This window comes from Chiloscyllium plagiosum, unplaced genomic scaffold (genome assembly GCF_037043375.1).
Source record: "Chiloscyllium plagiosum isolate Xiang-an unplaced genomic scaffold, Cpla_swu_hap1 HiC_scaffold_29, whole genome shotgun sequence".
NCBI classification, from domain to species: Eukaryota; Metazoa; Chordata; class Chondrichthyes; order Orectolobiformes; family Hemiscylliidae; genus Chiloscyllium; species Chiloscyllium plagiosum.
In genome coordinates, this window is record NW_028270167.1 from 76,278,424 (window position 1) to 76,350,512 (window position 72,089).

General features: G+C 48.7%; 2 long non-coding RNA genes across 2 annotated transcripts; one reads left to right on the plus strand and one right to left on the minus strand.

Moving 5' to 3' along the window:
• Positions 1-5,229: 5,229 nt before the first annotated feature.
• On the minus strand, positions 5,230-49,076 carry LOC148142395 (uncharacterized). Its single transcript, XR_015752080.1, has 3 exons — positions 48,961-49,076; positions 10,596-10,723; positions 5,230-5,440 (listed from the first exon to the last, which is right to left on the minus strand). It is a non-coding gene; the product is annotated as an uncharacterized LOC148142395 (long non-coding RNA).
• A 14,397-nt stretch (positions 49,077-63,473) lies between these two features.
• On the plus strand, positions 63,474-68,692 carry LOC122546205 (uncharacterized). The gene is made up of 3 exons (XR_015752081.1): positions 63,474-63,576; positions 66,417-66,500; positions 68,590-68,692. It is a non-coding gene; the product is annotated as an uncharacterized LOC122546205 (long non-coding RNA).
• Positions 68,693-72,089: the final 3,397 nt, after the last annotated feature.

Below are 72,089 nucleotides of genomic sequence, written 5' to 3' on the forward strand. Positions count from 1 at the left end.
CATGCCAGCCTCACCATGCCATCTCAGCACATCTCCGACCCACTGACATTACACGTGTACTTCAATGCTGCAGCTCACGGTGCACTGACAACTCTCATTGCAATGCTGCTGCAAAGACACTGTGCTCAGTGACACACACCCAGCTCATGGGCTGTACCTCTGGGCGGCTCACTCCGTGTTTGTACACACTCAATACTGCTGCAAGGTCACTGTGCTCAGGGACAGACACCCAGCTCATGGGCTGTCCCTCTGGGCTGCTCACTCAGTGTTTGTACACACTCAATGATGCTGCAAGGACACTGTGCTCAGGGACACACGCCCAGCTCATGGGCTGCTCAGTTCTTATTCGTACATATTCACTTTGAGCTGACTTGAATACTCACGGAATTATTGCCTTGCCTTATGCTGCCCTCAGCAGTGTTTCCCCTCAGCCAGAGCTACCAGGCTCAGACGCCTGCTGTATTGTCTTGGTGTTTAGCACAGACACAAACCAGGAAGCTTGATATCAATGTCCACAGTCAGTCACGGTGCCCAGCACAGTGAGTCAGGGGAGATCTCAGATCCCAGTCCGGGAGCTTGGACACGGTCAGTCAGCCTGTCGTGGTTGTTAGGGTCAGGATACATCCCCTGTGAGGGGGTGAGGAGCTGAATGTTGGAGAGACCCTTAATCCTCTTGGCTCTTTCTCTCCTATTGTGGGAAGGTTCCATCGGGAATGTGAAAATTAGCAAGAGGTATTAAGGGAGATGGAAAAGTTTGGTACAGATGTTAGTGCTGGGACAGCTGAGGGAAAGGTGGGGAGGTGTCCTGAGTGAGTGGGTGGGCAGCACAGACACCAGGCAGAGTTGGGCAGAGGGACAGAGAAGAGGTTAGAGAGAGAGCGAGAGAAGGTGCTGCATTTAGGGAGAGTGGGAGAACATGCACCTTGGTGGGAGGTGGGTGCAGTAACAGAGAGAGAGTGGGGGAGAGGGCACGAAGTGCAGATGGTTGCACTTACCCTGATGGAGGGGAGAAGGTCACTGACCTCCTTCCTACACTGCTGGGCATTCACCCACAAGGCTGGCACCTCACTGACCCAGGGGTCAGCTTCGGACGAAGCAGGCAGGGTCTGGTGTTGTGGCCTCCCCTGCCAGTCCTGGAGGAAGATAATGTCCCTCTTCTGCACCATGCAATCCACCAGAACCTCAGGGGCTTGGCCACAAAGTGGGGCCCCAGGTTTACCATGTCTGCCATGTCCAGGCCAGTTTTGGCTTGCCAATCTAAGATTGCACTGTCATTTTAATAATGGCACCTAGGACAGGGAGGCTGGTGCATTCTGGGATATCCAGGCAGTGGGCAGTTGTTATGACGAAGGGGAAAATCATCGTGTTAGTGTCAGTTGAGAAGATAACCACGCGGGTAGTTACTGAGGCAGATTGCGGATTGTATCATGAGAAAATGCACTTCACCTTATGGAGAGAAACTCTCTATGAACCTGGACTAAAATGAGACTCGACCAAATCATAAGATGGTTTAGGCCTCTGTCTGTCTGAATCAAAATAGGGGTGCAGTGTGAAACATTGGGAGCGACAAACTTGGAGCGGAGAATTATACAGGACATTCAAATCCTTAAAATGGGGTAACACAATGTTCCAGACTGTTAAAAGAAGCCAGGGAAAATTTGCTTCCTTATAGTTACCCACATTATCCTTTCCTCACTGGATACAGGGATGGTGCCGGAGGACTGGAGAATGGCTAACACCGCAGCTTTGTTTAAAGTGGAGCAAGGGACTGACTGAAAATATCGAGGCTGGAATTCTGAGACAGTGGATAAACGGTCACTGAGGAAGTCCCAGGGATTCCAGGACAGTCAGTCTGGATTTATTCAAGGAAGATCGTGTGATTAATCTGACTGTGTCGGTTTGAGGCACTAACCTGTAACTGCATGTGACTTACGTGAATTTAACGAGAGAGCCCATGGCAGACTGTTTAAAAACAGAAAGTATGGGGTGCAGGTGAATGGAGCAAACAACCCAGAGAAGTGCAAGGCAAGGCATTTGGGGACATCGGCAATAGAGAGGAATGTACAACAAAATGAGAAGATGGTCAGTGTGGGCAGATAAACGAAGGTAGCTGAAGCATCAATAATCTCGTTAATGTAGCAAATGGCATTATTTCCTCTATCAGACAAAATAATGTACTTCAGAGCAGGAAGCTTATGTAGGAATTGTATAAGTAATGAGTTCAGTCACAGTTTGGGGACTGTGTACAGTTCTGGTCACTCCATCACATGGAAGGATGGAATTGGACTGGAGAGGGTACAGAGGAGATTCTTCACCCTGTGACAGTGGAAGTTCAGTTATGAGGAAAGTTTGGAACAGAATATGCTGAGAGGAGATTTGATTGGAGTGCACATATTGTCAGGGACATGGGTAGAAAGGGAGACAACATCTTGTTGCTGTTAGAGAGCTCAATTACCAGCGGTGAATCTTTAATGTAATTGGATGAAATATTAGAGAAGTGGTGAGGAAAGTTGTTATTTCACCCAGAGTATGGTAGGGGCCTGGGAGTCACACATGAAAGCGGGGTAGATGCAGAAATCCTCAAACCATTTTAAAAAGGTGCCGTCATCTGCACCTGAAGTCCTACACTGTCCGGGGAGACAGAACTAGGGCTTTAACAAACGTTACATCTTGTCCAATGCAGACAGTGGACAGAGTAATCTCCTCTATACTGTGCTATTTTCTGAAGTTTTCAAAGGTGACCAATATCTGATAGGATCAATACGCATTGATGAGGGATGAGGACAGGGAGGAGCAGTGTGTGAATTGATTAGCCTCACAATAATACTGATCCCATCCTTTATACACAGTACTACTTCACTGTGTTGGCCTATTTATCCTTCCTGTACAAATGGGGAAAACCTTTGATTATCCAGTTCCCAGTCGTGGTCACACTGCAGCCACATCTCCACAATCCCAGCTCCATCTGACCTAGCTATTTGCAGCTACAATTTCACTGGCCTTGTTGACAAGTTCCCAGCTTCATTCTTGCCTTATTGAAGGCTGCTCTCAGTCAACTGATGTTTCTCACTCTCAATTATTGCATATCATTCTCTACCATCATTCTGAACTTTACAAAAAAAATGATCGCTGCACCCCCAAAACGTTCCCCTACTGACACTGGATCCACTTGCCCCATCTCTTTCACAAGGACCAGGTCCAACAGTACGTGCTCTCTTGGGCTGGACACATACACCTGAAGTGTGCTCTCCTCCATATAATCCAGGGATACTGGCCCCTCATGACCCTGCACCACCAGTAACCCAGTCAATATTTGGATAAATTAAGTTTCTCAGTATAACTAATCTGTAGTATTGTCATCGCTCTCAAATGCACCTGAATATTTATTCTATCCATCCTTTCCTATGGTTGCTGGCTGACAGACTGTACCTCACAGTTTAATTGTACACCTTTTGTTCTGTAGCTCCAGCCAAATTCATTCTGTCTTTGGACGGATCCTCTGTCTCTTGGACTCCTTAACTAACGCTAATCTCAACCAGTACTTCTACCTTCACCCTTTCTCTTCCCTTCTATCATTTTGGAATCCTTTATCCCCAGCAATATTTAACACCCAGTCCTGCTATTCCTTGAGCCAGCTCTCGGTGATCAGTACATCAGATTTCCACACAGCAATCTGCATCTGGAACTCCCCACACTCCGAGTATTCATGTCCATGCAGAATACCTCTAATTAAGGCTTTCTTTCTCACTCCATCTTCCACTGATAAACTTGTTGTTGTAAATTAGTGCCAACTATATCTCCCATTATTTTGAGAATCCTGGTAGTCTCCTCCACTATTCCTTTTTGGATCCCATACACACGCCAAGTTATTTTCAATTCCACCCACACACCCCAGAAGGAATTAGTCCCAGCTCTGTCACGTTAGCCCATCCAGTTTGTAGAGTTGCTGCCTTCCCCAGAATCAGTCCCAATGACCCAGGAATCTGAAGCCCTTCCTGCTACACCATCGTTCCAGTCACACACTCATCTATCTAAAACTCAGAGTCCTGTTCTCACTTGTACACGGCCCTGCGAGTATTCCAGGGATTGATAAATTTGAGTTCCCATTTGCTAACCATCCACCTAGCTCCCTACATTCTGATTCCCAGACCACTTCACTCTTCCTACCCATGCCATCCCTACCAACGTGGACATGACCTTTGACTGCTCACTGGCCACCAGAGGATTGTCGTGCAGACACAGTAACGTTCTTAACCCCACTATCCTGGAATTACAGACACGCTGACACCTTATTCACTTTCCTGACTTCTCTGTGACTATTGCTCCTCCTTCCTTCTCCCTCCCCTCCTGTACAGTCAGGCTGCTTGTGGGGCCACAGACATGGGTCTGACTGCACCTTCATCAGCTTCCGAAATGGGAAACTGAATTGGGAGGGAGACATCAGGCTATACATGGATTCCCTGGCTGTTTCTCTTCGATTGCCTAGACCCCATCCCTTACTTATTCCAGGCTGTCATGTCTGCAGGGTGGTCTGTTCTGTGTGTGTGCTATCCCCATAACTCTCAGCATGGCAGAGTCTCTAGTCACTTTCTGAGCTCCACGACCCAGTGTTCATCGAGGACACGAGCAGGCGCTCTGACTTCCCAATGTAACAGAACACATTTTCCATTTGACAAACATGCCTTGCCATGTCTTAAAATGCAACATGTCTAGAGTAACTTACTTAATTACTTAGAATTAAGTTAACATCAGGGACATCATAATATGGTTAAGTCCCTTATTCCACTGTGGCTTACTGAGCGTAATTTATTATACTGGCTCAGAATTTCACATCCCCCTCATATTTCTGAGATCAATCTTTACTTCAGAAGTTAAAAAATAAATTTGCTGACTTACAGCAATTAACTGACAGTCACTAATAACGGTGTATTTATCAGCCAATGAACATACAACCTTTTCTGTGATGGCTCTTGCACTTCATTCAAACTCGGTGCAGGCAGGTCCCAGTAGCAGAAGGTTTTCTCCGTGACTCCAAAGATACGTGCAAACCTCCAGCTCCCACTCCAATCTGCTCACTCTCAGCGTCATCGTCTCTGTGAATCCCAGGCATGACTAGGTCTCGATCCTCAGTGCTGATTTATATCGTCCCATGTTGGTGCATTCACCTCCTAGATGTGAGTGAGCCTCAAGATCTGGTTCCATGTTGCTCCCTCACACGGTCACTCCCTCTGTGACTCGCCGTTGATTTCGAGCCTCCTGCTCTGCTGTTTCTCCAACTCCAAGTCCCAGTTGGCCTCGATCCTCGATGCTGATTAATATTCTACTGCTCTCTCTCAGGGTCTCTCCCCTTGTGACTCCCAGGTAATGGTAGGCCTCAAGCCTCAGCTGAGATTTATAACAGTCCGTCCCGCACTGCACTCTTACAGGATCGCTGTTGTGCCTGAAAGACAGTGGGAAAGAGGAGGATTAGACAGAGCAGAGGGTGTTACAGTGATTGAGGGAGCTGTATGGGATGGAACAGGTTATGTGGGGAGCTAGGGAGACCTGCAGCAACTAAAGAGGTTTACTGGAAGATAGAGTGAGAGTTGAAGACACAGAAGAAGGCAAAGAAAATAGAAAGATTGTGGCTTGTTCATGATGGAGCTTTGTAGAGTCGAAAGGGCTTTTTCTGAGCTGCTTACCGAGATGTGCAGACTTCAACAAATGCAATTTGAGAGCCAGCAAGTGTTGTATGATACTGGAAACTGTTGGATGTTACAGAGTTAGAAGACTCGCAGTAACTGGGCGGAATATAAACTTTCAAGCACTGGTGGTGTTCAAGGGCCCTCAGGACATGAAGAGGTGCAGAGAATGGAAGCATTCCAAATAGTGGGATGGTAGGGGCTGGAAGTCATGAAATGGATAAAGAGGACGAAAAGTGCCAATTCAGCACACGCTACCATTGTAATTATAGAGATTTAGGAAGGGAATCTGTGCTGTCATTGATTACAGTTATATGGAGAGTTACAGAAGCTGAAGGGGTGACAAATTTAAAAAGGGAGAAATTTTAGGTGATCAGAATTTACAACGGCTGATGCAGTGGCTCAGGAAGGCAGCTCACCACCTTCTCAGGAACAACACAAAGTCAACAAGAACTGCTGACTCATCCATCAAAGTTCATGTCTGTGAATGAATGAAGGAATAAAAGATCTACAAGTAGCACTGAGGTCACTCAGGCAGGCTCTTTCAACAGTACTGCCCAAACCCGGAACCACTATACCCTGGAAGGACAGGAGATCCAGCTGCACGGGAACACCAGCATTTCCAAGGTGCCCTTCAAGCCACGCTCCATCCTCCCAGCACTGTGTCTGTCCCTACACCTAAAGGACTGCAATGGGTCAGGAAGGCAGCTCACCACCACCTTCTCCAGGGAATTACAGATGGGAATGTAATGGTGAAACTCTGCCGTTTACAGCCAGACAGAAAAATAAATCCTGCAGTGGGTGTGAAATGAAATTTCCGTTTCAGAACAACATGTTTAGCATGGATAGAGGATTTGTCCCATTGGCACAAGACAGAGAGTGTGAAGAAAGGGGTCTTTTTCACAATGGTAACTGGTGATGAGGGGAGCTCCGCAGGGTTCAGTGTTGGGACTACACTCTACACGTTATTCATTCAGAGTCTGGACAAAGGATGTGAAGGGGTACGAGAAATGGGTTTCCAAGAAAGATCCCAGTGACTAAATGCTTGTCTAAAGAGGAGCAGGTGAAGTCTCTGGGTCTGCACTTGATGAAGTTTCAGAGGCGGCGGCAGAATCTCATTCAAACTTACAGAATACTGAGGGGCCTGGATGGTGTGAACGTGGGCAAGATGTTTCCATGAGCAGGAGAGACTAGAGGCCAAGGGCACAGCTTCAGAGTGAAGGGACGACCCTTTCGAATACAGATGTGGAGGAATTTATTCAGCCAGAGGGTGATGGATCTGTTGAACTCACTACCTCATGGGGCTGTGGGTGCTAAGTGATTCAGAGATAGCTAGGTTCTGGATGAGTAAGGAGATCAAGGGTGACAGGGAGTAAGTGAGAGAACGAGGTTGAGAAACAATTCAACCATAATCGAATAGTGGAATAGACCCGATGGACCGAAAAGCCTAATTCTACTCCTATAAATGATGGTCGTATGGACTGCACTTTTTCCATAGGTTTCTAACTGTGCAGTTATCATTTCTGGCATATTGTTTACCATACATTCCAGCACCTTCCTGATTATTGATGTCACTTCTTGGTTTCAGATAAACTGCAGAGAGCTACACCACAGAGTAACTTGGAAATCCTTGTGCATAAATCTCAGAAAGGTAGCATACAGGGCAAACAGGACATAGAGAAGGCAAATGGAATGCTGGCATTGATTCCAAAGGGAATGGAGAATAAAAATAGGGAAGGCTTATCACAACAATAAAGGATTCCTGTCAGCTCGCACTGAGAATACTGTGAGCAGGTTTGGTCCCCTATTTGGAGGGAAAATGTCCTTGCATTGGAGGCAGCCCAGAGAAGGTTCATCAGGCTGGTCTTCAAAATGGAGGGATATTGATGAGAAGAGGTGGAGAAGGTTGAACTTGCAGTCGTTAAAATTTAGGAAATGAGGCAAATTTATTGATACACCAAAGATTCTTGTGTTCTTACAGATTCGGTACTGAGACATTTTCTCCTGAGCAAGGATCTGTAACTGAAGATAAAGGGGAATACAGACACCAGCGAAGCTAACAGAGAAAAGCTGGGTTGTAGAGACTGGAGAATGTTACAGAGTTTGGGTGGTTTGAGATCACTGTTGGTGGTTAGAGATCAGATGGTTGTCGGGCTGAAAGATGTCAAGGAAAGTTACAGGGTTATCAGTCCTGAAGGAGTTACAGAGATCAGGAGGAATACAGGGACTAGAGATTACTCAGATAGGGGTGGTCACTGGATATTCAGGAGATACAGAGACTGGGAGGGTTGTGGGGACTGAAGATTACACAGATATTGGTGGTAGTTTGAGCTAAAGAAGCTTTTAAAGAAAGGGAAGGTTGTAGGCACTGGAGATTAGACAGATTGGGTGGTATTTGGAGCTACAGGAATTTATAGAGAAATGGATGATTATTGGTGTTGGGGATTACACTGACATGGACAACAGTTGGAGCTGCAAGAGTGAGTGAGATAGGGAGGGTTGAAGGGGCTGGATCAGTTCATACAGCCAGGGAGAAGTGTAGGGATTGGAGGGACCAGAGATACTGAGGGTTGTAGGGCTGCAGGAGTTCACAGAGTTAGTGAGGACTGTGAAGGCAGGTTGGCAGCATTCCCATCAGTTACACAGTGATGTGGAGTGCTGTTCTGGAAGAGGTTACAGAAATCGACAGGGTTGCAGATACTGGAAGATATTACAAAGACAGTGAGCTGTAGTATTTGAGGAGGTTACAGCGACAGGATGCATTGAGGAGTTGGAGGCTGCTATAGGTATTAAACATGCTGCAAGGGATCAATAACCTTACATCGATCAGGAGGATTGGAAGATCTGGAGATAAAGAAAGAGAATTGCAGCAACTGAAGAATATCACAGAGATGGGGAGTAACATATGAGTTAGAGGGGTTATAACATAAGATGAGCTGTATTCAATGGAGTCAGGAAAGATACAGGGCGATCTGAAGGGACTACAGATGATCAAAAGGACAGTGAGGCTTCTCAGTGTAGGATTGGGGCAGTTTACGCAGACAGGGAGAATTTTATGGAATGTTGCTAATTTATGAGATTATGAACTTGTATAGAATTGAGGAATGAACATAGATAAGGAAGGCTGTAGTTAATGAAGACATTTGTTGATGTCGGATGTTGAGGTTCTGGAAATTATATGGACCGGAAAGCTGGACAATCTGTCAGAACTGACAGACACAGGAACAGCAATAGAGCCTGGAGACACAAACACAGATAGGAAGCATTGCACTCACTCGATGAGGTTTCTGCTTTAGTGATGGTTGTAGGGGAGTGTAACGTTTACACAGATAGGGGTGTAAGAGCTGGAGAAGGTTAGATTGGTGGGGAGACTGGAGGAGCTTACATTGACAGGGTGGGTGATAGCGACAGGAGGATGTTACATAGATAGCCAATCTTGTAGAAACTGAGTGGGAGAGTCACAGGCATTGGAGCTGGTTCCACAGATCGATGGTGTTGCAGGGACCTGAGAGGATTACGCAGATCGGGAGGATTGTAGGATGTCCACATTTTTAGAGTGTTTCAGGACTGGAAGAGGTTACACAGTTAAGGAGGGATGTTGAAGCAGTGGGAGTTCACAGGGACTTGGAGGTTTGAAGGGTTTGGGGCTGTTTATGGATAGAGGGATATATTTAGGGACAGTAATATGGAATGCAGAGGGAGAGTTTAGATTAGATTCCCTAGAGCATGGGAACAGGTACTTCGGCCCAACAAGCCCACACCATCTCTCCAAAGAGTAATCCACCCAGACCCACTTCTCTCTGACAATGCATGTAACACTATGGACAATTTAGCACGGCCAATTCACCTGACCTGCACATCTTTGGACTGTCGGAGGAAACCGAAGAACCCGGAGGAAACCCACGCAGAAACAGGGACAAAGTGCAAACTCCACACAGACAATCACCTAACGCTGGAATCGTACCTGGGTCCCTGGCGGGGTGCGGCACCTTTGTTCACCACTGAGCCACCGTGCTGCCCCAAATTGAAGAATTACGCAGAGAGAGAATATTCGAGGTGCTGGGAGGACTGTAGGGAGTGGAGGAGCAAATAGAGATGTGGAGTGCTGTTGTGGTTTGAAAAGGGTCTGGAGGTGTTCATACAGATAAGAAGGTCGGTAGGGATGGGAGAAGGTTTTTGAGGTCGTGTGGTTCTATCAGCCAGGAGGCAGGTGTGTTATAGGGCCTGCAGAAGGTTACAATGATAGCATGTTCTCCTGGTGCTTGAGGAAGGTACACAGGTGGGTATTTTGCTCCAGGGTGGATGATTTTACAGAGATGGGGGCACCGTAAGTATTGTGGAAGACTACAGAAATATGAATTATTGTACTGAGTGCAGGATGAGATTATTGAGATTGGGCATGTTATCGACATTGGAGCAATTTACACACAGGGAGAGTCGTCAGCATTGGAGTAGGTTTCAAATATACAGCGGGAATATGGGGTGGGGGGGTGGAGGTTACAGAAATATAAACTTTTCTGGGAATTACAAGCATTCACTGGCACAAATGAGTTGGACCAAAAGGCATGTTTCCTTGCTGTATGACTGTATCACACAACAGACAGCGTGAGGGGTGAATATAGAACAGAAAGATCCCAGGTTTCAATGCAATCTCCTTGAGGGAGACCTGCTTTCCCCTCTGTTGTACTGATCCTCACTAAGACAGCACAGGCCTGGATTGATAACTGTCAACTTCCTATACTGACAGTGGAAGGCTCAGAACAGCAGAGATGAAAGTAAATAAGACGGTGGGGTTTCAGCCTGGGACCATCATGCTCTGTGTTCGTACTTCAACACTGTATCTATGTCATATCTTCCGGACCAAAGTTCGATCCCTTAAATACACTCTGCTCTGTTCACTGTGAGTGATGTTACCTCACTGCAGGATTTACTGAAGGCTCCAGATCTCACTCTCCATCTCTCTGGCTGACCAACTCTCTTCAATGTGGTGATGAATGAAACAGGAACTGGGAATTCTGCAGAGTTTGGAGCATCCTGAGTACCTACAGGAGACAGAGAAACAGGCAGAATGGGAAACTAGACTGATGCATCAAGTGTTAAACATGGAGACTGGCACTGAGTCCCATAGAGATCTGGAAAATCCCAGTCTCCATCCCTGGTCTGTGCTGCTGCATCTCCCTGGAGTGGAGAATTCTGTTGGCTCAGGATCTGGAGTAGCGGCAAAAGTTGCAGTCACTGGCCGCAATTAAACCCTCACAGTGACACATAACACATGGAGAGAGACTGTGTGATATCACCAGAGTGCAGGAAGGCATCACGATCAAACCACGGTCAGGAAGAAGGTGCACTGGGATCAGTACTCAGGGGTGAGGGGGCTATCAGTGGGCCAGGCAATGGCCTCGTGTTACTCTCACTAGACTGTTCATCCAGAATTTAATGCCGGTGTCAGGGATACCCATCTAACTGCTTAATACCCTCTCAGTCAGGAAATCTGTTATAGGCTGCCGGTCTGGCCGACATATGAATCCAGACCCAGAGCAATGGGATTGACTCTCAAATACCGTCTGTAATGGTATGTCAAGCCACTCAGCTCTAAGGCTAGTCAGGGTGGGCATGCGATGCTGGCCAGCCAGAGACAGCAATATCTCACGAGTGATTTAAAATCAACACTGTTGGGAGCAGTGTCCTGGCCAGTCATGTCGGTAGGTTTATGGACAGGGCTTTAAGCTGACATGGAGGATGCAGGGACAGGGTTCAGGTGAAAGGAGCTTTCCAAATCCAAAGAGAAAACGTGAAGCCTCGGAACAGCATGGGAATGTGGCTGAGACAAGCAGAAAAGAACAGGATGGGATAAAGTTTAACTAAAACTGTACATCAATGAATCGGTTTGTGACAGGACATTGTGGGGAAGAGGAAATTATAATGTTGCTTTTTTTCGGAATGGACAAAGTATCTACAATAAGGTAATAGACTTGTGACACAGAGATAAATGAGACTTAGTCACCAGACAGACGCGATTACAAGTTGAACAAAAGGTGGAACATAAATATTCAACAGTAAACAACCTTACAGGATCTCAGGGAGAATGGGAAAGCAAGATGGGAACCCTGACACTAATGGATAAAAAAGGCATTACAGAGAAAACATTTGGTCTCGGATTATGCAGCTGAATCAGCCTGAATGTAAATTCTGGGTGCTATGTGTCAAAAACACAAGCAGGACAATAGTTTTTTATGCTGCCTTGCAGTATTTCATTGCTCATCTCGGCATTAAACAGGAATTAATGAGAAATTGTAGCAAAGGTGGTGTGATAATTTTTGGAGACTTAAATCTTTGTATAATTTGGGACAGACACATTGGCAAGAGTGATATTATCCAAGATCCTCCTTGAATGTTTTAGTCAGTGTTTCTTTGAATGACACATTGTGCAAATGGCTACGGATGTAACTACCTCAGATCGACTGTTGGGTGATGAAGCTGAGTGAATGAGTAACATCACATCGAGATCCTTCAAGAAATTATACCGGAATTCAAAATGATTATGACATTGTAAAGTGACCAGAATGCACCCGAGCATCAGTAACAAAGCCCATTATATGATTTTGAGAGAGAACTGACCAAGATAAACAGGGGAAACAGACTGAAATATCAGTCTGTAAATGAACAGTGAAAAGCATTTAGAGCCAGAGAGTGCTGGAGACATACAACACATAAACGGACCCTTCGGTCCAACTCGTCCACGCCGTCCAGATATCCTTTCCTAATCTCGTTCCATCTGCCAGCACTTGGCCCATATCCCACTAAACCTTTTTTATTCATATACCAATCCAGATGCCTTTGAATTCTTCAATTGTACCAGCCTCCAACACTTCCTCTGGCAGTACATTCCATACATAACCTCACTCTGCGTGAAAATGTAGCCCCTTAGGGCCCTTTTAAATCTTTCATCTCTCTCCCTAAACCTGTGCCCTCCAGCTCTGGTCTCCAACATCCCAGGGAAAAGACCTTGTCTGTTTATCCTATCCATGCCCCTCATGATTTTATAAACCTCACGAATGTCACTCCTTAGCCTCTGACGCTCCAAGGAAAACAGTTCCCATCGTTTCAGCCTCTCCCGATAGCTCAAATCTTCCAACCCGGGCAACATCCTTGTAAAACTTTTCTAAACACTTTCCAACTTCACAACGTCCTTCCAATAGGAAAAAGACCAGAACTGCATGGAATATTCCAAAAGTGGCCTAACCAGTGTGCTGTCCAGCTGCAACATGACCTCCAAACTCCTATAATCAATGCTCTGACCAATAAAGGAAAGAACACCAAACACCTTCTTCACTATCCGCTTAAATGTGTAACACTTACGGGGGCATGGGCGTGGACATGGATTAGACGGTGGGTGTGGTGGGGGCGGTATTGGAGGGGTTTGGGGACGGGGTGAGGGTGATGTCGGACGTGTTTGGGAGGTGGGGGCGGGCGGCGGGTGGAAGGTTGCATCGGACGGTTTTGGGGGTCGCTGTTGGGTGAGTTTGCGGCAGATGGGGGGGCAACGTTGAGGGTCGGGTGGGGGCAGAATTGGATGGGTTTGGAGTCGAGCGGGGTGTGTTTTGGGGGGCTGTCAGGGTGTGGGGGCTTGCTCATAGCTTGCTGCTGTCTAATCACCTGAACAGGGAGCAGACTGGACTGAAAACTCCGAGCCCCAGAGCAAAGGCATTGAATCGATTAACCGAATAATCAATTATCCGAACGAAATAGTGCCCGCCCATCTCGTTCAGATAATCGAGGTTCCTCTGTAAACCATTAGGACTATAGCCTGGTGTTGTGTGATTTTTACCTTCGCTGAATGGCCCCAATTCTGGCCCAGTTCCAGTTTAAGACCTCAATCTGTCAACCCGTCAGATCTTTTTCCATAACTATGTTAAAACAAAGACAGTTGTGGTCACTGGACGCAATGTGCTCTCCGACTGATACTTCAGTCAGTTGCCTGACCTCGGTTTCTGAGGAGAGGTTTCGTGTTGCATCCGCCTGAGTAGCATAGAGCCCTCTACGTCTTAATTTAGAAAAACTTTCTGGAACACATTTGACAAATTCCACTCAGTACGGGCCTTTTACACTCTGTGTGGCCCAGGCAATACAGGGGAAGTTAAAATCTCCAACCAATCCTAATCCATGATTTTTATAGGTACCTGCAAACTCACTACACATTTTCTCTTCTCATATCCGCTGGCTAGTTGAGGGTCTAGAACATGATCCCAGCAGACTGACCATCCCCTTTTTGTTTCTAACTTTTATATATATGGCCTCATTTGACGACTGCTTAACAGTATTGACTGGAAGCACTGTTGTTATGTCCTTCCTAATCAAAAGGACAACTCCCCCTCGTCACTTACTTGTCCTTCTGTCACGCCTGTACTTTCTGTAGCCTGGAACACTGATCTGCCAGTCCTGCCCTTCTCTCGGACATGTTTCTGTTATGGTTATAATATCCCAGTCCCCAGAGCTAATCCATGCTCTGAGCTCGTCTGCCTTACCAGTCAGGGCTCGTGTGTTGAAATAAATGCCCTTTAAACCAGATATCTTTCCCTCCCTTGACTGTGCCCCTGGATATCCTGAATAGATAACTTGCTCTTGATGGATGATGTATTTCCCCTGACTTTTCGATGGTCCCTCTCTTACTCAGAGTCACAACTCCCTGCCAAACTAGTTTAAATCCTCCTGGGTAACGCTAGGAAATCTCCTCCGTGGGATACTGGTGCCCCTCTGCTTCAAGTGCAAACCATCCCCTTTGTACAGGTCACCTCTACCCCAGAAGAGATCCCAATGACCCAAGAACTCAAAACCCTGCCCCCTATACCAGCTCCTCAGCCACACATCCATCCAGCCTATTTTTCTATTTCTATCCTCACTGGCACTTGGCACTGGGAGTAATCTAGAGATCATTAATGTCAATATCCTGCTTTGTTAACTTCTCACCTGACTCCCTGTACTCATTTCACAGGACCCCATCCCTTTGTCTACCTCTGACATATGGACCGATGTACACAATGACCTCTGGCTGTTCACCCTCCCCTTCAGAATATTCAGTAACCGCTCAGAGACACCCTTCACCTTGGTACCTGGGAGGCAGAACATCATCCTGGAGTCTTTTCTGCAGCCACACAGTCTCCTGTCTGTCCCTCTCACAACTGAGTCTCCTATCTGTATCACGATCATTACAGAGGATCTGGTAAACATAGACTGGGAGGAACTCCCTGCAATTGGGTGCATATTACAAAAGTGGAGTATTTTAAAGTGATGCAGTGAGAACGCAGGGCCGGTGTGCTCCTTGAAGAGTGAATAGTAAAAGCAGCAAGTCCAGGGAATACTGATCAAGTGATATCGTGAGTTTGATAAATAAAATACAGTGCAATAAAATCAGGTGACACCCTTCACAAGGATAGAGAGTGCAAGGGGATTGTGGAAAATGAGGGACAAACAATGGTCATGAAATATATTTGGCAGATACGATTGTGGAAAAGCCACAGGTATTTTATCAGCATCGTGAGAGTAAGAGGATTCCCAGCGAAAGAGTGGGGCCTGTGAGAAACCAAAGGGACAATCGGTACATGGAGCCAGAGAAAGCAGGTGAGGTCTTCAATGAATACTTCCCATCTGTATTCACACAGGAGAAAGGCATTGTAGCCGGGGATTTCAGTTGGGATGCTGAGGTTCCAGAACATGTTCAGATCCATAAAGAGGAGGTATTAAATGTTTTCACAGGCATAAATGTGGAGAAATCTCCAGTACTCAATGAAATGTATAGAACATAGATCGAACATAGATCAATACAGCACATAACAGGCCCTTCGGCCCACGATGTTGTGCCGTACATTTGTCCTAGCTTAAGCACCCATCCATGTACCTATCCAATTGCCACTTAAAGGTCACCAATGATTCTGACTCTGCCACTCCCACAGGCAGCACATTCCATGTCCCCACCACTCTCTGGGTAAAGATCTAACGCCTGACATGCCCCCTATACCTTCCACCCTTCACCTTAAATTTATATCCCCTTGTAAAACTCGGTATCAGCCGGGGAAAAAGTTTCTGACTGTCTAGTCTATCTATTCCTCTGATCATCTTATAAACCTTTATCAAGTCACCCCTCATCCTTCGCCGTTCCAATGAGAAAAGGCCTAGCACTCTCAACCTATCCGCATACGACCTATTCTCCATTCCAGGCAACATCCTGGTAAATCTTCTCTGCACCCTCTCCAATGCTTCCACAACTTTCCGAAAGTGAGGCGACCAGAACTGCACAAAATACTCCAAATGTGGCCTAACCAAGGTCCTGTACAGCTGCAACATCACTTCACGACTCTTGAATTCAATCCCTCTGCTAATGAACGCTAATACACCATAGGCCTTCTTACAAGCTCGATCCACCTGAGTGGTAACTTTCAAAGATCTATGTACATAAACCCCAAGATCCCTCTGCTCCTCCACCTTACTAAGAACCCTACCATTAACCCTGTATTCCGCATTCTTATTTGTCCTTCCAAAATGGACAACCTCACACTTGGCAGGGTTGAACTCCATCTGCTACTCCTGAGCCCAGCTCTGCATCATATCTAAGTCCCTTTGCAGCCGACAACAGCCCTCCTCACTATCCACAACTCCACCAATCTTCGTATTATCTGCAAATTTACTGACCCACCCTTCGACTCCCTCTACCAAGTCATTAAGAAAAATTACAAACGGCAGAGGACCCAGAACTGATCCCTGTGGAACTCAACTTGTAACTGGGCTCCAAGCTGAATATTTACCATATACCACCACTCTCTGACTTCGACCGGTTAGCCAGTTTTCTATCCAACTGGCCAAATTTCTCTCTATCCCATGCCTCCTGACTTTCCGCATGAGCCCACCATGGGGAACCTTATCAAATGCCTTACTAAAATCCATGTATGCTACATCCATTGCTCTACCCTCATCCACATGCTTGGTCACCTCCTCAAAGAATTCAGTAAGACTTGTAAGGCAAGACCTACCCTTCACAAATTCATGCTGGCTGTCCCTAATCAAGCAGTGTCTTTTCAGATACTCATAAATCCTATCCCTCCGTACCCTTTCCATTACTTTGCCTACCACCGAAGTAAGGCTAACTGGCCTGTAATTCCCGGGGTAATCCCTATTCCCTTTTTTGAACAGGGGCACAACATTCGCCACTCTCCAGCCCCCTGGTACCACCCCCGTTGACAGTGAAGACGAAAAGATCATTGCCAACGGTACTGCAATTTCCTCTCTTGCTTCCCACATAATCCTAGGATCTATCCCGTCAGGCCTGGGGGACTTGTCTATTCTCAAGTTTTTCAAAATGCCCCCCAACACATCTTCCTTCCTAAAAAGTATCTCTTCTTGCTTTCCAGTCTGTTTTACACTCTCCTCTTCAACAATACGGTCCGTCTCATTTGTAAATACTGAAGAAAAGTACTCATTCAAGACCTCTCCTATCTCTTCCTACTCAATACACAGTTTCCTACTACTGTCCTTGATCGGACCTACCCTCGTTCTCATCATTCTCATGTTTCTCACATACGCATAAAATAGCTTGGGGTTATCCTTGATCCTACCCGCCAAAGATTTTTCATGCCCACTCTTAGCTCTCCTAATCCCTTTCTTCAGCTTCCTTCTGGCTATTCTGTATCCCTCCAATGCTTTGTCTGAACCTTGTTTCCTCAACCTTATGTAAGCCCCCTTCTTCCTCTTTACAAGACATTCAACCTCCCTCGTCAACCAAGGTTCCCTCACACGACCATTTCTTTCCTGCGTGACAGGTACATACATATCAAGGACATGTCATATCTGTTTCTTGAAAAAGTTTCACATTTCCATGAACTCCTTCCCTGACAGCCTGTGCTCCCAACTTATGCTCCTCAGACCCTGTCTTACAGCATCGTATTTACCCTTCCACCAATTGTAAAACCTACCCTGTTGCACGCACCTATCTCTCTCCATAACCTATATGAAATTCACAGAATTGTGGTCACGATCACTAAAATGTTCACCCACTAACAAGCCCATCACTTGTCCTGGTTTGTTACCAAGTACCAAATCCAATATGGCCTCCCCTCTGGTCGGGCAATCTACATACTGAGTTAGAAAAGCTTCCTGGACAGACTGCACAAACACTGCTGCAGGTATCTCAGGCTGCTATGTCATTCAGAGAAGGAAATCTACCCATCCTCACGTGGTCTGCACGACATAGCCACAGCAAAGTATTTGCCTCCCAATTACCCTCTTCAAAGGCCAAGCAAGTTACTCAGTTCAAGGGCAGCTAGGACTGGGCAGGAAAGGCTGGTCAGCCAGAGACACCCACATCCCAGAACTGATTTAATAAATAATCCATTAGGATGGTCCCACTGGAACCGTGCTGGGACCAGGGTCCTGGCCGATCGTGTCGGTAGGTTTATGGACAGGGCTTTAAACTGACAGAGAGGATGCAGCGACAGGGTCCAGGTGAAAGGCACTTTCCAAATCCAAAGAGAAAAGGTGAAGCAATGGAACAGCATGGGGATGAGGCTGAAGACAAGCAGAAAGGTACAGGATGGGACAGAGTTTAACTAAAATTGTACATCAGCGAAAAGATTTGTGACAGAAAATTGTGGGAAAGAGTAAGTTATGTTTTTTTTTTAATGGACAACGTCACTGTCATAAGGTAGATGGATTTGTGACACAGAGATAAAAGAGATTTAGACACCGGGGAGACATAGATACAGGGTGAACAAAAATATTCAGTGCAAACTCAGGCAAAATGGGCAACGCTAACAATAATGGATAACAAAGGCATTACAGAGAAAGCATTTGGCTGCACATCATGAAGTAGAGTCAGTCTGAATGTAAATTACTACTTGCCAAAGACACAAGCAGCAGAACAGTTTTAGCCACTGAACAGTATTCCATTGCTTATCATTGCATTACACAGGGACTCATTGGAACTTTTTAACAAAGGCATTGTGATAATTTTGGCAAACTTCAATATTCATATAATCTGGGACAACACACGGTCAACATTGATATTGGAAGAGGACTTCGGTTAATTTTCTTTTCAGTGTTTCTTTGAAAAACAAATTGTGCAACTGTTAAGGGACATAACTATCGCAGAGCGACCATGTGATGAAACTTAGTGAATGAGTAATGTCACCGGGAGAGATCCTTCGGGGAATTGTGATAAAATGCAGTTTAAATAAATATAAAGTTTTAAAGTGATTCACAGAGGACAAGCTACAACTACAATCAAAAATAGCCAGTTACATGTGTGTGAGAGGAGAACTGACCAAGGTAAACAGGCTAAACAGACTGAGACATGTGTCTGTAAATGGACAGCAGAAAATATTTGAAGGAACAGTGTAAAACACTCAACAGAAGGACATTCCATTGAAACAGTATAAACCCCAGCAAGAAATCTCCACTGGTCCCGCACGCAGGACAAAAGGGATCATACTAGATTATGGGCTGAGAAGATCCCCAAAAAGTACTTAAAATCCTGATGTCAGAGAGAGTTTTAGGAGTAAATGTTAATGGATTGCATTGGGTCTGCTCACAGGAGGAGGGCTGTGGGAAGGGAAGCCACGGTCAGGGTTCATTGACACGATAGGAACACGGTGAGGTGAAGGTGCTGGAGGTGGTGAGAGTGTTACAGAGAGTGGTCAGGGTGTTACAAATCCAGTACGGATTGCTGCAGCTGGAGGGGTTTGCAGAGGTATGGAGGGACAAAGGTATTTTTATTTATTCATTCATGGGATGTGGGTGTCACTGCCTGGACTAATATTCTTTGACCCAACTGATAATTTCCCAGAGGGCAGCTCAGAGTCAGCCATATTTCGTGGGTTTAGAGTCAAACGTTGGCCAGACCAGGTTAGAATATTTGATGTCCTTCCCTAAAGGAGGTTAGTGAACTAGATGAGTTCTTCCTACTGATCAACAATGTTTTTATGGTGGCCCCACCAATGTCTTTTACAGCCACAACATGACATTCCAACTCTTACTCTTAATGCTCTCCCCAGTGAAGTTAACCATCCCAAACGCCTGCTTCACCAGCCTGTCTACCTGTGACACCACATTCAAAGAACTGTGTACCTGCATCCCTGGGTCACTGACTGACAACACTACCCAGTGCCCGAACATTAACTGTACAAGTCCCACCCAGTTTGTTTCACCAAAATGGAACACTTCACATTTATCTAATTAAACTCCATCTGCTATTCTTCAGCCCACTATCCCAGCAGTACTGTTCATCCTGTTGTATCATATATAACCTTCTTCACTGTCCACATTACTACCAATTTCAGTGTCACCCAAAACAATTACTTACCTGGAAACCAATATTCCCACCCAAACCATTTATCCAAATGACAAACAACAGGGGACCCACTACACCGCTGGTCACATGCCTCCAGTCAGAAAAACAACATGTCTCCCACCACCCTCTGTCTACAACCATCAAGCAGATTTTGTATCCAGTTCACTAGCTCCTCCTGAATGCCATAACCTTTTTACACTTATCTGAGCTTATTATCCAGTTTACCAGGAAGAACACAGAACGCAGAACAGTTCAGCCCAAGGCCCTTCGGCCATGATGCTATGCCAATCTTTTATCCGACTGTAAGATCAAACTAACGTACATACCATTCGTTGTACTATTATCCATGTGTCTGTCCAAGAGTCTATTAAATGTCCCAGATGTGTCTAATTTTACTACCACCATTGGCAGTCCATCCAACCACCTACCATTCTCTATCCTCTGATCCATCCTCCATTCACTTTAAAATTACACCCCCATGTAATAGCCATTTATGCCATAGGAGGAAAACTCTCTGACTATTCACTCACTCTGTGCCTCGCATCATCTTGTTCACCTCCACAAAGTCACCCCGCCCCCTTCTTCACTCCAAAGAAAAAAACCTTAGCTCCCTTAACCTTTCTTCGTAAGAACTGCCCTCCATTACAGGCAGCATCTTGGTAAATCTCCTGTGTACGCTCTCTAAAACTTGCACAGCCTTCCTGTAAACAGGGGACCAGAACTGAACACAATATTCCAAGTGTGGTCTCACCAGGACGCTATAAAGATGCAGTGAAACCTCACGGCTCTTCCAGTCAATCCCCTTCCAAGGCGAGCCAATGCAACATATGCCTTTTTAACAACCCTACCAACGTGCGTGGCGATTTTGTGGGATCTATGGAAACGGACCCCATGATCTCTCTGTTCCTCCGCAATGCCAAGTATTCTGCCTTTCACCCTGTATTCTGTATTCAAATTCGACCTTCCAGAATGAATCACTTCACACTTTTCCAGATTGGACTCCAACTGCCACTTCCAGCCCAGCTCTGCGTTCTGTCAATGTCCCATTGCAACCTACAACAGCCCTCCACATTCCCCACCACTCCACCAACCTTCAGGCGATTGGCAAACTTACTAACCCACTCTCCAACATCCACATCCAAGTCATTTACAAAAATCACAAAGAGCAGAGTCCCAGAGCCGATTGTTACAGAACACCACTGGTCACTGAGCCCCAGGCTCAAAACTGTCCATCTGGTGCCACCTTCTGTCTTCTCTAGGCCATCCAATCCTGTGTCCAGACAGACAGATATTCCTGTATCCCAATTTTCCTTCTTTTCTGAATGAACCATCAACATATTCTGCCATATCCTCAAAGAATTCAATAAGGTTTGTGAGGCATGACCTGACCCCTCACAAACCCATACTGACTGTGGCTAATTTAACTATGGTTTTCCAAGTAGTCATAAATCCTGTCTTTAGAGTCCTCGCAAATAATCTGCACACCACAGACATTCGACCAAATCTGTAATTCCAAGAATTCTATCTCTGTAACATGGCTCGGACTTTACAAATCTTCCCTCCTCTGCCATGTTCCCCAGAAGGGCACTGGAGGGTGGTGAGGATTACAGAGATAGAGAGGGATATCAGGACAGGAGGATTTTGCAGACATTAGGAGGTTTGCAGTGCCAAAAGGAGGCTTTAGTAATTGGGAGGTTTCATGGTGATGAAGGCATTTGAGGAGGGAGGGAGGATTGTTGGGAAATGAGAGGTTTCACAGTTTAGGTGTTTTGTTAGGACTGCAAGTGGTTACTGAGTTGGGGAGGGTGTAAAGCACTGGTGGATATTACATAAACACGTGGTTTTGGTTGCAATGCAGAAAGAGAATTCAGGAAGCTGGAGAGTATGGGATCTGAAGAGGTTACACAAATGGGAAGAGTTGTCAGGAGTGGAGGTGTTCACAGAGACAGCAATGGTCTGATCTGGAGCAGATGACCCAGATTGGGAGGGATGTGGGGACTGGAGGTGGTTTCACAGGGAGGGAGGACCATAGACCCACAGGAGGTTACAGAAATGTAGAGAGCTGTAGGGCTGACGGGCTCATGGAAATGGGAATGTTGTGAGGGATGGAGAAGTTTACAGGGATAAGGATGTTTGTAGGCCAGGGCTGGATCACAGACAGGGACTGTTTTAGGGAGCTGAGCAGATTACAGAGATAAAGTTGTTTGTATCGACTGGAAGAACAAACAGAGATATGCAGGGTAGGCATGACTGAAGATGTTGAGAGACATAGGAAGGCTTAGGTTCTGGGGGTTATGGAGGCTGTGGATAACAATTTTGGTCAGAAACAGTTTCACAGATAAGGGAGCATAGCACAAACAGGAGGAAGTTGTAGGGGAGGGTGACGTTTAAACAGATAGTGGTGTAAGAGCTGGACAAGGTTATGAAGATGGGTAGATGGTGGAGACACAGAAGGAGCTTACATTGACATGGGGATGATAGTGACAGGAGGGTGTTAAATAGATAGTGGGTTTTGTAGGGACTGGATTCGGAGAACGTGCAAACTCCACACAGACAGTCGCCTGAGGCGGGTATTGAACCCGGGTCTCTGGCGCTATGAAGCAGCAGTGCTAACCACTGTGCCACCGTGCCGCCCATAAAGTGGAGACAGTCCAGATGAGTTTTCAGAGATACAAATGTTTATGGGAGTTTCAAGAGGGAACAATGATTGGGAGTGCTGTACCAAATGGTAATAGTTATAGGGAGGGTTCTAAACGCAGGGAGAGGTGACAGACATATCGATCTTTGCAAGGACTGGAGAAGCTTACATCGCCAAGGAGTGTTTTAGAGTCTGGAGGAGATTACAGTGTTAAGGAGAATATTGGGGATCAGGCCAGGTGTAGGAGACGGGGATGGTTGACAGGGCTGGACAATAACCTGAATAGAATCGCCATCGTGTGTAACCAGGCCATTCGGCCCAACCAGTCCATTCCAAACCTCTGAAGAGCATCCTACCCAGACCCACCCCTTGACCTGTACATTAAACCCTGCATTTCTCGTGGTGAACTTACTTAAACCACACATTCCTGAATACGACAGTCAATTTATGATCGCCAATCCACTGATGGTGCAAATATTGGACACACACACAGAGCAAGGGAGCGACACACAAACACACACAGTGAGGGAGATACCCACAGACACACAGCGAGGGAAGGACACGCACACACACACACAGTGAGGGGGATACACGCAGACACACAGCGAGGAAAGGACATGCACTCACACACAGTGAGGGGGATACACGCAGACACACAGAGAGGAAGGGACACACACACACACACACACACAGAGCGAGGGAGGGACATGCACTCACACAGTGAGGGAGGGACACGCACTCACACAGCGAGGGAGGGACACGCACTCACACACACACACAGAGCGAGGAAGGGACACACACTCACACAGCGAGGGAGGGACACACACACACACACAGCGAGGGAGGGACACACACACAGAGCAAAGGGGGGGGCATGCATACGCACACAGTGAGGGGGATACACGCAGTCACGCAGCGAGGGAAGGACATGCACACACACACACACACACACACACACAGCGAGGGAGGGACACACACTCAGCGAGGGAGGGACACATACACAGTGAGTGAGGGACACGCACAGACACGCAGCGAAGGGGAACACACAGACACAGCGAGGTAGGGACACGCACACACACAGCAAGGGAGGGACACGCACACACACAACGAGGAAGGGACACGCACAGACACGCAGCGAAGGGGAACACGCAGACAACGAGGAAGGGACACACACAGCGAGGGAGACACGCACACACACACAGCAAGTGAGGGACATGCACAGACATGCAGTGAAGGGACACACACACACACACACACACACACACACACACAGACACAGTGAGGGAAGGACATGCACACACAGCGAGGGAGGGACAAACACGCACACTTACGGTGAGGGGAATACACGCAGACACACAGTGAGGGAGGGACACGCACATATACTGGAAGGGAGGGACACGCACACACATGTCGAGGGGGAGGGCATGTGTACAGAAATTGAGAGGGGGCACACACACACAGCGAGAGAGGACATACACAGACACGGCAAGGGTGGGACACGCGTACACAGCAAGGTGGTCACGCAATCACACACTCAAGGGACGGACACACACACACAGCGAGGGAGGGATATACACAAACATACAGAGCGAGAGAGGACCACGCACATAAATAGCAAGGGAGGGATATGTACACACACAGGGAAGGAGAGACACGCAGACACACGGCGAGGGGGAGGGCATGTGCACAGAAATTGAGAGGGGGCACACACACACAGCGAGAGGGGACACGCACAGACATGGCGAGGGAGGGGCACACGCACACACAGCAAGGGGGGACAGGCATTCACACAGCGAGGGGCGATGCGGACACACAATGGTGGGGATATGCACAAAGAGTAAGGGAGGGACACACACACACACACACACACAAGGACACACACTCACAGAGCGACGGAGTGACACGCGCACACACAGCAAGAGGCGCACACACACACGCACAAAGCGAGGGAGAGACATGCACACATACACACAGACACACAGCAAGGGAGGGACACACACAGTGTGGGAGTGAAACATATATACACACACACGCAGCGAAGGAAGGACACTCACATACACTGTAAAAGGGTCACACAAACTCACAGCAAGAGGGGACACGCACATACAGCGAGAGATGGACACGCGCATGCTCAAGCACACAAACACAGACACACAGCTAGAGAGGGACACGCACACACATAGCCAGGGAGGGACATGGACACACGCAAAAACACACACACACACACACAGCAAGAGAGGGACACGCGCAGAAACAGCGAGGGGGAGACACATGCACACACAGCGAGGGAGGGCCACACACACACACGCACAGCAAGACTAGCACACATACACACACACACACACACACACACACACATACAGGGAAGGAAACTGACACATAAACAGTGAGGGAGGGACACACATGCATACACACACACACACGCAAACACACACAGCGCGAGGGAAGGACACACATACACTGCAAGAGTGACACACATATTCACAGCAAGAGGGGGACACGTACACACAGTGAGGGAAGAACACGCACATGCGCAAGCACACAAACACAGACACACAGCGAGAGAGGGGCATGCACACACACAGCCAGTGAGGGACATGGACATACACAAACACAAACACAGACAGCAAGACAGGGACACGCACACACACAGCCAGTGAGGGACATGGACACACGCAAACACACACACAGACAGCAAGACAGGGACACGCGCACACACAGCGAGGAGGGCAACACACACACGCACAGCAAGAGACACACACACACAGAGCAAGGGGGTAACTCACACATACACAGCGAGGGAAGAACACACATACACACACAGCGAGGGAGGGACACACATACACACACACAGCGAGGGAGGGACACACATACACACACACACACAGAGCGAGGGAGGGACACACATGCACACACACAGCGAGGGAGGGACACACATGCACACACACAGAGCGAGGGAGGGACACACATGCACACAAACAGAGCGAGGGAGAGACACACATACACACACATAGAGCGAGGGAGGGACACACATACACACACACAGAGCGAGGGAGGGACACACACACACACACACGGAGTGAGGGAAGGACACACATACACACACAACAGAGCGAGGGAGGGACACACATGCACACACACAGAGCGAGGGAGGGACACACATACACACACACAGAGCGAGGGAGGGACACACATACACACACCGACAGCGAGGGAGGGACACGCACACACAGTGAGGGAGTGACACGCGCATGAGGAAGTACACAAACACAGACACACACAGTGAGAGGGACACACACGCACACACACACACATACACACAGAGCAAGAGAGGGACACGCGCACATACAGCGAGGAGGAGACACATGCACACACAGCGAGGGAGGGCCACATACACAAATGCACAGCAAGAGGGGGACACACACAGCGATGGAGGGACACGCGTACATACACACACACACACACACACACACTCTGAGGAAAGAACACGCACACACAGCGAGGAAGGGACACAAACGCGCACACACACAGCGAGCGAGAGACACACACAGCAAGGGAGGTACACGCGCGCGCGCACACACACACACACACACACTCAGAGCGAGGGAGGGACAAGCAAACACAGCGAGGGAAGGACATGCACACACAGCAAGGGAGGAACATGCACAAACACACAAAGCGAGGGAGGGATACGCTCATACACAGCAAGGGAGGGACACACACACACACACACACACACACACACACAGGGAAGGAGGGACAAGCACACACACGGCGAGGGGGAGGGCATGTATACAGGAATTGAGAGGGGACACACACACAGTGAGAGGGGACATGCACTCACACAGTGAGGGAGGGACACACACACACAGCGAGAGGGGACATGCACTCACACAGTGAGGAGGATATACACAAAGTGCAATGGAGCGACACACACACATACACAAGAGATGCACACTCACACAAAAAGCGAGGGAGTGACATGTGCATACACTGCAAGAGGGACACACACATACACACACACACACACACACAGCAAGGGAGAGACACGCACATGCGCAGGCACACAAACAGAAACACACACAGCGAGAGAGAGAGACACACACACAGCGAGAGAGAGAGACACGCGCACACACAGCCAGGGAGGGACATGCACACACAGCGAGGGAGGGACACACACACAGACACACACACACACAGAGCAAGAGAGGGACACTCGCAAACACAGCGAGGGTGAGACACATGCACACACAGCCAGGGAGGACCACGCACGCACGCGCAGAGCAAGAAGGAGACACACCGACACATACACACACACACACACACACAGCAAGAGAGGGACACGCGCACACACAGTCAGGGAGGGACATGCACACACAGCGAGGGAGAGTTAGACACAAACACGCACACAGAGCAAGTGAGGGCTACGCGCGCACACACGAGGTGGAGACACATGCACACGCAGCGAGGGAGGGCCACGCACAGCAAGAGGGACACCCACCCACCCACACACAACAAGAAGGGGAAACTCACGCATACACAGCGAGGGAGGGACACACACACACACACAGATACAGATACAGTGAGGGGGGGCACGTACACACACACATAGTGAGGGAGGGACTACACACACACAGATACAGCAAAGGGGGATACGAACACACACAGCGAGGAGGACGCGCACACTCACAGCGTGAGAGGGAGACACACTTTTACACACACACACACACGGAAGGAGGGACAAGCACACACACGGTGAGGGGGGAGGGCATGTATACAGGAATTGAGAGGGGACACGCACACACAGCGAGAGGGGACATGCACTCACACAGTGAGGGAGGGACACGCACACACAGTGAGGGAGGGACATGCAATCACACAGTGAGGGGGATATACACAAAGTGCAATGGAGGGACACACACACATACACAAGGGACGGACACACACACACAGATACAGCAAAGAGGGATACGCACACACACAGCCAGAGGGACACACACACACAAAGCGAGGGTGGGACATGCGCATACACTGCAAGACACACACACACACACACACAGCGAGAGAGGGACGAACACACACACACACAGATACAGTGAGGGGGGGGCACGTACACACACACACACAGAGCGAGGGAGGGACGGACACACACACACAGATACAGCGAAGGGGGATACACACACACAGCGAGGAGGACCCGCACACTCACTGCGAGGGAGGGAGACACACTTTTACACACACACACACACACACACACACACAGCGAGGGGGGACATGCACACACAGAGCGAGAGAGAGACACATACACACAACGTGAGGGAGTGACACACACGCAACCAGCAAGTGAGGGACACGCAGCGAAGGAGGACACACACAAACACATACTGTGAGTGTGTGACACATACACACACACAATGAGGAAGGGACATACACACAGCGAGCGAGGGGCACTCAGCAAGGGAGGGACTTGCTGAGACATGCAGAGAGCGAAGAACACGCACACGCAGAGTGAGGGAGGTACAAGCGCACACACGGCGAGGGAGGGACACACACACAGCGAGGGAGGGACACGCACACACAGCAAGGGAAAGATATGCACACACACAACGAGGGAGAGTTATACACAAACACACACAGCGAGAGGGGGCAGTCACATACACTGCAATAGTGACACAAATACTCACAGCAAGAGGGGGACACGCACACACAGCGAGGGAGGGACACGCGCATGCGCAATCACACAAACACAGGCACACAGCGAGAGAGGGACACACAAATACACGGCAAGGGAGGGACACGCACACACACAGACAGCGAGGGTGGGACCACACACTACAGAGACCGAGGGAGAGACACACACACATACACATAGCGACGGGGCGACACATGCACACACAGCGAGGAGGACCCGCGCACTCACAGCGTGGGAGGGAGACACACTTTTACAGACACACACACACACAAAACGGAGGAACATGCACGTAAACACACACACAGAACGAGGGAGGGATACGCACACACACAGCGAGAGAGAAACATACATACAACGCGATGGAGTGACACACACTTAAACAGCGAGTGAGGGACACGCAGTGAAGGGGGGACACACAAACAGATACAATGAGGATGTGACACGTACACACACACAGCGAGGAAGGGACACACACACACATACACCCCCCACACACACACCCCCCACACACAAACCCCCCCCACACACACCCCCCCCCACACACCCCCCCCACACCCCCCCCACACACCCCCCACACACACCCCACACACCCCCCACACACACCCCCCACACACCCCCCACACACACACCCCCCACACACACCCCACACACACCCCCCACACACACCCCCCACACACACACACCCCCCACACACACACCCCACACACACCCTCACACACACCCTCACACACACCCCCCCACACCCCCCACACACCCCCCCCCACACACCCCCCCCCACACACCTCCCAACTCCACTAGTTGCAGATTGCCATCTTCAAAATGCCCCCTTATTCCAATGCTTTTCTATTCATCAGCCAATGTTCAAGTATTGCCTCCAGCACCATATGCTCTTAGCCTATTAAGTACCCCAACATGCAGTACCTTATCAAACAGTTTCAGAAAATCCAAATATATTTTACCCTCACTGCTTCCCTTTATCCTGCCTATTCCTCCCTCAAAAAGCACATGCGCAAGCACACAAACAGAAACACACACAGCGAGAGAGAGAGACACACACATACAGCGAGAGAGAGAGGGAGACACAGAGAGAGAGAGAGAGAGACACGCACACACAGCCAGGGGTGGGACAGGCACACACAGCGAGGGAGGGACACACACAGACACACACACAGCAAGAGAGGGACACTCACAAACACAGCGAGGGTGAGACACATGCACACACAGCCAGGGAGGGCCACGCACGCACGTGCACAGCAAGAAGGACACGCACACACACACAGCAAGAGAGGGACACGCGCACACACAGCCAGGGAGGTACATGCACGCACAGCGCGGGAGGGACGAACACTCACACACAGATACAGTGAGGGGGGGGCACGTACACACACACACAGCGAGGAGGACTCGCACACTCACAGCGTGGGAGGGAGACACACTTTTACACACACACACACGGAGGAACACGCACGTAAACACACACACACAGAATGAGGGAGGGATACGCACACACACAGCGAGAGAGAAACATACATACCACGCGATGGAGTGACACACACTCAAACAACGAGTGAGGGACACGCAGTGAAGGGGGGACACACAAACAGATACAATGAGGATGTGACACGTACACACACACAGCGAGGAAGGGACACGCACACACATACACGCACAGTGAGCGAGGGACTTGCTGAGACATGCAGCGAGGGAGGAATGCGCGCACGCACAGCGAGGGAGGGACACGCGCACGCACAGCGAGGGAGGGACACGCGCACGCACAGCAAGCGAGAGACATATACAGACATCGCGAGGGAGTAACACACACAAACAGCAAGTGAGGGACATGCAGCAAAAGGGCGACACTCAAATACATACTGTGACAGTGTGACACGTACACACATACACACACGAGGAAGGGACACGCACACACACACACACACACAGCGAGCGAGGGACACACTCAGTGAGCGAGAGGCTTGCTGAGACACGCGGCGAGGTAGGGACACGCACACGCACAACGAGGGAAGGACACGCACACAAACAGCCAGGGAGGAACACATGCACACACAGCGAGGGAGGGCCACGCACACACAGAGAGGGAGGGCCACGCACACACACGCACACCAAGAGGGACACACACACACAGAGCAAGGGGGGGAAACTCACACATACACAGTGAGGGAGGGACACGCACATACACAGCAAGGGAAGGACACGCGCGCACACATACACAGTGAGGGGGACACGCACACTCACACCAAGGGAGGGAGACACACACACACACACACACACACACAGCGAGAGTGGGCCCCCACACACAGAGCGAGCGGGGACACGCACGCTCACAGCAAGGGAGTGAGACACACACACACAGACACAGAGCGAGGAGGGGAACGTACACTCACAGCAAGGGAGGGAGACGCACTCTCACACACAGAGTGAAGGAGGGACACGCACACACACAGCTAGTGAGAAACACGCAGCGAAGGGGGGACACAAAAACACATAATGTGAGAGTGTGACACGTACACACGAGAGGAAGGGAAACATACACGCACAGCAAGCGAGAGATGCGCGCACACATACACACAGCGAGCGAGTTACACACACAGCGAGCGAGGGACACACACAGCGAGCGAGGGACTTGCTGAGACACGCAGCAAGGGAGGGACATGCACACGCACAGCGAGGGAGGGATGTACACACACATCAAGCAAGGCACACACACAGAGCGAGCGAGGGACACACACAGCAAGCGAGGGACACATACAGCGAGCGAGGGACTTGCTGAGACACGCAGCAAGGGAGGGACATGCACACGCGCAGCGAGGGAGGGACGCACACACACAGAGCGAGGGAGGGACACACACAGAGCGAGGGAGGGAGGGACACACATACACACAGCGAGGGAGGAACATGCACACACACACACACACAGGGAAGAAGGGGCAAGCACACACACGGCGAGGGGCAGAGCATGTGCACAGAAAGTGAGGGGGGCATGCACACACAGGGAGAGAGGACACGCACAGACACGGCAAGGGAGGGACACAAGTACACACAGCAAGGGAGGATATGCACTTTCACAGTGAAGGAGGGACACACACACAGAGCTAGGGAGTTACATGTGCATACACAGCAAGAGAGAGAGACACACACACACAAAGCAAGGGAGGGACACGCACACATACACACAGTTAAGGGGATACACGCAGACACACAGCAAGAGACACACACACACACACACAGCGAGGAGGACGCGCACACTCACAGCGTGAGAGGGAGACACACTTTTACACACACACACACACGGAAGGAGGGACAAGCACACACACGGTGAGGGGGGAGGGCATGTATACAGGAATTGAGAGGGGACACGCACACACAGCGAGAGGGGACATGCACTCACACAGTGAGGGAGGGACACGCACACACAGTGAGGGAGGGACATGCAATCACACAGTGAGGGGGATATACACAAAGTGCAATGGAGGGACACACACACATACACAAGGGACGGACACACACACACAGATACAGCAAAGAGGGATACGCACACACACAGCCAGAGGGACACACACACACAAAGCGAGGGTGGGACATGCGCATACACTGCAAGACACACACACACACACACACAGCGAGAGAGGGACGAACACACACACACACAGATACAGTGAGGGGGGGGCACGTACACACACACACACACAGAGCGAGGGAGGGACGGACACACACACACAGATACAGCGAAGGGGGATACACACACACAGCGAGGAGGACCCGCACACTCACTGCGAGGGAGGGAGACACACTTTTACACACACACACACACACACACACACACAGCGAGGGGGGACATGCACACACAGAGCGAGAGAGAGACACATACACACAACGTGAGGGAGTGACACACACGCAACCAGCAAGTGAGGGACACGCAGCGAAGGAGGACACACACAAACACATACTGTGAGTGTGTGACACATACACACACACAATGAGGAAGGGACATACACACAGCGAGCGAGGGGCACTCAGCAAGGGAGGGACTTGCTGAGACATGCAGAGAGCGAAGAACACGCACACGCAGAGTGAGGGAGGTACAAGCGCACACACGGCGAGGGAGGGACACACACACAGCGAGGGAGGGACACGCACACACAGCAAGGGAAAGATATGCACACACACAACGAGGGAGAGTTATACACAAACACACACAGCGAGAGAGGGGCAGTCACATACACTGCAATAGTGACACAAATACTCACAGCAAGAGGGGGACACGCACACACAGCGAGGGAGGGACACGCGCATGCGCAATCACACAAACACAGGCACACAGCGAGAGAGGGACACACAAATACACGGCAAGGGAGGGACACGCACACACACAGACAGCGAGGGTGGGACCACACACTACAGAGACCGAGGGAGAGACACACACACATACACATAGCGACGGGGCGACACATGCACACACAGCGAGGAGGACCCGCGCACTCACAGCGTGGGAGGGAGACACACTTTTACAGACACACACACACACAAAACGGAGGAACATGCACGTAAACACACACACAGAACGAGGGAGGGATACGCACACACACAGCGAGAGAGAAACATACATACAACGCGATGGAGTGACACACACTTAAACAGCGAGTGAGGGACACGCAGTGAAGGGGGGACACACAAACAGATACAATGAGGATGTGACACGTACACACACACAGCGAGGACGGGACACACACACACATACACGCACAGCGAGCGAGGGACTTGCTGAGACATGCAGCGAGGGAGGGATGCGCACACACACAGCGAGGGAGGGACACGCGCGCACACACACTCGGCGAGGGGGAGGGCATTTGCACAGAAATTGAGAGGGATACACGCACACAGCGAGAGAGGATATGCACAGGCACAGCGAGGGAGGGACACACGCACACACAGCATGGGGGGACATGCACTCACTGAGGGGAGATGCGCACATACAGTGAGGGGGATATACACAAAGAGCAAGGGAGGGACACACACACACACACACACACAAGGGAGGGTCACACACACAGCAAGGGAGTGACACGTGCACACACAGTGAGAGAGGGACATGCGCACACAGTGAGGGAGGGACACACACATACACAGCAAGGGAATGACACGTGCACACACACACACACAGAGGGAGGGATGAAGACACACACACACACACACTCACACACACACAGCGAGGAAGGGAGACACACACACAAAGCGAGAGAGAGACACATACACGCAACCAGCGAGTGAGGGACACGCAGCGAAGGGGGACACACACAAACACATACTGTGAGGGTGTGACACATACACATAGCGAGACACACACACAGACAGCGAGGGTGGGACCACACACTACAGAGACCGAGGGAGAGACACACACACATACACATAGCGACGGGGCGACACATGCACACACAGCGAGGAGGACCCGCACACTCACAGCGTGGGAGGGAGACACACTTTTACACACACACACACACACACACACACAACGGAGGAACACGCACGTAAACACACACACAGAACGAGGGAGGGATACGCACACACCGCGAAGGAGGGGCAAGCACACACATGTCGAGGGGGAAGGCATGTGCACAGAAATTGAGAGGAGGCACACACACACAGCGAGAGAGGACATACACAGACGCGGCAAGGGTGGGACACGCACACACAGCAAAGGGGGACACGCACTCACACACACAAGGGATGGACACACAAGCGAGAGGGGTTCACGCACACATACATACACACACAGAAACACAGAGCAAGGGAGGGACATGCACACACACAGAGCAAGGGAGGGACATGCATGCGCGTGCACACACACACACACACACACACACACCCAAAGAGAGGAAGGGACACACACAGATACACACACACACAAACACACAGCGAAGGAGGGACACGCACAGATACACACACGCACAAACACAGAGCAAGGGAGGGACACGTGCACACACAGCGAGTGTGGGATACACACAGCGAAGGAGCGACATGCAAACACACACAGTGAGGGGGTTACCCGCAGACGCACAGCGAGGGAGACAAACACACACACACACACACACACTGACACACACACACAAACACACAGATACAGCGAGGGGTGACACGCACACACACACTGCGAGCGAGGGACACACACACACAGCGAGGAGGGACAGACACGCACACACACACAGCGAGCGAGAGACACACACAGCAAGGGAGGGACACGCGCACGCGCACACACACACACACACACACACAAACACTCAGAGTGAGGGAGGGACGGGCAAACACAGCAAGGCAAGGACATGCATACACAGAAAGGGAGGGGGACACATGCACACACACACACACACACACACACACACACACACACACAGAGGGAAGGCGGGACAAGCACACACACAGCGAGGGGGAGGGCATGTATACAGGAATTGAGATGGGACACACACACACACACACAGAGAGGGAATACGCACTCACACAGTGAGGGAGGGACATGCACTCACACAGTGAGGGAGGGACATGCAATCACACAGTGAGGGGGATAGACACAAAGTGCAATGGAGGGACACACACACACATACACAAGGGATGCACACACACACAAAGAGCGAGGAGTGACATGCGCACACACAGCCAGAGGGACACACACACACACAAAGCGAGGGTGGGACATATGCATACACTGCAAGAGGGACACACACACACACACAGAGCAAGGGAGGGACCCGCACATGCGCAAGCACACAAACAGAAACACACACAGCGAGAGAGAGAGACACACACATACAGCGAGAGAGAGAGGGAGACACAGAGAGAGAGAGAGAGAGACACGCACACACAGCCAGGGGTGGGACAGGCACACACAGCGAGGGAGGGACACACACACAGACACACACACAACAAGAGAGGGACACTCACAAACACAGCGAGGGTGAGACACATGCACACACAGCCAGGGAGGGCCACGCACGCACGTGCACAGCAAGAAGGACACGCACACACACACAGCAAGAGAGGGACACGCGCACACACAGCCAGGGAGGTACATGCACGCACAGCGCGGGAGGGACGAACACTCACACACAGATACAGTGAGGGGGGGGGGGGGCACGTACACACACACACAGCGAGGAGGACTCGCACACTCACAGCGTGGGAGGGAGACACACTTTTACACACACACACACGGAGGAACACGCACGTAAACACACACACACAGAATGAGGGAGGGATACGCACACACACAGCGAGAGAGAAACATACATACCACGCGATGGAGTGACACACACTCAAACAACGAGTGAGGGACACGCAGTGAAGGGGGGACACACAAACAGATACAATGAGGATGTGACACGTACACACACACAGCGAGGAAGGGACACGCACACACATACACGCACAGTGAGCGAGGGACTTGCTGAGACATGCAGCGAGGGAGGAATGCGCGCACGCACAGCGAGGGAGGGACACGCGCACGCACAGCGAGGGAGGGACACGCGCACGCACAGCGAGGGAGCGTCATGCGCAAGAGGAAGCACACAAACACAGATATATACAGCGAGAGAGGGACACGCACACAAACAGCCAGGGAGGAACACATGCACACACAGCGAGGGAGGGCCACGCACACACAGAGAGGGAGGGCCACGCACACACACGCACACCAAGAGGGACACACACACACAGAGCAAGGGGGGGGGGAAACTCACACATACACAGTGAGGGAGGGACACGCACATACACAGCAAGGGAAGGACACGCGCGCACACATACACAGTGAGGGGGACACGCACACTCACACCAAGGGAGGAAGACACACACACACACACACACACAGCGAGAGGGGGCCCCCACACACAGAGCGAGGGGGGACACGCACGCTCACAGCAAGGGAGTGAGACACACACACACAGACACAGAGCGAGGAGGGGGACGTACACTCACAGCAAGGGAGGGAGACGCACTCTCACACACAGAGTGAAGGAGGGACACGCACACACACAGCGAGTGAGAAACACGCAGCGAAGGGGGGACACAAAAACACATAATGTGAGAGTGTGACACGTACACACGAGAGGAAGGGAAACATACACGCACAGCAAGCGAGAGATGCGCGCACACATACACACAGCGAGCGAGTTACACACACAGCGAGCGAGGGACACACACAGCGAGCGAGGGACTTGCTGAGACACGCAGCAAGGGAGGGACATGCACACGCACAGCGAGGGAGGGACGCACACACACATCAAGCAAGACACACACACAGAGCGAGCGAGGGACACACACAGCAAGCGAGGGACACACACAGCGAGCGAGGGACTTGCTGAGACACGCAGCAAGGGAGGGACATGCACACGCGCAGCGAGGGAGGGACGCACACACACAGAGCGAGGGAGGGACACACACAGAGCGAGGGAGGGAGGGACACACATACACACAGCGAGGGAGGAACATGCACACACACACACAGGGAAGAAGGGGCAAGCACACACACGGCGAGGGGCAGAGCATGTGCACAGAAAGTGAGGGGGGCATGCACACACAGGGAGAGAGGACACGCACAGACACGGCAAGGGAGGGACACAAGTACACACAGCAAGGGAGGATATGCACTTTCACAGTGAAGGAGGGACACACACACAGAGCTCGGGAGTTACATGTGCATACACAGCAAGAGAGACACACACACACACACAAAGCAAGGGAGGGACACGCACACATACACACAGTTAAGGGGATACACGCAGACACACAACAAGAGACACACACACACACAGCGAGGGACGGACACACAGACACACAGCGAGGGAGTTACACTCACATACACATCAAGAGGGACACATACTCACAGCAAGGGGGGGCACGCGCACACACACACATACACAGAGCAAGGGAGAGAAGGACATGCACAGACAGCGTGGGAGGGACACGCACACACAGCAAGGGGGGACATGCACTCACACACGCACAGCAAGAGGGACACACACACACGGGGGGTGGAACTGACACATACACAGCGAGGGAGGGACACACACATACACAGCAAGGGAGGCACACGCACACGCACACACAGCGAGGGTGGGACCACACACACACACACAGCGAGGGAGAGGCACATACACACACACACACACACACACACAGCGAGGGGGTACACGCGCACACACACAGCGAGGGGGGACACGCACACACACACAGCGAGGGGGGACACGCACACACACAGCGAGGGTGAGACATGCACACACACAGCAAGCGAGAGACATATACAGACATCGCGAGGGAGTAACACACACAAACAGCAAGTGAGGGACATGCAGCAAAAGGGCGACACTCAAATACATACTGTGACAGTGTGACACGTACACCCATACACACACGAGGAAGGGACACGCACACACACACACACACACAGCGAGCGAGGGACACACTCAGTGAGCGAGAGGCTTGCTGAGACACGCGGCGAGGTAGGGACACGCACACGCACAACGAGGGAAGGACACGCACACAAACAGCCAGGGAGGAACACATGCACACACAGCGAGGGAGGGCCACGCACACACAGAGAGGGAGGGCCACGCACACACACGCACACCAAGAGGGACACACACACACAGAGCAAGGGGGGGAAACTCACACATACACAGTGAGGGAGGGACACGCACATACACAGCAAGGGAAGGACACGCGCGCACACATACACAGTGAGGGGGACACGCACACTCACACCAAGGGAGGGAGACACACACACACACACACACACACACACAGCGAGAGGGGGCCCCCACACACAGAGCGAGCGGGGACACGCACGCTCACAGCAAGGGAGTGAGACACACACGCACAGACACAGAGCGAGGAGGGGAACGTACACTCACAGCAAGGGAGGGAGACGCACTCTCACACACAGAGTGAAGGAGCGACACGCACACACACAGCTAGTGAGAAACACGCAGCGAAGGGGGGACACAAAAACACATAATGTGAGAGTGTGACACGTACACACGAGGGGAAGGGAAACATACACGCACAGCAAGCGAGAGATGCGCGCACACATACACACAGCGAGCGAGTTACACACACAGCGAGCGAGGGACACACACAGCGAGCGAGGGACTTGCTGAGACACGCAGCAAGGGAGGGACATGCACACGCACAGCGAGGGAGGGATGTACACACACATCAAGCAAGACACACACACAGAGCGAGCGAGGGACACACACAGCAAGCGAGGGACACACACAGCGAGCGAGGGACTTGCTGAGACACGCAGCAAGGGAGGGACATGCACACGCGCAGCGAGGGAGGGACGCACACACACAGAGCGAGGGAGGGACACACACAGAGCGAGGGAGGGAGGGACACACATACACACAGCGAGGGAGGAACATGCACACACACACACACACACAGGGAAGAAGGGGCAAGCACACACACGGCGAGGGGCAGAGCATGTGCACAGAAAGTGAGGGGGGCATGCACACACAGGGAGAGAGGACACGCACAGACACGGCAAGGGAGGGACACAAGTACACACAGCAAGGGAGGATATGCACTTTCACAGTGAAGGAGGGACACACACACAGAGCTAGGGAGTTACATGTGCATACACAGCAAGAGAGAGAGACACACACACACAAAGCAAGGGAGGGACACGCACACATACACACAGTTAAGGGGATACACGCAGACACACAGCAAGAGACACACACACACACACACAGCGAGGGACGGACACACAGACACACAGCGAGGGAGTGACACTCACATACACATCAAGAGGGACACATACTCACAGCAAGGTGGGGCACGCGCACACACACACATACACAGAGCAAGGGAGAGAAGGACATGCACAGACAGCGTGGGAGGTACACGCACACACAGCAAGGGGGGACATGCACTCACACACGCACAGCAAGAGGGACACACACACACGGGGGTGGAACTGACACATACACAGCGAGGGAGGGACACACACATACACAGCAAGGTAGGCACACGCACACACACACACAGCGAGGGTGGGACCGCACACAGACACACAGCGAGGGAGAGGCACATACACACACACACACACACAGCGAGGGGGTACACGCGCACACAACAGCGAGGGGGGACACGTACACACACATTGCCAGGGGGGACACGCACACACACAGCGAGGGTGAGACATGCACACACACAGCAAGCGAGAGACATATACAGACATCGCGAGGGAGTAACACACACAAACAGCAAGTGAGGGACATGCAGCGAAAGGGCGACACTCAAATACATACTGTGACAGTGTGACACGTATACACACACACACACACGAGGAAGGGACACGCACACACACACACACAGCGAGCGAGGGACACACTCAGTGCGAGGGACACACTCAGTGAGCGAGAGGCTTGCTGAGACACGCGGCGAGGTAGGGACACGCACACGCACAACGAGGGAAGGACACGCACGCACACAGCGAGGGAGGGACACGCGCACACACAGGGAGAGGGACACGCACGCACACAGCGAGAGGGACACGCACACGCACAACGAGGGAAGGACACGCACGCACACAGCGAGGGAGGGACACGCACACACACAGGGAGAGGGACACGCACGCACACAGCGAGAGGGACACGCACGCACACAGCGAGGGAGGGACACGCACGCACACAGCGAGAGGGACACGCACGCATACAGTGAGAGGGACACGCACGCACACAGCGAGAGGGACACGCACGCACACAGCGAGAGGGACACGCACGCACACAGCGAGAGGGACACGCACGCACACAGCGAGGGAGGGACACGCACGCACACAGCGAGGGAGGGACACGCACGCACACAGCGAGAGGGAGACGCACGCACACAGCGAGGGAGGGACACGCACACACACAGCGAGGGAGGGACACGCACACACACAGCGAGGGAGGGACACGCACACACACAGCCAGGGAGGGACACACACACACACAGCCAGGGAGGGACACACACACACACAGCCAGGGAGGGACACACACACACACAGCGAGGGAGGGACACGCACACACACAGCCAGGGAGGGACACACACACACACAGCCAGGGAGGGACACGCACACACACAGTGAGAGGGACACGCACACACACAGCCAGGGAGGGACACACACACCCACAGCCAGGGAGGGACACACACACACAGCCAGGGAGGGACACGCACACACACAGCCAGGGAGGGACACGCACACACACAGCGAGGGAGGGCCACGCACACACACAGCCAGGGAGGGCCACGCACACACACGCACACCAAGAGGGACACACAGAGCAAGGGGGGGGGGGGAACTCACACATACACAGTGAGGGCGGACACGCACACACACACCGAGGGAGGGAGACACACACACATACACACACAGCGAGAGGGGGCCCCCACACACAGAGCGAGGGGGGACACGCACGCTCACAGCAAGGGAGTGAGACACACACACAGCGAGGGAGGGACATGCACAGACACGGCGAGGGAGGGACACACGCACACACAGCAAAGGGGTCATGCACTCACTCAGATGAGCACACACAGTGAGAGGGATATACACAAAGAGCAAGGGTGGGACACACACACACACACACACACACACACAAAGCGAGGGAGGGACACGCACACATACACACAGTTAAGGGGATACACGCAGACACACAGCGAGGAAGGGACACACATACTCACACACACACAGCGAGGGAAGGACACTCACGTACACTGGAAGAGGGATACACATACACTACAACAGGGCCACACATACTCACAGCAAGAGGGGGGAACGCACACACAGCGAGGGAGGGACACGCGCATGCGCAAGCACAAAATTACAGACACACACAGCGAGAGAGGGACATGAACACACAGCCAGGAAGGGACATGCACACACAGTGAGGGAGGGACACACACAAACACAACACACACACAGAGCAAGAGAGGGACATGCGCACACCCAACGCGGGGGAGACTCGCGCACGCCCAGCGAGGGAGGGACACGCGCACGCCCAGCGAGGGAGGGACACGCGCACGCACAGCGTGGGAGGGACAGACGCACGCAATGCGAGGGAGGGACACGCGCACGCACAGCGAGGGAGGGACATGCACACGCACAGCGAGGGAGGGACACGCACACGCACAGCGAGGGAGGGACACACAGACGCACACAGCGGGGGAGGGACACACACATACACACACACACAGCGAGGGAGGGACACACACACACACACACACACACAGCGAGGGAGGGACACACACACACACACACACAGCGAGGGAGGGACACACACACACACACAGCGAGGGAGGGACACACACACACACAACGAGGGAGGGACACACACAGCGAGGGAGGGACACACACACACTCAGCGAGGGAGGGACACACACACACAGCGAGGGAGGGACACACACAGACACAGCGAGGGAGGGACACACACAGACACAGCGAGGGAGGGACACACACACACACACAGAGAGGGAGGGACACACACACACAGCAAGGGAGGGACACACACACACACAAATCGAGGGAGGGACACACACACACACACACCGAGGGAGGGACACACACAGCGAGGGAGGGACACACACAGACACAGCGAGGGAGGGACACACACAGACACAGCGAGGGAGGGACACACACACACAGCAAGGGAGGGACACACACACACACACAGGAAGGGAGGGACACACACACAGGGAGGGAGGGACACACACACACATAGCGAGGGAGGGACACACACACACAGCGAGGGAGGGACACACACACAGCGAGGGACACACACAGCGAGGGAGGGACACACACACACACAGCGAGGGAGGGACACACACACACACACACACAGCGAGGGAGGGACACACACAGCGAGGGAGGGACACACACACACAGAGAGGGAGGGACACACACACAAAGCAAGGGAGGGACACACACACACACAAATCGAGGGAGGGACACACACACACACACACACCGAGGGAGGGACACACACAGCGAGGGAGGGACACACACACACACAGCGAGGGAGGGACACACACAGACACAGCGAGGGAGGGACACACACACACACAGCGAGGGAGGGACACACACACACACACACAGCGAGGGAGGGACACACACACACACACACACAGCGAGGGAGGGGGACACACACAGCGAGGGAGGGACACACACACACACAGCGAGGGAGGGGCACACACACACAGCGAGGGAGGGACACACACACACACACAGCGAGGGACACACACACAGCGAGGGACACACACACACAGCGTGGGAGGGACACAGACACACAGCGAGGGAGGGACACACACACACAGCGAGGGAGGGACACACACACACACACACAGCGAGGGAGGGACACACACACACACAGCGAGGGAGGGACACACACACACAGCGAGGGAGGGACACACACACACAGCGAGGGAGGGACACACACACACACACAGCGAGGGAGGGGGACACACACACAGCGAGGGAGGGACACACACACACACAGCGAGGGAGGGACACACACACACACAGCGAGGGACACACACACAGCGAGGGACACACACACACACAGCGAGGGAGGGACACACACACACAGCGAGGGAGGGACACACACACACAGCGAGGGAGGGACACACACACAGCGAGGGAGGGACACACACACACAGCGAGGGAGGGACACCCACACACACAGCGAGGGAGGGACACACGCACACACAGGATGAGGGACACACACAGCAAGAGCGACACGCACACAGTGAGAGAGGGACATGCACACACACATACTCACACAGCACGGGAGGGACACACAGACACACAGTGAGTGAGTGATATGCATACACAGACATACAGAGCGAGGGGAGGACAACCTCACACACTGCAAGAGGGGCACACGCACGCACAGCAAGAGGGAAACACACACAGACATAGTGAGGTTGAGACACGCACACACAGCGAGGGTGGGACATGTGCTCAGAAAGCGAGAGGACGCACACACACACACACACACACAGTGAGGGAGGGACATGCTCACACACAGCCAAGGAAGGGGACACACACACACACAAACACAGAACAATGGAGGGACACGTGCATACACAGTGATGTGTCTCCTCGGACGTATAATTGTCCAGCTCTCACTCCAGTCTGCTCCCTCACAGGGTCACCGTCTCTGTGACTCCCAGGTATATCTAGGCCTCGATCCTCAGTGCTGATTCATATTCTCCCAGGTGGTGAGTCAGCCTCAAGTTCCTGCTCCAAGTTACTCCCTCACACGGTCACTCCCTATGTGACTCGGTGCTGATTTCGAGCCTCCTGCTCTGCTTTTTATCCAAATCCAAGTCCCAGTCGGCCTTGATCCTCGCTGCTGATTTATATTCTCCCGCTTTGTGCTGCTCTCTCTCAGGGTCTCTCCCCTTGTGACTCCCAGATGGTGGGCATCAAGCCTCAGCTGAGATTTATAACATCCCATTCCGCACCGCTCTCTTACAGGATCGCCGTTGTGCCTGGAAGACAGTGGGAAAGAGGAGGCTTAGACAGAGCAGAGGGTGTTACAGTGGTTGAGGGAGCTGTAGGGGATGAAACAGGTTGTCTGGGGAGCTAGGCAGACCTGCAGTAACTAAAGAACGTTACTGGAGTGAGAGTTGCAGACACTGAAGAAGGCAAAGGAAATATAGAGATAGTGAATTGTTCATGACGGAGCTTTGTAGAGTCGAAAGGGCTTCAAAGTTTGTGAGAAGATTTGTAGCTCGGGTGCTCGTTGTTGTGGTTCTGTTCGCCGAGCTGGGAATTTGTGTTGCAGATGTTACGTCCCCTGTCTAGGTGATATCCTCAGGGAGCCTCCTGTGAAGCGCTTCTGTGATGTTTCCTCTGGCAACTATAGTGATTTGTCTCTGCTGCTTCCGGTTGTCAGTTCCAGCTGTCCGTTGCAGTGGCCGGTATATTGGGTCCAGGTCGATGTGCTTATTGATTGAAATTGTGGATGAGTGCCATGCCTCCAGGAATTCCCTGGCTGTTGTCTGTTTGGCTTGTACTATAATGGTAGTGTTGTCCCAGTCGAACTTACGTTGCTTGTCATCTGCGTGTGTGGCTACTAAGGATAGTTGGTCGTGTCCTTTCGTGGCTACTTGGTGTTCATGGATGCGGATTATTAGCTGTCTTCCTGTTTGTCCTATGTAGTGTTTTGTGCAGTCCTTGCATGGGATTTTGTACACTACATTGGTTTTGCTCATGCTGGGTGTCAGGCCCTATGTCCTGGTGAGTTGTTGTCTGAGAGTGGCTGTTGGTTTGTGTGCTGTTATGAGTCCTAGTGGTCACAGTAGTCTGGCTGTCAGTTCAGAAATGCTCTTGATGTATGGTAGTGTGGCTAGTCCTTTGGGTCGTGGCATGTCTTCATTCTATTGTCTTTCCATGAGGCACCTGTGGATAAAATTGCGTGGAGTTTGACCCCACCCCGCAGCTCACCAATAAGATAAACAACACAGTGAGAAACCTACAAAAAAAGACGGACAGATAAACAGGTCTGACCTACAGAGAATGAAACCTGAAAGCAACAACACCCCCAGATTCTATGGACTACCAAAAGTGCACGAACCAGACATCCCACTCAGACCCATAGTATCACTACCCGGGACACCATCACACAAACTGGCTAAACAACTACAGCAGAAACTGAAACACCTGATCAGCGGATCCAGCCACTCTGTACAGTCAACACAGGAATTCTTGGACATCATCAGAAATATACACATAGACAAGGAAGAAACTATGGTCTCATTCGATGTAACGGCACTGTTCACCTCTATCGACAAAACCCTAGCCAGAGAAACCTAGCCAACCTGCTGGACCTACAGAACAGACAACAGGACGGTGAACCTATCAACAAAGACGGCATACTCAAACTACTGGACCTGTGCCTCACAACACACTTCACATTCAACAACCAAATATATGAACAAATCAACGGCACACACACGGGCTCACCCATCTCTGGACTCATAGCAGAAGCAGTAAATCAAAGGTTAGAACAAATAGTCTTACCGCAAATTCAACCCAAACTCTGGGTCAGATATGTGGATGACACCTTAGTAATCATTAAAAACACAGAAATAGAGAACGCACACTGGATAATCAACGCCACACTCACAGGAATCCGATTCGCTAGAGAGGAAGAAAAGGACAACCAACTCCCATTCCTAGACGTGAGGGGACAGAGAACACCGAACGGAGAATTCAGCACAAAGGTATACAGGAAAGCCAAACACATAGACCAAGTCCTGAACTATGAAAGCAACCACCCCAACACACACAAAATAAGTTGCATCAAGGCACTGTTCAAAGGGCCACAACACACAGCAGTACACCAGAACTGCAAAAAGAGGAAGAAGAACACATTTACAATGTATTCGCCAAAAATGGATACCCCCGCAATTTCATTAGGGATTGTCTGTATGGACTTGCTAGACGACTGTCCTCTGATATTGATGAGGGCCGTGCAGATGATGTGGTTTATATGGAGTTCATTAAGGTCTTTAACAAGGTCCCACATGGTAGGCTGGTCCAAAAGGGAAGATCCCATGGGATCCAAAGTATGTTGGTACATTGGCTCCACAATTGGTGGAGGGTCTAAAGAGTGGATGGAATAAGCTGCCAGAGCAAATAGTGGAGGCTGATAGAAATACATTTAAAAGGCATGTGGATGCGTGTATGAATAGCAAAGATTTAGAGGGATATTGGCAAAATTGTGGCAAATGTGACGAGATACGTCATGCAGGAGTTGGTCCGAAGGGCCTGTTTCCGTGCTGTACATCTCTATGACTCAATGTCTTGAAATGAGTCCACATTATAGAAAAGGAGGTGCTGGAGGGTTTAAAACATAAAGGTAGATAAATCCCCAAATGGATCTCAGGACATTGTGGGAAGCTGGTGAAGAAATTGTAGGGCCTCCAACAGAGATATTTGTACCATAGAGAGCTACGTGTGATAGGCTGTTAGACTGGAGGGTGACATTGTGGACAGTGAAGAAGGTTTTCTGAGATTACAAAGGGATCCTGATGAAATGTGTGAATGGCTGAAAAACTTGTAGATGGAGTTCAATCTGAATAAATATGAGGTATTGCATTTGGTACAACAAACACAGGCGGGGCTTATACAATTAATGGCAAGACCTTCGGTAGTCTTGTAGAACTCGGGGTTCACTACGTAATTCTTTGAAGTTTGCAACACGGAGAGACAGGATAGTTTAAAAAAAGATGTTTGCCTCACTTGATTTCATTGCTCAGTCCTTTGGATATAGGAGTTGGGATGTCGCATTGAGATTATACAGGCCATTGGTGAGTCCTCTTCTGGAATACTGTGTCCAGATCTGGTCGCCTAGTTATACGAAGGATATTATTAAGCTGGAAAGGATTGGGAGGAGACTTACTGGGATGTGGCTGGGTACGAAAGGCTTCAGTATAAAGAAAGGCTGAATAGGTTGGTATTTCTCACTGAAACCTGAATGTTGACAGATGACCTCATAGAAGTTTATAAAATCATGAGGGGGAGAGATAGAGTTAATAGGAGTTGTCTTTTCCCATGGACAGGGGAGTTTCAAGACAAGGCACTACATTTTTAAGTTTAAAGGAGAGACATATAAAAAAAAGACATGAGAGGCACATTGTTACACAGAGGGTGGGTTGTGTGTGGAATGAACTTCCCAAGGAAGGGGTGAACATGGGGACAGTTACAATGTTTAAAAGACATTTGGATTAGTACAGGAATAGGAAAGGTTGGAAGGGATATGATACAGGAACAGGCAGGTGGGATGAGATCCATTTTAGAGTATGGTTAGCGTTCACCGAACAGTGCGGTATGACTCCGACTATGATTATAATGTTGCATCATTAATTAAGCAAGGCTGCAAGAGAAAGCCAGGGAACTACAGACTGATGAACGAAACATCAGGGTGGGTCAGTTATTGGACGTCATTCTGAGAGGTAGGCCTTACAAGCATTTGGAACGAAAAGGCCTGATTACGGACAGCCAGCATGACTTTGTGCATGGGACAACATGTCTCACAAACTTGACTGGCGTTTGCTCAAGATGTGACCAAGAAGATAGATGAAGGCAGAACAACAGACGTTGTTTCTGGCTTCCGCAAACTCTTGTTCAGGGTGTAGCATGATACATTGGTTAGTAAGGGTAGATCACAAGGGATCAGGGAGAGCTAGCCAACTGGATACAAAATGGGATGACAGTGGGAGACAGAGGGTGGTGGGAGAGGGTTGTTGTTCAGACTGGAGGTCTCTGACCAGCAGTGTGCTGTAAGGATTGGTGCTGGGACCACTGTTGTGCACCACTTACATAAACATTTTGAGTGAAAATAAAGGAGTCCTTGTTAGTATGTTTATGGATACAAAGATTAGTGGAAGAGTGTGCAGGGAATATAGTTATTGAGGGGGATGTTAATCAACTGGGCCAAGGAATGAAAGATGGAGTTTAATTCATGTGTTGGATTTAGTTAAGACAAACCAGGGAGGACTAACACCGGTCATGGTTGGGCCCTGGACAGTGTTGCAGAAAAGGGAGAGACCAAGGGGTGCAGTTACATTGTTCATTGGACTGGCATCACAGGGTGACAGGGTGTTGAAAGCGGCAATTGGCACACTTGTCTTCATTGGTCAGAGCATTGAGTACATGAGTTGGAGATATTGGTAACACTGTCGTCTATATTTCTCCTGGGCAGAGGAGGCCACGGGGTGACCTTATAAAGGTTTATGAAACCATGTAGGGCCGAAGTAAGGTGAATTGCCAAGGGTAGGTGAGTCCATAGCAGGAGGCATTTCCGTGAGGTGTGAGAGCAAGGATTTAAAGAGGGAGCTGAGGGGCAACATTATCCACAGAGGATGGTGCATAGACGGAATGGACTGCCAGAGGAAATGGTAAAAACAAGTGCAATTACAACATGGAAAAGATACTTGGGCAGGTACATGGAGAGGAGAAGATTGGAAGGGGTATGGGCCAAAAACAGGCAAACGCAACTCATTCCATTTAGGGAACCTTGGCCGAAGAGTCATGCCGCACAGAAACAGACCCCATGTCTCCAGTTATTGGAGGAGGAGACTATCGAGACAAGGCATGTTGTAGTGACTGAAGCAAGTTGCAGCGATACAGATGGTCATCTGGACTGAGGGTTTCAAATATGTGAAATAATTGATGAGAGGGGAGGAGATGACAGATAGGAACTGTTATAGGAGTTAGAATGATTGAAGACACTGGTCCTCAATACAAGCCATTAATACAGTGTTGGAGAGGGAATAGGGAACAGAAAGATCCCAGGCAGCATTACCACCCTCTCGTGGGAGGCCTGCTTTCCCCTCAGTTGTTCTGATGCTCCCTAAGAAAGCACAGGCCTGGACTGATAACTGGGAACTCCCGATGCTGTCTCATTACAACAAAACTTGTAGCAGGCGAGGTGATTGAGCCTGGGTTGTGTCTGTACTGTGCTCCCCCTACAGCACTTTCTCTATGTCATGTCTTGTTAGCTGATGTTTGGATCCCCCTTATTACTTTCTGCTCTGTGCACTGGAATGATCTTACCTGGCAGCAGGATTTATTGAAAACTCCCGACCTCCCTGACTTTGTCTTCTGGCTGGCCAACCATCGTCCCAACCAGTAGTTGGCAAGTCTATTGAGTCAGGAACTCCATGAGTACCTGTAGAAGACACAGAAGTAGCCAGAACGGGAAAGTAGACTAATGCTTTGAGGGTTACACATATAGAATGGCACTGAGCCCACAGAGATCAGGAAAATCCCAGTCTCCATTCCTGACCTGTGCTGCCTCATCTCTCTGGAGTGGAGAATTCTGTTGGCTCATGATCTGGAGTAGCTTCAAGAGTGAGAGACGGTGACAGAGGCAGCAATTAGACCCACACAGTGAGGGATACCACATGGAGAGGTACTGAGTCACATCACCAGAGTGCTGGGTCAAACAATTGTGCAGGAAGAAAGGGTTTTGATTCATGTTGCACTGGGATATACAAACTGTGAGCAGGCGAAGTGATGGCCTAGGGGCATTATTGTGTGACAATTTATCCAGAAACTCAGCAAGTGTTCTCTGGACACAGGTTCAAATCCCACCATTGCAAATGATTGAATGTGAAGTAAATGCTTCAAAAACGATGTAATTAAAAGCCTGTAAGTGAGTATTAAACAATTGCTGATGTTAAGAAAAATCCATCGGGTGCATTCTTGCCTTTAGTGAAGTAACCTAAGGTGGGACTGGGATATCACAGTATTACAGAACAACAGCTGAGGGAGGGACAGGACAGGCAGCTCAATGTTCCAGGGGACACATGCTGCAGGAAGGACAGAAGGGGAGCTGAGAGAGGAGGAGAGCTGCTGGTTCTGACTGGGTGAACCATCCCAGCAGGACTGAGAGAGGATATTCCTGGGGGACCGCCCAGTGACGCTGTGTCCGTGGGATTAATCAGTAACAATGGGTCTTCCCTTTCCTCTGATTGTTCTACAGACCCCGAGGGCCCCGCCCTCCTGCACCTTGACCTTCTCAAGATGGCGGCTCTCAGGCCCGCGCTCCCTCTTCCCTCAAACAAATGGCGGCCGTGACCCTGGGCCCCTTCCCTGATCAGGGACCGCCGCCTCCTTACACGGGCCTGGAGGGTCTTTTCCGAGTTATTTTTAACCTGTATCCAGGACTTGTGAATTCTCTCCGCTTCTTTCTCCCAGCGAGGCTCCCACACACCGGCTCTGAGCGCCGCTCTCTGAAGCCGATCGCAGCCGCTGTCGGAGAAAGCAGCTCCATGTCTCTCTCTCTCTCTCACACATGATCAATGCGACACTGCGCATTCTCTACATAGAAACCAAACTGCGCGTGCGTCTGAGATTACCGGTGAGTTTATAGAGAATATTCAAACCTGCACAGGATCATGGGTGAAATATTAGTCATTAACAATTGCTCTGTCGAGTTACAGTCAATGAGATGATTACTATATAAATAGATTATTCGGTTCAATTTAACCATATTAGCCAGGTATGTAAATTACCAATCATTCTAGGAGTTTGAAAATAAATTTCTTACTCGAGTTGTGTAAACCGACCTGTGAATTATTCTCAGCTCGTCCCCTACACTATTGCAAAATCACCCATGTGTTTATCTAAGGATTGTTTAAATCTCCCTAATGTACGTTATCTCAACTATTTCTTAAATATCACACATTGATTCATGGGAGAGGTTTAATGCTCCACTATGTAGTGAAAATGATCAATCCTGCAAAATAGTTGGCTTTCTGACCAATCCTGAAGCGTTCACCCCCCGAGAATGCTTTGGCCCCGCTCCTCACTCACTCTGGTTAGACGACCGGCCGCTGCTCGGTCCTCCTGTTCCGCCCCTTCCTCTCAATTGCGGAGTTGATTCAGACGCGACTCAGCAGGCAAAGGGACAAGGGAAGTTAGAGTCGATGCCTTGTCATGTGGTGAAAGTATCCCGAATCTTGGATCGAGAGGCCTGAGTTTATTTCACATCTTGTTCAGGTGTGTGTAATAACAACTTTATTAAGAAAAAACAAGGGAAGGCAGGAACAGAGTAAAAACAATAGAACATGCAAACAATGTGGTGGGGCTCTCAGTGCTCTGGTGATTTTAGTCTTTACCATGTGTTTCAGGGCCCCAGGGCATCCCAGTACAGACTGTGCCACTACTCCTTGTGCACAGCCAGATACCACGATTGTGGGACAAAGTGATGTGGTGGGGTACAGATTCTGGATTAGTGATGCTGGAAGAGCACAGCAGTTCAGGCAGCATCCGAGGAGCAGTAAAATCGACGTTTCGGGCAAAAACCCTTCATCCGGAATAAAGGCAGAGAGCCTGAAGCGTGGAGAGATAAGCTAGAGGGGGGTGGGGGTGGGGAGAAAGTAGCATAGAGTATAATAGGTGAGTGGGGGAGGGGATGTAGGTGATAGGTCGGGGGTGGTCGGAGGGTGGAGTGGACAGTTGGAAAAGAAAATAGGCAGACAGGACAAGTCAGGACAAGTCACAGGGACAGTGTTGAGCTCAAAGTTTGGAACTGGGATGAGGCGGGGGAAGGCGAGATGAGGGGACTGTTGAAGTCCCCAATGATGCCCTTGGGTTGAAGTGTTGCGAGGCGGAAGATGAGGCGTTCTTCCTCCAGGGGTCTGGTGGTGAGGGAGCGGTGGTGAAGGAAGTCCAGGACTCCATGTCCTCGGCAGAGTGGGAGGGAGAGTTGAAATGTTGGGCCACAGGGCGGTGGGGTTGATTGGTGTGGGTGTCCCGGAGATGTTCCCTAAAGCGCTCTGCTAGGAGGTGTCCAGTCTCCCCAATGTAGAGGAGACACCATCGGGAGCAACGGATACAATAAATGATATTAGTGGATGTGCAGGTAAAACTTTGGATGTGGAAGACTCCTTTAGGGCCTTGGATAGAGGTGAGAGAGGAGGTGTGGGTGCAGGTTTTGCAATACCTGCGGTGGCAGGGGAAGGTGCCAGGTTGGGAGGGTGGGTTGTGGTGGACGTGGACCTGACCAGGTAGTCATGGAGGGAACGGTCTTTGCGGAAGGCGGAGAGGGGTGGGGAGGGAAATATATCTCTGGTGGTGGGGTCTGTTTGGAGGTGGCAGAAATGTCGGCGGATGATTTGGTTTATGCAAAGATTCGTGGGGTGGAAGGTGAGCACCAGGGGCGTTCTGGCCTCGTTACGGTTGGAGAGGTGGGGTTTGAGTGCGGAGGTGCGGGATGTGGACGAGATGCGTTGGAGGTGGGCATCTTTAACCACGTGGGAAGGGAAATTGCGGTCTCTAAAGAAGGAGGCCACCTGGTGTGTTCTGTGGTGGAACTGATCCTCCTGGGAGCAGATACGGCGGAGGCGGAGGAATTGGAATGCGGGATGGCATTTTTGCAAGAAGTAGGATCGGAAGAGGTGTAATCCAGGTAGCTGTGGGAGTCGGTGGGTTTGTAAAAATGTCAGTGTCAAGTCGGTCGTCGTTAATGGAGATGGAGAGGTCCAGGAAGGGGAGGGTGGTGTCAGAGATGGTCCAGGTAAATTTAAGGTCAGGGTGGAATGTGTTGGTGAAGTTGATGAATTGCTCAATCTACTCGTGGGAGCACGAGATGGCGCCAATGCAGTCACCAATGTAGCGGAGGAAGAGGTGGGGAGTGGTGCCGGTGTAATTACGGAAGATCAACTGTTCTACGTAGCCAACAAAGAGACAGGCATAGCTGGGGCCCATACGTGTTCCCATGGCTACTCCTTTGGTCTGGAGGAAGTGGGAGGATTCGAAGGAGAAATTGTTCAGGTTGAGGACCAGTTCGGCCAAACGAATGAGAGTGTCGGTGGAAAGATACTGTTGGGGACATCGGGAGAGGAAAGAACGGAGGGCTTGGAAGCCCTGGTCATGGTGGATGGAGGTGTGGAGGGATTGGATATCCATGGTGAAGATGAGGCGTTGGGGGCCGGGGAAACAGAAGTCTTGGAGGAGGTGGAGGGTGTGGGTGGTGTCTCGAACGTATGTGGGGAGTTCCTGGACTGGCGGGATAGGACAGTGTCATGGTAGGTAGAGATGAGTTCAGTGGGACAGGAGCATGCTGAGACAATGGGTCGGCCAGGGTGGTCAGGCTTGTGGATCTTGGGAAGGAGGTAGAACCGGGCAGTGTGGGGTTCCCAGACTGTGAAGTTGCAAGCTGTGGGTGGGAGATATCCTGAGGTGATGAGGTTCTGCATGGTGTGAGAGATTATGGTTTGGGGATGGGGGGTGTGGTCATGGTCGAGGGGACAGTAGGAAGAGGTGTCCTCGAGTTGGCGTTTGGCTTCAGTGGTGTCGAGGTCAGTGCGCCAGACTACCACTGTGCCCCCTTTATCTGCTGGTGAAATGGTGAGGTTAGGATTGGAGCAGAGGGATTGGAGGGCTGTCTCCTTACTTGCTCAAGGATGCACCGGCACTAGAGGGGGTGCAGAGGAGGTTAACTAGGTTGATTCTGGAGTTGAGGGGGTTGGCTTAACAGAGAATGGGAAATATTTATTGGAAATCAGAAGAATGGGAAATATATAAAATAATGAATGGAATGGATAAAATAGAAGTGGAGAGAATGTTTCCACTGGCAGGTGAAGGCAGGACCAGAGGGCATCACCTGAAGATGAGAGGCAGCAAATTTAGGACTGAATTGAGAAGGAACTTCTTGACCTCGATGGAATTCATTGCCCAGGGAAGTAGTTGATGCTAGTTCAGTAAACGTTTTTAAAGCTAAGGTAACTTTTTTAAAAGGAATAACTATTTAATTAAGGGATATGGTGAGAACGTTGGTAAATGGTTCTGCATCCAAAAATTGATCAGCCATGATTTTAATGAATGGCAGAGCAAGCTCAACAGGTTTATTTGGAAGCACTCGCTTTGCAGCTTCTTCATCAGGTGGTTGTGTGATTTTTAACTTTGTGCCTCACTCTTGTAACTGATCAACAGCAATAAAAGCCATGAAGCAGTGCGCATTCTCCAGGCAACAATGGGCCCCGGGTGATTGATGTCAGCGGAAGACCAATGGAAAGGCAGGGGCACAGCTGGAGGACCTGGCGGGGCATTTGGTCCTCCGACCAATCAGAGTAAATGAGGGACGGGACTAGACTATACCACGTGATCATCCTCACGGTGGGTGCGGGTGTGCAGGACGTGTGGATGGAGAGCTGTTGGTAAGGAAAGAAATAAACAGCACGGAAATGGTGATGGTATGGGCTGAGAGATTTTACAAATATTTGGTGAACATCGGAAAATACAAATTTGAAACTTACAGTCCCGTTTTTGCAGTAAACTGGAAAATAACCTCATCATGTGAGCGCCGCCATCGTTATTCAGGGCAAAGATTCACTGGACACGTGTGTGCCCGCCAGCTTTGTCGGGGGCAAAGTTCAGAGGTGTGTACGTGCAGCCCTCCCTGGTCGAGAGTTCTCGGGCAGGGTTTACCCAGAGCACATTCAAACCCAGAGAAATGGATTGTTTTTTTCTGGATTTGTGTCTTCATCCATTTAAATGATTTGGATGTGAATAGAGCCGGTACAGTTCGTAAGTTTCCAGATGACACCAAAATTGGAGGTGTTGTTGACAGTGATAAAGGTTGTCTCAGAATACAATGGGATATTGATCAGATGGGCCAATGGGCTGCGGAGTGGCAGATAGGGTTTAATTTAGATAAATGTGAGGTGCTGCATTTTAGAAAAGCAAATCAGAGCAGGACTCACACTAAATTGTAAGGTCTTGCTGAACAGACCTTGGAGTGCATGTTCATGGTTCCTTGAAAGTAGAGTCACAGGTAGATAGGATAGTGAAGACATTGTTTGGTATTCTTCACTTCGTTGGTCAGAGCATTGAGTAAAGGAGCTGTACAGGACATTGGTTAGGCCACTTTTGGAATATTGTGTGGAATTCTGGTCTCCCTCTTATCAGAAAGTGGCACTGAAACATGGAAGGTTTGAGAATTGATTGTTTAAGGATGTTGCCAGGGTGACAGGATTTGAGTTGCAGGGAGAGGCATAATAGGCTGGGGCCATTTTCCCTGGAGTGTCATAGGCTGAGGTGTGATGTTGAAGAGGTTTATAAAATCGTGAGGGGCATGGATAGCATATATAGACAAGGTGTTTACCCTGGGGTTGTGGAGCCCAGAATTAGAGAATATAGGTTTAGGGTGAGAGGAGAAAATTCAAAAGGAGCCTAAAGGGCAACCAAAATTGTAACATTTAAAAGGCATTTGAATAGGAAGGGTTCAGAGAGATGGCGGTCAAGTGCTGGCAAATTGGAATAGTTTCGGTTAGACTATCTGGTTTGCATAGATGGGTTGGACTGAAGAGTCTGTTTTTGTGCTAGACACCTCTAGCAGTGGGATCATAAAAGTGAACACTGCTCTGATTCACCTCTGGGCTCCTTGATGTCCACTTGTTCGTTATCTCGCTTCCTCAGTCTCACATGAGTGTATTTTTGCCATGTTTAGTATTTTACTATTACATTCACAGACCTTTTTGTAAATGGATTGTCCACTGCTGCCTGACTCCTGACCGTATGTCGCTCCATTATCAGGTTATTTTTTCCACAATATCTTTGACAGTCAAGAATTCTTTTTTCCAATAGTAAGTGGATTTTTCTTCCATTTCTGACAGTCAAATTCTGCACCATTTTCATTCCCTATAATTCACTACCTGAAACATCATGTGTATTTCTCCTTCCACAGATACCAGTGATCATTGCTAAAGCCCTGTTGCCTGTGGAGAGGGTGATGTTTGACTTCCTTGTACAGCTACAGTTTGAATGGTGAAGGCGCTCCCACAATGTGGTAGGGTAAGAGACATTACAGATTATTCACTCAGCAATAGTGAAATATAGAAGATATCTGTACAAATCAACATGTTTTTAATTTCATAAAAAATATTGAGAACTTTTGACATAAGGCCACAGCTGGAGAATATTATGTACAGTGACCAAAACCATTGCCAAATAAGCAATTTTTCAGGAATGCCTTAAAGGAAGAAAGCAGATCTCAGAGGGTGGGAATTCCAGATCGTGTTGCCTTGGAATCTATAGAAACAGTCACACAGCCGAACTCAAAAATAAACACATCATTGGGAGTCTAAACAAAAATGAGTTATTGAGATATGAAAGGGTGTGTGGTGCAGGAAGATAGGAATGATTACAGCCCGGAATTAAGTCAAGGGTGTGAAAGTAAATTGTTGTTGCTTATAAATGGGAGCCTTTTGATGGATCAGCAAGTACTGGTACAAGTGAGCACTTGGGCGGTACAGTTTTCAATATTCTGGAGATTATAGGGAGGGTGATTGTGGGATGCTGGCCAGGAGAGGGTTTAGATAATGAAATCTAGAGTTAACAAAATGAATGAATGAGAGTTTCAGCAAATGAGCTGAGACTGTGGTGAGGTCAGATGATATCACTGAAGTCGAAATAGTGGTCTTGGAGTGGGACTGGGCTATCACCCTCCCCTCACCTCTGGAATTCAGCTGTTTGTCAGTTTGTGAATCAAGTCTGGAACAAGATCAGGACCTGAGTGGCCCTGGCAGAACCCAAACTGGGTGTCACAGAAGGTTATTGCTGAGCAGCTGTGTGACAACACTGTTGATGACACCTTCCATCACTTCACTGCTGAGCGAGTGTCGACTGATGGAGGGAAATTGGCTGGGTTGGCTGTGTCCTGCATTTGTGTGTTGAATAAACCTGGAAAATGTTCCACAATGTCAGTAGGTGCCAGTGCTGGACTTGTCTTGGTTGGCAGCAATTTCTGGAGCACAGCCATCAGTATTATTGCCACAATGTTGGTAGGGCTGACAGCCTTTACACTACTTCTCCATTTCTTGATCTGATTTGAAATAAGTTTTCAACCAAGTTGATTCACATCTGTGATGTCAGGGACCAATGTAGAAGGCTCATCCACTTGGCACTGCTGGCTGAAGATTGCTGCAAATGTTGTTGTCTTGTCTATTGCATGAATGTGTGAGACCCCTCCATCAGTAAGGGTGGGGATATTTGTGATGCTTCCTGCAGTGAGTTGTTTAATTGCCCATCACCATTCCTGACTAGGTGTGGCAGAACTGCAGAGCTCAGATCTGATCCATTGGTTGTTGGATCACATAGTTCTATTTGGTGTTGCTTGCGCTGTTTGGCTTGCAGGTTGGGTAGCTTCAACAGGTTGGCACCACATTTTTAGGTATGCCTGGTATTGCTCCTGGCATGCTCTGCGGAACTCTCCATTGAACTACGGTTGATCCCCTGGCCTGATGTTAATGGTTGAATGGGGAATATACCAGGTGATGAGATTTCAGATTGGGTTGGAGTACAGTTCTGCTGCTGTTTGGGCCCACAGTGAGACAGAAGTTGCAGGGTCAAGAGGGCTGATTGAGTTGTTGTATTTTCCAGTGCATTGGTAGATGTAATCTGGTCCATCCAGTTTCGTACCTTTGTTGAGACTGTGCAGTGATTAATACAATGAGTGATTTGATGGGCCACTGTCAGGAATGCAACTTTTAAAAAAAGGTTTTGTGATTTACGCATGAAAGAAGTGAACCTATGATGGTATTCGAACAGATGAAAGACTCAACAGACAATCAAGGTATTTTTCAATGGATAATTTCAGTTACATCACACTAAATTTTTGCTATAAATTCTGTGCCTTAGAATTGTGCCCTCCACAAACACCTGATGAAGGAGCGGTGCTCCGAAAGCTAGTGTGCTTCCAATTTAACCTGTTAGACTACAACCTTGTGTTGTGTGATTATTAACTGAGAATATTGCAGCACTACTAACAGGACTGCATGTAAACAGGCTCAGTCCAGTTAATCAATACATTCGGAAGGATTTCCTCCAAGTTTGATGAAGCATCATTCGTCAAAACCGTCAACTTCAAACTGCAATATTGTTATTAACAAAAACTTCAGGCTGACACAAAGCTCCCCACCCCACTGCAATGTGGTAACTGGGCCCGGTCCAGGAATTGGAACTGGGACATTTGTGGACTGTGATCTCAAAGGAAGCGAGCAAACACAATTCTGACAGATTAGTCCTCAAAGATGAGTAGCAAGTTTGAGACAAGGCCGGTGGTATGCTGCCTTGCACTTAGCTTAATTGCATTTCTTATTTACAGTCGTGTTTTGCAAAGTATAAAGAACCGGTTTGTTTTCCGTGGTTGGGGAGTTTTATCCTCGCTGATCACAGTTGCTGCCTCTCGCTCCCCACGTCAAACCATAGGATCGATAACAAAACAATAAACTGCAGAGATCTGAACCCCAGAAACATAGTGCTGGAGAAACTCAGCAGTTCTGAGGGCATCGGTGAAGAGAAAAAAATGTTACATTTCAAGTTCACTGACTCTTCATCTGAACGGACAAAGGTCACTGGACTTGGAACTTACAATGTTTAATTCCCCTCCGAGATGCTGCTGGACCTGCGGTTCTCCAGCATTGTGCTTTCTATATTGAACTTTAGTATTTTTCCGATCTGTTTGTAAATAATCTCCAAAAGTGAAAGGTTCATTGCAAACATGAGCATCGTTTCCACACTTGAGTTACACAAGCACGTCTCAGTTTAAAAACAAGATTTAACTCCAAGTAACATTCCATCTCAAAATTAGCCAAGTTACACCAGGAATAAAGCTCATCCACCCAATGAGGCACTTCAGCACAACATCCTGCAGTGTTGCACACAGCCACCTTTATCAAAGAATGATCACGTCACAAAATTGAAGGCCAAGAGCATGTCTCTTTAAAGGAGCTGAAGTCAAACTCAATTTTTGGAAGGATTTTTATGAAACCTGATTGAATATTTAAACCTCAGAGCATAATCTTTTCTTTTTTAAACAAAGTGTGTGGGAAACATACCACATCTTGGTAAAGGTTCAGTGCGGCCTGATACATCGAGCCAAAGTCAAGCAAACATCACACTTTCCATTCACTTCGACAAAGGGCTGACATCACATTTCTTCAGGATTTATAGTATTTTATAAATTGTTTGTAAAATCATTTGTCGCATTAAAGAACTGGACAATAAATGTCATTGTATACAATACGAATGAAGCCTGTGACAGCAGATTGAGCTTTGGAGGGCAGTGTATGCGCTTTCTAAATTCTGGGAGCACTTTGGGAGATTGCTCCCAGATGGTGATAGTGAGCATATCTGGAATGCACGTTTTAGATTTGGGAATCATTAGGAGACAATCTGTGGTTTAAATAGTACTTGGCTTGCGTTGTTGGTGTACAGTAAGCAATTCATAAAGTTACTTATATGTTGTTGTTGACTACCTGCACGGTATTCAAATCTATCAGGTTGCCTTCAATCGTGTGAATGCATCTATTGTAAATATTTGGAATATTCCAGAACTGACCAGTGCTTGGCAAATTCAGGGGGGACAAAAAATCACATTGAGTAATTTGAAATTAAGAATCCAAGAGGACATAACCACTGAAGTATTCAATTCAAATAGTTAAATGGAGTGCTCACATTTAAAATACCTCTTATCCATAGGAATAGAGGGACTGACAGAATTGGGATCAAATTCCTGGCTGGGGAGTGTGAAATGTGCTTTGAAAAAGTCACCGCATTTACCAACAATAATTTGGCAAGCTCAGAAATTTTAAAAAAAAATACGAGCTTCATTGCTACTCCAGTCGGGTCCCAAGCTCTGTGAAAAATATAGCAATGTTCAGGTTTATTGCATACACTCTGAAACACGTGTTCCTTCTACAGATACTGCAAGTTTCCCCAATGAGCATAGTCCATCCAAATGATGTTGCTAACTTTGGCCAACTCATTTCTTTCCGAGCCTCTATAACCTGAAGAGTGACCAGATGCAATTACTCCACATATGTGGGAACATTACTGACGAAGATTTTTTCCTTCAGAATTGACTTCCATATATTCAGTGCCCAGAACAGATAAAAAGCTTGTTACCTTTTATACAGCAATGATTCAGTGGGAGTAAAACGCCACCATTTTCTTGCTTAACAATCAAGCTGCCTAACTTTTAAACATGAACACTTCTTAATAGTTCACTAGATCCGAACGAAATATTTTGTGCAAAACAAATCACATGATACATAGTTATTCAGATAAGAAAACAAGTTTGTTCATTGAAGAACCCAGAGGAAAAGATCATGAAACAATGTGAGTTTGCTACACCTCAATCATCATTTCAAGTGCATTCTCTGCATCCATTCTCCTTTTCCTCCTCGAAGTATTCAACTTCTTGAATAACTGAGAGAATGAAGTCACAGTTGTACAACACAAAATCAAACCCTTCAGTCCAACTTGCTCATGCTGACCAGATATCCAAAATTAATCTAATCCCATTTGTCAGCATTTGTTTCATATCCATCTTAAGCCCTTTCTACTGATTATCAGTTTATTTTACTTTATCAGCACTTGAAATACTGACTTTTTTTTTTCCCAACATTGGTTAAAGAAATTATAAGTTCATTCATCCAAGTTAATTTTGTAATCTTTCACTAAGAAACAAGTGAGAACAACATATAGCTGAGTGCAAAACAAAATACTGCAGCTGCGCGATATCTGGGAACACTCTAAAGGTGAGGCACTGATACTGCACAAGTTTGTCAGTACGGTTTCAATAATTTACTGACAATAATTTAGTCATGTCTTAGCCTTCACACAGTTAAGGCAAATGTGAGATATCTGAATTTCATGAATTGGTTTGTGTTGCACTTTGTGACGATTAAACCAAGAATAATTTTTGTTGATCAAAGGAAAAAGTGATGACCAAAGAAGCTGGACATCAGAGTCGAAAAGTGCCATGCTGGAAAAGCACAGCAAGTCAGGCAGCATCCGAGAAGCAGGAGAGTTGATGTTTCGGGCATAAGCCCTTCATAAGGAATCACAGGCTTCAGAAAAATAACTGACAGACTTATACCAATACATATGTAGAAGGGTCAGAGCACGTTACTATCAGATTAGAGACTAATTTCAGATTTGATACCATTCATGCAACATTTCAGTATGATATTTACATATGTACCTAAAAGAGAAGTTGTCTAAAATTACAAGCTCCAGAATGATTATACGATTAAACCTGGAAATAAAGCTGGTGAACAAGAATGGCAAAGTGAAGTCCCATCAGTATCGCCTTGGGCAGTGTCAAGTAAGAATTTGACAACAGAGTTATCACTTTGGTGTAACCTGCAGTCTGGCCAAATTGCAGCAAAAATCTGTTCAATTTTATCTGCAAACTATTGAATGCAAAATCCTCCTTGCATAATAATGAGGCAGCATTTTGGGATGTCATTTTTAAAATATATTATTTTCAATGTTACTCACAATTAAGAGTGATCACTTAGTGCTGTCTACCTAACACAGTACGCAAAGGAATTAACAAAAAAAAACATTATAACCCAAATTCAGGGTCACTAATTCATTGCTATTGCATGGGTCTAGCATTTATAAGTAATCATTTTTTAAAATAAATACAGATACATTTACTAACTATATTGGAGTACAGTCAAGTTTCTTACAGAACAGTGACAGGATTGGACAAAGTCTGCATGGATTTCAGAGAGGGGAATCATACTTAGCAAATCTACTGAAAGAACCTACAGAGTCGAATATTAAAGAAAGAAATTGCAGGACATTTAGAAAAGCTTATCATTAAACATGGTAGATGGGGTTTTGTGAAAGAGAAACTATATTTGACAAATTTATGACAGTTCATTGAGGAGATAACAAGCAGGGCTGATAAAGGGCAATCCAATGATGTTCTGTATTTGGTTTTTAAAAATGTAAATGATAAGGTGCTACATAAAAGTTAATTGCACAATTTAGGAGCTCATGGTATTGGGGTAATGTATTAGCATGGACTGAGGATTGGTTAACCACACTGACTGTTGCTGAGTCCTCACTTGGAGTGCTGTATACAATGTTAGCTCCCATATTTAATGAAGGATAAACCAACATCGGAGACCATTCAAAACAGATTCACTTTAGGTGCTTCAAGGATGAAAGGGTTGACCTATCAAGAATAGATAAGCAGGGGTGATCTTATGGAAACAAGATTCTGATGAGCTTGACAGAGTAGATGTTGACTAGATCTTCTAGCACCAGTGAAGTCTCAAACCAGGGGACATTACTAAGGGAACATTCATTTTAAAAAACGTAAAGAATTTTTTACTCAGTGAATGGCTAGAATTTTCTCACCTAAACAATTGTGAAAGTTAAATGTGGGAGGGGAATGGTTGGGTTACTCTTCAGAGCGTTGTTCCGGCTTGTTGGGCTGAAGGGCCTGTTTCCACATAGTAGGGAATCTGCTATTCTATCTCAAATTATTTTAAAAGAGGGCAGATAGAATTTTGAAATATTGAGCAGTTGAGGGCTATGCGGATCAAGCATAAAAGAGGTGTTGAGGTCTGGGTTGGCCCAGCCATGATCTGATAGAATGGGGGAACAAGCTGAAGGGAATGAATGCCCAACTCCTGCTCCGATTCCTTGAGGTTCCTTTTCATTTTTTTTGTCTCAAGCTCTTCTTTGGAAACAATGTGCTAAAGATCTCAGATGTTGTGAAAAAGTGGTGTTTATGTACTGATTCAGATGGCATTGATTCATCAATCACAGCTATTCAGTCATAAGTAGGAAGGTAATTCCCTCCATGAATAAAGGAAATCTACTGCAGAGCTCACACAAAGGCAATTCTTACCCTCAGCAAACTCTCCCATCACATTACCCAATATATCAGCAAAAGCAGGACGCATTGCGCATGTTCTCGCCAACAAAGGGACTCCGGGTGATTGATGTCAGCGCCGGACCAATGAAAGGACGGTGGGCGGAGCTGGAGGACCTAGCGGGACGTTGGTCCTCCAACCAATCAACGTGAATGAAGGGCGGAGCTAAACTAAACCATGTGATCATCCTCGCGCGCGGCACACAGTCGCTGTAATGAATGCTCGGGAAGTTATGGAGAGAAAGGATACGGTAAGGAAAGAAATAAACAGGGAAATGGGAGAAAAATTGTGTTGCTATGAGCGGAGAGGTTTTACAAACAAATTGTGCACGTCAGAAAACACAAATTTGAATGTCCCAGTCCCGTGTTTGCAGTAAATGGGGAATTGCCTCAGCGCGGCTGCAGGCCTGAGTGAGCGCCGCCATCTTTATTCGGGACACGTGCGCGGCCGCCATCTTTGTAGGGGGCAAGGTGCAGCCAGGCGCATGTGCAGCCTTTCTCTGGTATAGAGTCTTTGTGATCACAGCAGCCAATACAGCTCTGATTCACCTCTGGGCTCCCTCATGACCACTTTGTCAATGTCCAGCTTCCTCAGTCTCGAACCATGGGTGTATTTTTGGTCTGTTTGCTATTGTATTATTACTTTTTTAGACCCTTTGTAAATGAGTTTTTCGCTGCGGCCCAGCCCCTGACCATGTGCTGCTCTATTATCAGATTACTTTTTTTCTTGAATATTTTTGACAGTCAACAATTCTTTTTTTCCAACAAGCAAGTGTATTTTCCTTCCATTTCTGACTATCAAATTCTGCACCATTTCCATTCCCTGGAATCAATTTTGCACTCCCTGAAACATCAACTGTGTTTCTCCTTCCACAGATACCAGTGATTAATGCCAAAGCCCTGTTGCTTGTGGAGAGGGTGATGTTTGACTTTCTTGTACAGCTGCAGTTTGTGTGGTGAAGGTGCTCTCACAATTTGGTTGGGTAAGTGGCATTAGAGGTTATTCATTCGGCAACAGTGATGATTTGAAAATAATGTCCAAATCAACAACAGTTTGTATTTTTATTATCATGCTTATAATTTCACAAAAATACTATTGACAACTTTAAACATATGGCCAGAGATGGAGATATTAGGTCAGGTGACCAAAAGCATTGCCAAAAAGCAGGTTTTGAGGGATATCTTAAGGTGGAAAGCAGACCTGTGAGGAAATGGCTGCGAATTTAAGACCATGCTGCTTCAGCAACTGCAGAAACAGCCACACAGGTGAAGTAATGCATTAACAAATGGTTGGGAATCTCGAAGAAAAAGGGTTGTCGGGGTCTCAAAGTGTGTGTGGTGCAGGGAGCTAGGGATTATCACAGCCAGGAATTAAATCAAGTGTGAGAATTTTAAATTGAGGGATATAGGCCGGGTGCTGGCAGGTGAGACTAGATTAGGTTGGGGTATCTGGTCGGCATGGACGGGTTGGACCGAAAGGTCTGTTTCCTTGCTGTACATACCTATGGCTGTATGCTGTTGATTATAATTAGGAGCCTTTTGATGAATTAATAAGCAGAGATTTAGACTTTCTTGAGATTACAGGGAGGTTGAATGAGGGAAGCTGGCCCTGAGTGTGTTTGGAAAATGAAAGGATGAGCTGAGACAAGAGTGGAATCAGCAAGAAATAGTGGTCTTGGCGTGGGACTGAGTTGTCACACTCACCTCACCTCTGGGATTCAGCTGGTTGTCAGGTTGTGAATCAGGGCGGTACCACAATCGGGAGCTGAGTGGCCCTGGTGGAGCCTAAAATGAGTGTTGCTGAGCTGGCTGTTGCTGAGCAGCTGCTGCTTCGTAGCCCTGTTGATGACATCTTCCATCACTTTACTGCTGATCGAGTGTGGACTGATAGAGGGAAATTGCCTGGGTTGGATTGCCCTGTGTTGAACATGCCTGGGCAATGTTCTACATTGTCGGTAGATGCCAGTGCTGGAGCGGTACGTGACTTGGTGGGTGGCAAGTTCTGGAGCACAAGCCATCAGTATTATTGCCAGAATGTTGGCAGGGCCCGTAGCCTTTGCACTACTTAACCATTCCTTGATGTTATTCAAACTGAATCGAACTGTCTTAAAACTCACATCTGTGATGTTGGAAACCACTGGAGAAGGCTGAGATGGATCATCCCACTTTGCACTTCCGGCTGCAGATTGCTGCAAATGCTGTCATCTAATCTGGTGCATGGATGTGTGAGGCTCCTCCATCAGTAAGGGTGGGATATCTGTGATGCTTCCTCCAGTGAGTTGTTTAATTGTCCATCACCGTTCACAACTGCAGAGCTCCGATCTGTTCCATTGGATGTTGGATCACTTAGCTGTGTTGCTTGCTGCTGATGCTGTTTAATGCAGATGGTCCTGTTTGGTAGCTTCACCAGGTTGGCACTTCATTTTTAGGTCTGCCTGGTGCTGCTCATGGCATGCCCTCCTTTACTGTCCATTGTGATGGGTGAGAGCAGGATTTACAAACCCATGAGATTACAGATTGTGCTGGAGTACAGTTCTGCTGCTGTTGATGTCCCCCAGTGCCTCAGAGATACCCAGTTTGAGATCCTACATCTCTTCAATGTCTGTCCCATTTAGAACGGTGATAGTGTCATTCCTGAAGAAGGGCCTGTGCCCGAAACGTCGAATCTCCTGTTCCCTGGATGCTGCCTGACCTGCTGTGCTGTTCCAGCAATAAAGTTTCAACTTTGATCTCCAGCATCTGCAGACCTCACTTTCTCCTCGATAGTGTCACTCAACACAATGGAGGTTTTTCTCAACTTTAAGGCAAGGCTTTGTCTCCGAAAGGAATGTGTTATGGTCGCTCTTACTGATACTGTCATGGCCAGATGTATCTGCCGCTGCTCAATTCATAACAATGAGATCAAGTATGTTTTACACTCTTGTTGGTTCCCTCACCACCTGCTGCAGATTCAGTTGAGCAGCTATATCCTTTAGGACCTGACCAGCTCTGTCAGTAATTCTGTTGCAGAGCGAATCTCGATTGTGGACATTGAAATCCTGTACCCAGAGTACGTTTGACACCATTTTATTGCCTCAGTGCTTCCTCCAAATGGTGTTCAACATGAAGGAGAACTGATCCATCAGCCAAGGGAGGACGGTACGTGGTCATCAGTAGGAGCCATGAGATTTCCTGGTCTCCGGAGCCAATGCTGTATACTCCCAGGGCAAATCCTCCCTGTCTGTATGCTACTGTGCCACCACCTCTGCCTGGTCTGTCCTGCTGGTGGGACAGGACATATCCAGGAGATTTCAGGAGAAAGTGAAGACTGCAGATGCTGGAGATCAAAGTCAAGAGTGTGGTGCTGGAAAAGCACAGCAGGTCAGGCTGATGAAGGGCTTAGGCTCGAAACGTCGATTCTCCTGCTCCTTGGATGCTGTCTGACTGTTGTGCTTTGCCAGCACCACACTCTCGATATCTAGGGATGGTGATGGTGGTGTCTGGTCATTGTTTGTAAGGGATGGATTCTGTGAGTATGAGTATGTCAGGCTGTTCCTTGATTGGTTTGTGAGACAGCTCTCCACATTTTGGCACCAAAAACCATATGTTTGTGAGGAGGACGTTGCAGCATTGAGAGGGCTGATTCTGTGGTTGTAATTTCTGATGCCTTGTTAGTTGCCAACTGGTCCATCCAGTTTCATTCCTATGTTGAGACTTTGCAGTGATTAGGACAGTGAGTAGCTGGCTGGGCCACTGTCAGGTTGGCAGGATTTTTTTCGCCATTAACAATGGTTTCATGGAGATCAGGAGATTCCTAATACGTTGTTTTATCTCTTGAATTCAGATTCCACCATCTGCCAAGACGGGATTCGAACCAGGACTTCAGTCGTTTTTTTTTAATATTCTGGATAAAAGCTAAATACATCAGGTTTGTTCACTCATTTTAAATATCACTGACCCTGGTTTTGTTTCTTTGTAAAACACTGTCCATCATCCTGTCTCCTCCATCCTCCCCTCTAACAACGAGTGAAGAGCACATGGAGTTTCTCTGTCACTAAGACTGAGATAATCTGATCTGCTGCTACTCTCCCTCCCACTAGCCCACTGAGCCAAACTGCCTCACGTGGTGTTCCTGGTTTTTATCCTAAACCTACATCTTTCTCCAGTCTCTTGTAAAGCCTTATCAGAGCTCACCTTGACCCTTTACTCTAATCTCACTAAACTCACTTTCCAACTCTCTTTCCTCCACTGCCGCCTCATCACTCGCTCTCGCCAATTCATAGATATTGTTCCTTGTTCTGTCTGTTGGTCTTTTCTGGTTATGTCCTTCTCTCCCATTCTGTGAAAAACTAATATTTGACCTCACCATTGTTCGAAAATCCTGCTCCATCTCCACTCTCCATTTCCTTTCTGAATTCCTTGCATTTTGTGTCCCTCAACGATCTATCCTTGGTCTCTCCTGTATCTCACGTACATAGTGCCAGGAGGTGATATCATCCAAAAACACTGTTAGGTTTGACATGTACACTGACGATGCCCAGCTCTCCCTCCCCATCATCCCTCTCCATTACTCCACTGTTACTCAGTTATCAAACTGCCTATCACATTCCCACTACTCGATTAGCTGCAATTTCCTCCAATGAAACATTGTCACGGTTAAACCCATTGCCTTACCTTTACCTTTCTGCTGAGCCCCTCCCTCCCACTGGGAACTCTCTGAGGCAGAACGACACTCTTCACAATATTGCTGTTATATCTGACCCCAAGGTGACCTTCTGATCAGACTTCCACACAATCACAACAGCAGGAATTCCAATCTCTTAAACGTTGCTTTTCTCCACCTCACCCCAGCTCCATTGCTACTGAAACTCCTTACCCAAGTCTGTGTCACCTTATGCCTGAATCCAAAACAGAACCCTTGATTCTGTGACTCAGAATCTGGTTTTAGACTCCCCTCTCAGTATTTACCCTCAGGCACATCCTCTCAGTATTTATCCTGTCAAACCCCTTAAGAATCCCATCTGTCTCAATGAGATCACCTCTCTTTCTCCAAAATCCAGTTCGTAGAGTCCCAAACTTTTCAGTCTTTATTTAAAAGATAATCCCTCCAATCCAGGGATCATCTCATTGAATCTTCCCTGAAATGCCTCCAATAAAGTGACACATTTCCTTATCTAAAGCCACCAAAACTGCTCTCATTACTGCAGATATGGGGGTCTCACCAGCACTTCCATACGTTACTCTCATGTATATACTCCAAACTCTAGTACTGAGAACCTTTGAAACAAAACATTCGATTCCCCTTCCTCATTCCCTGTTGTAACTGTGTGGTAGCTTTCTGTGTTTCCTGAACAATTACCCCTGGTCCCTTTGTGGTACAGCTTTCTACAGTTTCCACCATTTAAATAATACTTTATTCTTTTATTATCTCCTCCAAAATGAGCAACTTCCCATTTTCCCAAGTTACACCCCATCTGGCAACTTGTTGCCCCCTTCTCCTGAGCATCTCTCTCTTTTCATAATCCTCTTAGACCTTTACAGTTATGCCTTTTCTAGGAGATATCTCCCCTTCCCATTCTTCCAAACATTTACTGGGAGCACTGGGCAGTGGGAAGCAGGCAGAGTTGCTATCTTTTTAGGGATACGCTTTGGAGTGATTGGGAGGATCTTCCTACCCATTGGTCAGGATGGAGACAACTTGCCCATCGTTAGCCTTTCACACCCATGTCTTATTGATGAGGCAGAGCGGCAGCATGGAATGAAAGAAAAAAAAGTAATTCTTGTTCCCCATATCTCACTGACGCTTGGATCATTTTCTCCAACGTGTCAAAGAACTGCTGTGTTCAGTCACATGAGATCTCAAGTTGGAATCTCCTAGAAACCCACAGATTTCCCCCTGAGTTGACTGCTGTTGTCCTCAAGGGTAATATGTACAGTAATCCTGGGCCACGAGGAGGGGATGGTGTGGGTTTCTAACTTGAACTGGTAGTGACAGATTTTATAAACTTGTATTACAGGATATTACAGGTGGACATTCAGATGGTAATCTCAGTAAATATTCTGCCAAACTCTGATTGAATTACTCAGTATATCAGGACCTGGATATTCGCATTGTGTGTGTGAGTATTGTGTTCCAGATAAATCCCATTTGCTGCTTAAAAATTCTCCTTTGAATCATCGCATTCTCGCAAAAGGTCTCCCCAAACCTTCAATGTGCCATGTAATCCTTTTATGATGATGTGCTGAGTGTAAGGTTTATTATTCAAATGTGTAATTTTTGTACAAGGATGTCTCAGAGAGGGAGCAGAATATTCTTAAAGGGGAGAATAACCATTTGAGGGGAGGCTGTTGTTTATTGGTATCAATGACATAGGAATAGAAGAATTAACATTGTTGGAACATTGGAATCTCTTGTGGGGTAGAATTGACCTCCATCAGAAGGATGGATTGTACCTGCACTGGAAGGGAACAGTTGCTAGTGCTATTCAGGAGGCATTAAACCAGTGAAGGAATGTGGGTAAACCCAGAGAAAGAGTGAGGGAAGAGCTAAGTCTGACGCTGGTACAGTTCAGACGTCAAACAGTCAAGGCAGACAAGGGCAAGGCACAGAATGAGCAGTTATACTGCATTTATTTCAATGCGGGAGGCCCGATAGGTCGGGCAGAGGAGCTCAGGGTATGGTTTTGAACATCGCACTGGGATTTTATAGCAATTACAGAGGCATGACTCAGGGATGGATAGGACCAGCAGCTTAATGTTAGAGTGTATAGATGCTATCGCAAAGATAGAAAGGGGGCAACAGAGCAGGGGGAGAGATATTTTTGATTAGGGATAACATTACAGCTGGGCTTCAAGAGGGTATTCCTGGGAGTACATCCAGGCAGGTGATACAGGTGGAACTGAGAAATAAGAAAGGGATGATCTCCTTTTTGGGATGGTACTATTGACCCCCCTTCCCCAATAGTCAGCAGGGAGTTGAGAAGCAAATTTACTAAGAGATCACTTCTCTGTAAGAATAGTGTGGTTGTGTACAAGACTTGACCTTCTTTGTTATTCATTCACAGGATGAGGGTGTCACTGGCTGGGCCCAAAGGGCAGTAAAGAGTCAACCACATTGCTGTGGGTCTGGAGTCACAAGTGTGCCAGATCAGGTAGGGATGGCAGATTCCTTCCCTGAAGGATATTAGCGAATCTGATATTTTTTTTCGCAATAATCAACAATGGATTCATGTTCTTTAATAGATTCTTACTTCCAAATTTTTATTGAATTCATATTCCACTCTCTGCCGTGATGGGATCCAAACCCTGGGCCCCAGAATGTTATCTGGGTGTCTGGATTATCCATCTAGTGATAATCTCACTAGGCCATTTGGCAGGGTGAGTGACTGAGGTATCCGTGGGGCAGCACATCAGCACCAAAGATCCCATGATCTCTGCGGAAGATAGAAAGGGCTGGGGAGGGAGATATATCCCTGGTGGTGGGGTCTGACTGTAGGTAGCGGACATAGCAGAGGTTAATGGAGATTAGTGGGTGGCAGGTGAGGACTGGGGGGTTATATTCTTATTGTGGTTGGAGGGGTGGGGGGAAGGCGGAGGTACAGGAAGTGGAGGATATGCATTGGAGCGCATTGTTAATCACGTGGAAGGGAAATGTGGTCCTTGAAATAGGAAACCTTTCTGGGATGTCCTGGAGTGGAACTGCTTCTCCTGGGAACAGATATGGCAGAGGCGGAGGAATTGGGAGCACAGGATCACGTTTTTACAGTAATATACTCGAGGGTAATCAGGAGAGCAAAAAGGGGACTTGAAATATCTCTAGGAAATAGTTTAAGGAGAATCCAAAGATATTCGACAAATACATTAAGGATAAAATAATAACCAGGCAGAGAATATGATCCCTTAAAGATCAACAAGGCCATCTATGGAACAACAGGAGGTGGGAGAAATACTATGCTATTCTATTCTAGAGAGTTTGGAGAAATAAATAGTGATAACTTGAAAAGTGTCTAGATTACAGAGGAGGAAGTAGTGGATGTCTTAAACAGTAGCAAGGTTGATAAATCCCTGGGACCTGATCAGGTGTATCCCAGAAATTTGTGGAAAGCTAGGAAGGTGATGGCAGTGCCCCTCCCTGAGGTATTTATATCATTGTTTGTGACAGGTCAGGTGCTGGAAGATGGGTGGCCATTATTTAAAAAAGGTGGTAAGGAAAGGCTAGGGAACAAGAGAACAGTCCACCTAACGTCAGTGGTAGGTAAGTTGTTGGAAGGGATTCTGAGGGACATGATTTACATGTATTTGGAAAGACGAGGATTGACTAGGGATAGTTAACATGGCTTTGTGTGTGGGAAATTCTCTCTCTCTAACTTGATTGAGTTTTTTTGAAGATGTGACAAAGATGATTGATGGATTTTGGAAAGGCAAATCAGAGCAGGATCTGTACACTTAATGGGAAAGTCCTTGGGGATGTTGCTGAACATAAAGACCATGGAGTGCAGGTTCATTGTTCCTTGAAAGGAGAGTCGCAGGTAGGCAGACTAGTGAAGGTGGGGTTTGGTATGCTTATATTTATTGGTCAATGCATTGAGTACAGAAGCTGGGACGTCAAATTGTGGTTGGACAGGACATTGATTAAGCCATTTCAGGAATTCTGTTTTAAGTTCGAAATTCCCTGTTCTGGAAAGGATGTTGTGAATCTTGAAAGAGTTCAGACAAGATTTACAAAGACTTTGCTAGGGTTGGAGGATTTGGACTACAGGGAGAGGCTGCATAGGCCAGAGTTAATTTCCCTGGAGAGTCAAAGACTGAGAGGTGACTTCATGGAGATTTATAAAATCATGAAGGGCATGGATAAGGTGAACAGCCAGGGTCCTTTCCCCCCAGTTAGGTGGGATCAAAATAAGATCACATGGGCTTAGGTTGAGAGGGCAAAGATTAAAAACGCATCTAAGGGGCAAAGTTTTCAAGCTGTGTGTGGTGTATGTGTGGAATGAGCTGTCAGATGAAGTAGTAGAAGCTGATACAGTTACAACATTTGAAAGGCATCCGATTGGGTACATGAATAGGAAGAGTTTCCAAAGATGCAGACCAATAGCTGGCAAATGGGGCTCCATTTGTTGAGGATTCCTATTTGGCATGGACAAATTGGACCAAAGGTCTGTTTCTGTGCTGTACATCTATGACACTAATAAATGAAATTAAGATGTGTTCCTCTTTTGTGGAGAGCTAGCAGAAGCACAGATAATTGTCCTTGGAGCTGAGAAGGTTAAGCAGTGATTTTGGCCAGGTGCAAATTTGTTTCTAGGATATCTAATCTGCAGAGAGAGTGGAAATGTTAACAATGTCACAATTTTAGTAACTATTTTCAGGTAATTGGCAAATAATGTGAACATTATTTTATTCAGTCAGTTCTGAGTATCTGGAACAGTCTGAATGGCAGCTGGACACAGACTCAGCAGTTATTCATAAACAGTCTTGGAATTTTACTTTTTAAGGGAAGATTTGGGGGGCTATGGGC